The sequence below is a fragment of the Saccostrea echinata genome, unplaced genomic scaffold (assembly GCF_033153115.1).
Source record: "Saccostrea echinata isolate AGI-Se365-2 ecotype Australia unplaced genomic scaffold, CSIRO_AGI_Sech_v1 ptg000015l, whole genome shotgun sequence".
Classification (NCBI taxonomy): Eukaryota; Metazoa; Mollusca; class Bivalvia; order Ostreida; family Ostreidae; genus Saccostrea; species Saccostrea echinata.
In genome coordinates this window covers 4,637,406-4,709,494 of record NW_026889764.1, presented here as the reverse complement: position 1 = coordinate 4,709,494, position 72,089 = coordinate 4,637,406, and the positions used below count along the sequence as shown (strand labels likewise).

General features: G+C 33.6%; 4 protein-coding genes across 4 annotated transcripts; 1 reads left to right on the top strand and 3 right to left on the bottom strand.

The window, feature by feature from the left end:
• Positions 1 to 10,549: 10,549 nt before the first annotated feature.
• Positions 10,550 to 11,314, bottom strand: LOC133187764 (uncharacterized). The gene has a single exon (XM_061323165.1). The coding sequence runs from the start codon at positions 11,312 to 11,314 to the stop codon at positions 10,550 to 10,552; it is 765 nt and encodes a 254-aa protein (XP_061179149.1).
• A 36,431-nt stretch (positions 11,315 to 47,745) lies between these two features.
• On the top strand, positions 47,746 to 50,628 carry LOC133187763 (glutathione S-transferase 1-like). Its single transcript, XM_061323164.1, has 5 exons — positions 47,746 to 47,939; positions 49,473 to 49,568; positions 49,688 to 49,803; positions 49,975 to 50,079; positions 50,228 to 50,628. Exons 1-5 carry the CDS (start codon positions 47,807 to 47,809, stop codon positions 50,390 to 50,392), a joined length of 615 nt encoding a protein of 204 aa, XP_061179148.1. The 5' UTR covers positions 47,746 to 47,806; the 3' UTR covers positions 50,393 to 50,628.
• A 389-nt stretch (positions 50,629 to 51,017) lies between these two features.
• On the bottom strand, positions 51,018 to 55,542 carry LOC133187762 (S-crystallin SL11-like). Its single transcript, XM_061323163.1, has 5 exons — positions 55,273 to 55,542; positions 53,638 to 53,730; positions 53,290 to 53,405; positions 52,874 to 52,981; positions 51,018 to 51,396 (listed from the first exon to the last, which is right to left on the bottom strand). Exons 1-5 carry the CDS (start codon positions 55,406 to 55,408, stop codon positions 51,241 to 51,243), a joined length of 609 nt encoding a protein of 202 aa, XP_061179147.1. The 5' UTR covers positions 55,409 to 55,542; the 3' UTR covers positions 51,018 to 51,240.
• Positions 55,543 to 68,715: 13,173 nt separating this feature from the next.
• LOC133187761 (caveolin-1-like) lies at positions 68,716 to 69,668 on the bottom strand. Its single transcript, XM_061323161.1, has 2 exons — positions 69,603 to 69,668; positions 68,716 to 69,042 (listed from the first exon to the last, which is right to left on the bottom strand). Exons 1-2 carry the CDS (start codon positions 69,666 to 69,668, stop codon positions 68,716 to 68,718), a joined length of 393 nt encoding a protein of 130 aa, XP_061179145.1.
• Between the last annotated feature and the right edge of the window lie 2,421 nt (positions 69,669 to 72,089).

Below are 72,089 nucleotides of genomic sequence, written 5' to 3'. Positions count from 1 at the left end.
AGGATGTAATTGTTTTTTTGATTTAATTATCACAAACTCAGATGCGATAGAAATCTATCTCTGCACTCCATTCATTGCAAAATGGAACTCCATTGTGGTAAATACATTCAGTGTTTCAAAAAAAAAACCCAATATGTATAGTGTGCCTTGTAATCCCATCTGAGAGAGACCTTAATGCCATTTATGTCAATCCCTATCTCTGGACCATTACGGATTTTGCTTACTGATATATGATTGCAAAATGACAAGGATTCTTAAACATGTGCAGACATCTTTAAATCTGGATTCTGACCAAAGCTTCTCTAATCAAAAAGGAGTATTCATTTTATCGAGTCGTCAATTACATATCCATTTACAAAAAATATGCAAAATTAAATAAATTTTTGTCCTTAATTTGTTTTTATTGCTAAAAAAAGAAGAAACTAAAATAAAAATCATCTTATGATCTTATGAAACAAAGTTAATTAAATAATCGAAAATGGTTTTCTGCAACAGTCTGCAAAAAGAAATTTAAGAAACCTCGAGTCATACATATAACATTAAAAGTTTGTTTCAAATCAACAGAGTATACACTAATCAAAAGCAATTATTAAATGAATAGGTGGGTACTCAGCAAGTCCGCATACATATTTTAGGACAAATCAGTACTAGTGTTGAAGTAATTGTACTGTTACACTGTAGCAGTTGTAACAAATAAATTTTTGTATGTGATGTTGTTAGTGGCTATAAAGCTATAGAAATTGGGTATGATTCTGCAAAGTAAACTTTTAATGCGGTTAAAACATATTTTTATTCGGTTTAAAATGTACATAGCTGCATGAAATAGAGTTGTTTATAAAGGTGAGAAAAGGATCGAGGTAAATGTTTTTTGATTGGTTAGAACGTATAGTATTGCCCTCGGGACTTATTTCAAATATAAAAGAATTATTTAAATGCCTAGGTTCCTACAATTCACATGATTTTTAAAGTGAACCCACCGAACCTTTTCGTCAAAGAATCTTTTGTATATTTTCATTTCTAGTTAGTGTGACTTATGTGGAGATTCTATGTTTTGTTGGTAGATACGTTTCGGGATGATGATGATGATAATTATATCACGATGACATTATAAACATAATGTTGTTCATTATGTGTCTTTTCACGCAAAAAATCTTACGATTGTCATCTACGACCTGTTTTATAAACAGCATTTGAACTTAAATCTTGGAATTATCATAAGTTTTAGTCGTTAAGGAATCTCTAAACACTAATGAAAAATGTTATTCAAGACTGAGAAAATTATATCTTATAAAGGATGCATTTCAAGTTTATCTAGTTTATTTTTAACAAAGGGGTACCTGCCATATTTCTCCAGGAAAAAATGTTCAAAGGCAATGAGGTATTGGTTTACAGAAATGAAATGTGAAGATGACGAACAGTATTCAACCTCACAAGTCCAATGAAACAATACAAATTTGGAGGGCAAACATGGACCTCAAAATTTAGAGGTGGGATCAGGTGCCATGGAGGAGTAAGCTGACCGGTCACACCCACCCTGTGCTCCTTGTCATGATCGCAAAAAAAAAAAAAAATCCGTTGACAGTTCAGTGTATAAATAGTGGCCTAACAATTAGAATGAAAACGTTAGTCAGCACTTGACTCAATGATAGGTTGTACATGTATGTCCTGAGAAGGACCTTTGTATCGTCCATAAAACTTGCGAAATGATGGCTTCTAACGAGACTATTGATATCCTTGTTTCATCATATTGTTTGTCAGTAGCTTGCTTCGTTTAAAAAATTGTTCATACGTAGAGCATGCTCTTGCGTATCGCGAATCAACTGAGAGACATAAACCCCATATGCAGGTGATAAGGGTTTATTGCTACATAAGTAAGGGAAGTTGACGATTGAAAAGTTGAAGTCATCACGCTTATCATAAAGTTTTGTTGTTAGGTTATCATTACCGTGTTTTTCTAGTAAAATATCTAAATATGAAATAGATGTGTTAGACTCTGTGGTGTCTTTCATTTCAAGCTCACTGTGATATATCCAGTCGACATATGAATGGAATTAACTATTGTTAATTGATAATACGTCGTCGATAGATCGAAATGTCGAGTTGAAGGCCACAGCAAGTGTTTTCTTCTTCTTATGTAGAAGTTTTTGATAAAATTCTACTTTATATGAATACAAAAATAGGTCTGCTAATAACGGGGCGCAATAGGTATCCATGGCAATTCCAACATATTGTTGGAAGACCTGGCCCCGGGGCCATAAAACTTAGATGAGCTCATTTTTGATCTCAGTCTCACTTTTCCACTATTAATTCCTTTGGTAAAAGTAAGACTGAGATCAAAAGTGAGCTCGTTTAAGTTTTATGGCCCCTGAGCCTGATCTCCAAAAACTACATAGAAATTGTCAATCAGAAATCCAAGCATCTTTTTTATATCAACTTCAGAGTAGTGTGTACAACCAGAATGCTTTTTGATAAAATAATTTTGCAAATGACCAATGACAAGGTACATGTGTAAGTAAATTTTTGCGAGTTCCATTTTTATTGAAAAAGCAGCTGTGTATGATGTCAAAAAGCCTTGACGTCAATTTATAGTGGGGAATAGTTGTATAATTTGTTAAAAAGTCGTACGTTTTGATGTTACTGATTTTAGTAAAATTTTGTGATTTCAAATTTTCTAAAAGTTCCTTGGAGTTTTTAAGTATCCACATCTGATTTTCACCACTTCTCGAATATACTGTTGTACAGTACTCCTGAAGTTTCTCCTTCATTACAGTAAATATTTTAGTGAGGAGTAAAGAAAGAGGCTTGGTAGAACATTTACTGGAACCCGCTATGTATCTTTGTTTGTAAGGATTTTTATGGAGTTTAAGAATCCAGTAAATGTTTGTAATTCAAATTCATTTTGAGTGATGGGAATATTACCATTGGGAAAATCCTGTGAACGGTGATTTCAATTACAGTACTTTATGTTGGTTTAATATCATGTTTAGAATACTTTAATGTAATTCAAATTGTGTCATTTTCTGTAGATTTTCGTTTTGTCCATCATATCATAGTTCATAATACCCTTCCTAGCTGTTTAAAATTACCATGGAATTAATACTCTTCAGACTTACATTTTTAGCAGCTTTCATATATTATTGGCGATTAGATACCCTTGTGCATCTCTGGATAATACGTTCTGGTAGCAATTTCATTCGTGCATGATTTGAAGGTTTATAATAACTGAATTTTTATTTGTTTGTTCTGGTTTGGGTTTTCTTACTTAAGAAAAAGAAAAGGGAAAATAAATGCACATAATTATACGCTGTCATGGAAAGACTTTTATTCTGGGCTGAATGAAATAAATAATTTCAAGAACATGCTTCAATGAACAATTTTAATAATATGAGATTTAGATAGACAATGATGACAAAATAACTTATTCGTTTTCAACATTTAAAAATCTGACATCAAGTTAACTTGACCATTCTGCAGATTTTCATTGGTTTTAAACAATTTTCCGCTCAAATGATATCGCATCCTTTAAAATTCAGCTTTTCAATGTTGTTTTCTTTCCATACTTAGCTAATTGATGTAAGCATTTTCAAAGATATGATTCTTTGAACATTTAAGGACATTGGCAAGGTTCCTGGTTATCGTATAGAATTTTTCAAGAACTCTTGAGAAGGTTTAATTGTACTAAACAGGCTATATTCTGGATTGTTTAACCTACCAAGCCAACCTTCTTTTTTAGATTTTGTCAAATCTGTGTTTTTGCAATTCTCAGTGCATTTCCTATGTAAAATGTTGATAAAAAGGACCTACATAATATTTTACCATAATATTTCTCCAAAACCCACTTATTTCATATAGGTTTTGTATTAGATACATTATTGCATCTTCATTTCCTATGACTTCTAGATATTTTGGCTGAAAATGTATATATAGAAACAAGACAAGGTCATACCTGCACCGATCTTTATTTTCGAGTTACTTCCCTTAACAGCTATGATTACATATTATTCATAATGGTCAAGAGAGTCAGACTGGTTGATTATTCTATCATTTAATTGACTAAATTGATTGAAACACATTGTCATAAAAATATTGGCATGGATTTGTTTTAATTTTTATTCGTAGTTACTAAATGCTGCTTCCTTCATACAACCTAGGAACTGATCTCAGTTGGTCTACCTTTCAGCATATGTCACATCTTTGCCCTTCCTAGCATACCGAGTATAACTAAGGTAAATGACGACCTGTTAGCTCTTTGTCCCCTGAATACATTGCACAACAAAGCCATTACTACTTTTCTTTCTTGCTGTATAGAAGATTTCACCCGTTGAAGGAAGTTCACGTGCTTTTGTTTACCTCTGTAACGAACGCTTTATTCGTTTTCACCGCTTAGAGAATTCTACACGGGAGATCACTCTCAATCACTATTTATAAGTGAAAAAACCCATGTATTAAACCTTCTTTCTCCAGAAAACCCTGACTTGCCAATGTCCTTAAATTATTTTTGAGATTTTTGATAAACTATTGATGACGAAAATAACTTCTTTGTTATCAACTTTTTAAAAAAAGTTTAAAACTTTATCTTGTCAAATCTTTTTTTTATCTTTTGCAAACACTCATTGTTTTGTAACAATCCTTGTCATTTTTAAAGATTTTTAAAGAAATTGTTATCTCCCATATATCAAAAAGAGTTTTCAGTGTATTGTTTTCTTTTCATAGAAACATGCACATAGTTGACTCGTTTCAAGTGATTTATTGCTCTATTTTACTTGTTTCCAAGTCATTGTGTTTTATAACATTGAAGTCGGGTAGATTCCTAAAATTCCAAAATGATTATATCCTTGGCTGTAATTTTGTTATAACTTATTATCTTAATTATTGTTATTTCATTTTAAATATCGTGCTTATTGCAAAATTTGTATCAGTTTATCTGTCTGACACTCAATAATTCTTATTCTTTTGGAGTATTTTTTTTTCTTCGAGCGGGCTAATCGTCTATGGTGATTTATACCAATCCCCCACCCACCACTGGAAAGAAAAGTTAATTAATAAAAACTTTTTTTTTAATTTGGAACGCAACTCAACGATACCAATCAAAGAGGGATAATTAGGTTTTTTTTGTTATAACTAAACATTTTTCTCATGATTGTGGAATTTACTACACAAAGCGAGGTAAGCTGTCTAACTTCAAACATTAGATAAGCAAACAAACGAGATTTAATCGAAAATAAAAATCTTTGAAAATGCAGGGGTTTTAAACTTATTTTGATTACTCTACGAAGTGCTAAAATTATCCTTTTTCATTTAGAGGAAAATTGAAACCACAGCCTTAGTAATCTTTCATTAATATGTTACTTTATTCCAAACAAAGGTTACTATGAAATCACTAACTTTTATTTTAATCAATCAATATTTTATTATGTAAAGTCAAATTAGAAAATTGTATTGGACATCAGGCATAGCCTATATAAGTCCTCCCCAAGAAGGTCTAGGTTACAAATGTTAAGAATTAAGAGGTATTCTCTGTAACCATTTAAATTTCTCTACCACGCATGGTCACCAATTTTGATAAAACTTTGCCCAATATTACAACTTGACACCAGAAGCAAATAACAAATAAAATTTGGCTGCTATGTGTCTTGGTTGCCATGGTAACAGCCGGAAAAGTGTGAAAAATTGAGATTTTCAGCAACTTTGAATCTTTATTGAGCTTTAATAAAGACTAAGATAAACAAACAAACCATTCTCACAAAAACAGGACACCTTATTGCCATTTATGCTATAAAGAAACAATTTAGAATATATCTCTAAGTAGGTGGCAACCACAGGTACATTTGGAATACATTTTAAATGCAGAAAAATTCTGAAAAACGCTCAATTTTCACTATTGAAAAACATGGAAATTCAAGACTGGTAAATGTACATCATTAGGACCGTGAACACAGATAACATAAGAAAAACTAGAATTGATTGCTACTTTGCAGTGTAACCATGGAAACAACGTACTAGTGCTTTAAAGGGATATTTATTTTTTGCTGCTTTTGGAATGTAGTTACCTTTTATCAAGAGAAATATATTTGCTATGGTTAACAAGAAGGGAAAAAGTTGGATTTTGTTTAATTTATAGCATTATTAAACCTCACGTGGTAGATTCTTGCATCCAGTTAGAGATTGTGTGATAATCAAAATTGAAAGTCAGGTTAGTTGTTCATACATGTACAAGGGTATCTCTCCAATGAAACAAAATATTTCTCAGCTTTTTATACATATTTTTTTGCTTATTTCCATAGCAGCGCTCTATCTAAAGAATTTAAATTAAACTTTTTGAAATGTGAAAATAAAAACAAGACCAATGCCTTTGAAAATTGATCACCAGTTATATAGAAAAGTGCTTTTTAAAAAGATAGGATCAGATTAAAGCATACGGAGAGTAAATATTAACTCCCTTAGCGGCATTAAAACCATGGCAACCATTGTCTATCAATATGAAATATCAAATTTTGTTCTTGGTATGTGTCTTTCTGTATTATGTGGATGCATTTTAACCTATAATAATATTGCTTTTATTTTTGATTATATGCCTTTATAAAAATGAATGAATAAAATTATTATTTCTAAATACTTTATTTTTATAGTAACGTCTAATAGTTGATATCCCCTATATCAATTTTTAGTCATTATAGAGAATGGCTCTTAACAATAATGTGTAATGGTTGACAATAATAACGTAGTTCATAATGAATTATATTGATTTCTAATGTAAACTAGAAAAGAATGAAATGAAAACAAGATAAGTTATACACAGGAAAAAAGCATAGCATATATCCACATTATATAATATGAAAAAAAGAAAATGAAACAAACAACAAAATTGAATAGGTAAACAATAATAAGAAAAAGTGCAAAAGACAAATACATGTATGCATGGAAAGATACAAAAAGATTAAAGAGTGGAACAAAAAACAAAACTGGATAGATAAATAAAGACAATAAATAAAGACAGTGCAAAAGACAAACATGCAAGAAAAAAATACAACATTTACATGGAAGTACTGAGATATGAAGTACATGTAAGTATAATATCAAAATATTAAGAAATTTAATAAATCTTAAAAATGAAATAAAATTAAAATCTCTTTGAAGTCTTGATATTCAGTAGAACTGCTTCAAATAATTGAACAATTAGTTTTATTAGGTAATTGTCAAAGCAAATACCAAAGTCTCCAAAGTATGCAAAATTTGATCAAGAGAGAGGGTTCTATTCTATTATGCTCTGAAGACTTTCGAAAAGTATCATTCTCTGATAATTATAGGCAGGGCATCCTAAGAAAAAATGATAGTTATCCTCACTTTGATATCCACACCTCGTACAAGATGCTATTTCACTAAAATACTGATTAAACAGATGAACATTTATATTACTAGATTCATTTCTTCGTTAACAATGTATGTATGTATGATGTTTTCCTTGCGATTACCTAATTAAAAATGTTGACATTGTTTATTCTATCTACAGTAGGTTTCTAAAGGACATTCTTAAAACTTGAGTAGGAATCAATACATTTTGTTTGTAACGTTCCATAACTGAATAGTAAAAGGCAGAAAACTGTTGAAATATGAGACTGTTCCAGATTGAGGTATCACAAAGTTACAATTATCATTATTTCTAAGATTGTGCATGCTTTGGTGGCATAAAAGGTACGACCAATTCTTGTAAGTAGAGCGCTAGAGGAGCATACCATACACAATTTTGTAGAATAAAATCTTTTGTATTTCTCTTCTCTTATTTAATGGTTTCCAACCTAACTGATAAATTTTTCCTAAGTCCTGTTATCATTCGAGCTGCTTCTACTTTTATATTAAATAATCACTAATTTTCGGGGGAGGGGTAATTTTCTTTGTTTTCGTGTCATATAGACCCAGAAATTCATATCCCCACGAAATGCTATTTTTCTTATAATATCAAACAAAGATGTTTTTCCCTTAACCACGAAATCAAGTCCCCTTGAATCAGTGTATATTCCCCAAAATCATGAAAATTTGACCCCACAAAGAATATAAATGATTCTACAGTGGTTAAGAGTCCTAATTGATCCACTTTTGGAATGTTTGTTGTAATCAAAATTTAACTGCAATAGCATGTTTGTTATAAAAGGCATCATTTTCAGACATAACACGTACAGGATAAAAGGAAGATCGAGGTTCTTTGAATCTAGATATCCTCCATGTTTATTCAAATTTAAAAATTTTATGGTTCATGTTTCAGAATGTCGTTTTACTATATTAAATATTTTCACAATATATGAATATCACTATTAATTGTCATTCAAGGTCATCGTAAAAAGAGTAACAGGGGCGTTGGCCGCTGCCACAATAATTTTGCCAAAATAATAATAATAATAATAATAATAATACACAAAAAAAAAAAAAAAAAAAAAAAAAAAAATGAAAATACCGAAATTGAAACTGCCATATGCTTTGACATTGCAAAGCGAATAATCTACGAGTAGTAGTTAGGTTTAATACAAAAAAACTGTACCTGCCAGATGCTGCCAATTAAAATGGTATATATCTGCACTCGAAGTCCTTACATGGGTTAAAGACATTGTCATTTGAACTTATTTCAATGACGTAATTTGATTATGGTTTGGCAATAAGCGCAATGCTTCTAACCGTGTTTCTATTTGTATTAAGACAACCTCCATTTATTATTTTTCATAACTTTTTTAAAGAGTGATCAAGTGTACTACATGATACCTTTGACCAATTTGTAGCTTGTTTTCAGGGAAAGCTGAATTTGCTCTGGAATTTTTTCTATTTATTTTGGGGGTTGTGATAGGGAGTTGGGTTGGGAGGGTATGCAGGGATGGGTACGGGGTGTCATTCAAGACAAGGAATTAAGTGATCCTTGTCTTTCCTGTAGGGCAAGAAAAAAAAACTTTGTATCGCCTCTTGGGTCTTTTTTTTAACAGCTTTACGTCTAACATGCAACTTTTTGCATGGCATTAAGATGAAAGAAGTGAAGCTTACGAACAGGGATCATTTCCATATACTCTGTAAACAGTGCCAATCCTGAACAGGGCAAAACTCGGAGCTCTGGAAACGCCAGAAAGGTGATCAGGTGCCCAGAGAAATAAGCATCCCTTGTCGACTGGTCTCACCAGCGCCGTAAACCCAATGCATTGATCTGGTAAACAGTCAAAATTGGTATAAAGACTATGGCCTAACAATTGGTGTGAAACATGTCTGTCCAAATACTACCCAACGAAAGATAGGTCATAGAATTTGTGAATTGTTGATTTTAAATGAGATTTTCCAATGCCTTGTTACATCTATTTAAATACTTAAACTACATAAATTGTTAAATTTATCATTTGTTATGAAAATGTTTTGAAATTCGAAAGCCATTCCATCGTCAAAATTCTGCCCTAGTTAACGACTACCCGTAAAACTCAGTGTATGTTTAAATATGGATTTGTTATTAATATTTTTTCCTCTAATAAAAGTTTGACACCAAAAGCTGTTTGATAAAAGAACATTTTGGTAGCATTTAAAAAAACACTTATAGGGTATATATAACATAACGAATCCCATTTTTTCCCTGGGGTCAGGAATTGATTAAATTTAAAAATGTTTCTTATCATAATGCATGGTTTTATGATTGTTTATTGGAGCAATCCTATTTTAATTAAGTACTTATTGAAAAGTTCTCCTTGTTCATCCGAAAAAATAATAAATTCCTTTACCTTATTGATATTTTGTGCCAAGTTTGTCGATACTGGTACAGTCGGTTTAGAGAAAAAAAAGGAAAATATAAAAGACTGACGGAATGATGGAAAAACGTTTTTATTGTTGAAATTAAACTTTATTAGATTATCAGATAATGATTTAATATAATACAAAAATGCAAAAACATAAAACAATTCAAAGGGTCGACTTACAAATGGTGTATAAAGTACTTTAGGGAATTAAGATAACTTGTTTACAAAGTACATTGTGTACAAGTGATGTTGAAGCAGAGCTTATTGTTCTATTTCGTACAAATAACAGACCAAAATATTCATTATATATGAGAAGGTTTCACCTAAGGAACAAATGCACCTGATTAAAAAGGGGGAAATTTAACATAAAAATTCGCATCTTGAATTCAAAATAGCTCTACAATAATACTTAAGTAAATAAAAGAGCAACCAAATGAATATATTTTATATATATTTACATATATTTTTTGACAATTTTGGTTAATTGCGTTGATTGAGTTTTTTTTAAATTGTGTTCTTTCTCATTATGCAAGCACCAAAACACATGAATTAAGTAAATATTTAGTAATGTACTGATAATGGCAAGATCTCAATACATGCATGATAAATACAACTTGTGAGGTATGCATACGATCAATGCAGATAAGCAGCGCGGTGTCTGTTTGGACTCTCAGCCTGATATGGAGGAATACATTCAAGAATATCTATTTGTTGTTTATATGATTATTCTCATCGAACTCTGATAATGGATAATGAAACACTGATGCATAATATTCCGATGTGTCAAAGAAAGACTACGAAGCCACGGGAATTCGAAGATCGGGTGGCAATTCTTTCTTTAACGTCACTGGTGGTAAATCTTGTTCCTTGGTTGAACTAGAATTTTCTTCAGTGGAAATTTCCTGTCTTTGATCTTGTCTAGACTTATTCATGATAAATGCACGTGTAACTCCTTGACGACGGAAAGGCAACATAGGTCGGGCTTGCTGGAATTTCCTCGTTTCCGGTTCCGGCGGTTCTTCATCTTCCGAATCACTTTCAAAGTCCGATTCATATTCTACCTTCTTTTCCACCGGAGGAGGAAACAACTCTAAGATGGATTTACGATTTCGATTCAAAATCTCGTCATATCTCTTTTTATTTACGTCAACGAGAGTCCTAGCATTTCTCTCCCTTATTTTATCGGGTTCAATATAGCTCAGCATCTGCTTTATTTCATGCCGTAGAGCATGCGCAGTATATCTGTCTTCCAGTGCCTTCTTGTAATCAGGACTAGCAGCAATAGGGTGATTTGCAATCACCTTTCTGTAAGCATCTCTTTTTTTCATAAGATCTCGAACTTTTTCCTTTTTTCTTTCCATCTGGTACCTTTGAATTTCCGCGTGTCGATTGTAAAAATTGATTTGGAATTTTTTCAAACGATTTTCCACTGTGTTGAATGCCCGAATCTTTCGTTTCGCTCCCTGAGTCATTCTGATGGTAGACATATATCTGGAATTTTTATTGAAAGCACTGGAGTCCATATTGAGCGTCAACGATCTATTATGTACTTGTGGCATCCTGAAAGGACAAAATATCCTTAGGTATAAAATAAAAGAATTGGTTTAAGTCAGATAACATGTAGTATATCTAAAACAAAATTTCTAAATTGCCTAAATCCTTACTGAGCATCTTTTAATATGCAGATTCTTCTGTTTATAAGTCAATATGCCAATGATCTCTCTCTCTCTCTCCCCCTCCCTTACGAACTAAAAATTTATAATTCATATGTCCGTTATCTTCACTTTTTTTTCATTTGTCCCCATTGGGTCGTGAGGTTTGTCCTTTTAATTATTACATTTAAATAATCACCTGGTACAGGATTAACCTCCAAATCATTTAATACAATCAGAATTTGCCTGACTGTGTATTAAACAATAATAGATTTCCGAAAATAGAATAATTTTAATACAAATTTGGCCTCTTAGTATACCCCTTAATATTTTACCAAGAAAAATGGTACAAAATAAACTAGATTCATATGTAAGTTAGCAAATACTCATTATTCTTCGATTAATTAAATATTTGCCAAACATATTCTTTAAATTTTCTTATTTATTTCATTCATACACGAAAAATATAAATGAACTAGTCTTTCCAATACTAAAATAGAAAGTATTGTACATAAATTTTAAAAGTTTGAAAGAGCACATCGTACAAACTTTTTGTCTTAGTTGTTTTTCTATGTTTAAAAAATATCAGCCGTAAGATACTTACTTGGATTTGTATTCTGTTGTATTTATCCAATGTTTACTAAAGAAAAAATGAAATTGGATGCATCATTTCAGCTGAACAATGTGGAACAATGCTGGTGTTGAAATTCTAACTATATTTCACTTTACCTTTTAAACACCGAATTTAAATCTGTGGTAATCTGTTATAATCTATATGCTGGCAGTTAGCTTGTAGAATTGAGAATAAATCTCTTGTTTAAGTGTATTAACTTCACACGTCCAATGTATATAAATCTGTACCCATATCCCATTGAACTAGTTATTATAGTCAATAGAAAAACCGCGTGTAAATCATAATGATCGGTATTAAGGGAACTCGTCGTTTGATCTTTTGTATCAATAACCCTTAAATTCTCCAAGTAGCATATTTACAAGAACGAAAACGGAAAAGATTGACATGAGTGTACAAAAGGGGGATCTGATGGACGTCAAATCTTTTTTTCACAAAGTCCGTAAGACATGTTAAACTTTACTTTTGATATAGCTCTAAAAAGATATAACCAATATGATCTAATGATTATCTGCCAATCTCTGTAGAAATAAATCAATATAAATTTTGTGTACAAAAGAAAGTTATTGCTTTTTCCGTATTACTTTACAAAGCCAAAAATAATACTGAAAGCTGAATTTATCAATAAGGGTAGACACAATGATAATCATTGAATCATGAAAGCAAGTATAGAAACAAAACTACAACTGTCAAGTAGTACGGGCCTATGATCTGTCTTTTTTTAAAAGTCAATCTTTGAGTTAAAATAAATGTTGCAAGGTAGGGGAAGTTCTTGTCACAAGAAATATACTTGTGAAATATAAAAGCCCTTCCACCAGCCGTTCAAAAGTTATGGCCAAGGTTAAAGTTTTCAAAGGTAGATCAAACTGCAAGGTCAAGGTCAAAAAGGAAAAAAAATGGTACACTAGAGAAGCGATTTGTCACATGAAATACATATGTGAAATATAAAAGAACTAGCACCAATCGTTTCAAAATTATGGCCAAGGTTAAGTTTGCTAAAGTTTAGAAAAGTAGGTCAAACTTCAAGGTCAAGGTCAAGAGGTCAAATAAATTATGTTGGAAGCCATAGAAAAGTCTTGTCACAAAGGAATACACATGTGAAATATAAAAGCTCTAGTACCAAAAGTTATGGGCAAGTTTTGCGGAAAAACAGAAAACAGCTAGATAGAAGGACGGACAGGCCAAAAGATATATGCCGAAAACTAAATTTAAGTTATTTAGAAGAGGGAAAACAACAGCTTCATAGATCGTAAAATCTAAATTTGCGATTTTTTTTATGCCCCCGGATCGAAAGATCCCGGTGGTATATTGTTTTTGTCTTGTCTGTCTGTTTTTCTGTTTGTCTGTCTGTCTGTTGTCAACTTTAACCTTGCTCATAACTCTTGATTGGTTCGAGCTATGACTCTCATATTTCACATGTGTATTTCTTGTGACAAGACCTTTATTTGGGTACCATCATATTTGACCTTTTGATCTCGACCTTGGAGTTTGACCCACTTGTGCAAAATTTTATGAGACTTTAACCTTGGCCATAACTTCTGAACAGTTGGTGCTTGGGGTTTCAAACTTCACATGTGTATTCTTTGTGACTAGGCCTTCCTATGGATACCAACAACTTTGACCTTTTGACCTTGACCTTGGAGTTTAACCTACTTTTGAAAAACTTTAACCTTGGCCATAACTTTTGAACGGTTGGTGCTTGGGGTTTCAAACTTCACATGTGTATTTCTTGTGACAAGACCTTTCTCTGGATATCAACCTCTCTGACCCTTTGACCTTGACCTAGGAGTTTGACCTACTTTTGAAAAACTTTAACCTTGGCCATTACTTTTGAACGGTTAGAGCTAGTGCTTTCATACTTCACATATGTAATCCTTGTGACAAGACCTTCCTTTGGATACCAACCACTTTGACCTTTTGACCTTGACCTAGGTGTTGGACCTACTTTTGAAAAACTTTAACCTTGGCAATAACTTTTGAATGGTTGATGTTAGGGCTTTCATACGTCACATATGTAATCCTTGTGACATCACCTTCCTTTAAATACCAACCACTTTGACCCTTTGACCTTGACATTGGAGTTTGACCTACTTTTGAAAAACTTTACCTTTGGCCATAATTTTTGAATGGTTGAAGCTAGGGCTTCAATACCTCACATATGTAATCCTTGTGACATCACATTCCTTTGAATACCAACCACTTTGACCCTTTGACCTTGACTAGGAGTTTGACCTACTTTCGAAAAACTTTAACCTTGGCCATAACTTTTGAATGGTTGGTGCTAGGGCTTTCGTACGTCACATATGTAATCCTTGTGACAAGACCTTCCTTTGGATACCAACAACTTTGAGCTTGACCTTGATGTTTTACTTACTTTTAAAAAACTTTAACCTTCGCCATACTTTTGAACAGTTGCAGCTAGAGCTTTCAAATTTAACATTTTTTATCTTTTTGCCTGAATTTTGACTTGCATTTGAGAAACTTTAACCTTCGCCATAAGCTGCCATACGGGGGCATCAGTGTTTCACAAACATATCTTGTTTTGCTATAATAAATATCAAAATATCAATGCACATGTACATTATATTTCTCCCCCTCCCTAGAAACAAATAACTTGCATTAATGCATTAATACCAGCTCAGTGTTCCTTTGTTGAAATGACATTTTATTCCCCGTTTTCGTCAAATTCTCTTTTTACCAACTTTTGAAACTTTGTTACTGTACTACCAGATTCCAGTACTATTTAGAAACTAAATCGTGTTGAAAGGACGTCAAAACATCATGTGATTTTCGGAATATTTTTATTTTCAATTAAGCTTAATGGAGTTGATTTATGTTTCTGATACTTTATGTAAATGTCCAGCAGTTGTAAATATTCTGACTAGTATTTGTTAAATAATTATCTCCATAAGAATCGCCAATGCCGTTGAGCTATTTTCTAACCAAACATTATGATTATGAGAAAGTTTGAAAAGGACCAAATATAACAAAACAGTTTTAAACATTCGAAAATCACTAGTATTTTATATATTGTAAATATAAACGCTACCTTAGTCTTATTATTGATTAAAATACCAAATGATTATAAAGATTTATCTATTTCTTATCTGAGAAATAGAATTACAAATTTCATAAAGTTTCAAAATATCTCAAATATATTTTCGTACATAAGGTATAAAAGTTTAATATTTTAAGAGTAAATTTTGTATAAATTCACTCAATTCCCCCCCCCCCCTTAAATATATATATATATATATATATATATATATATATATATATATATATATATATATATATATATATATATATATATATATATATATATATATATATATATATATATATAAAGTATTTTTATTATGCATAGCTTAAAATGACAAATATTAAAGATTAGAAAATCCCAGGATATTGTACAATGTATGTAAAAGGAGAAAATCACATAATTGATAAACAGTAATTGCTATTTAAAAGGTTTGACACCCTACTAAAATCATTTAATATTATTAATTATGAAATAAAACAAACCTGAAAATTTAAGACAGAATGTATAACTTTGGTGATACATTTTACCTCTTTTTCCCCTGTGGTCCTGGAACTGATTCATAAAAGCTCTAAAAATGATTCCATCTAAAAAAAAAAATTCTTGCCCAAGCTCAAAATATCGCTAAATAATTACAGGTGCCATTTGTTTGACGATTCGTTAGTAATAACACTGTCTGAAAAATGATCTGAACAACTTTAATCAATTAGATATCAACAAGAGAATGTTAAGGTCATTGTAGTCTATTAGAAATAGAAACTTGAAAACACAGTCGTTTACAAGTGAAGAAAGGAGAAATATTGACATTTGATCAATCGTTCTGTTTAAATTTAGTCAATTTGAATTTAACTGAATGTCAATAATGTTGTGATAGTCATTTAACTCCATTGAACTATGACTCCTGGTCTTAGGGACACCAACGTAGACGTAATCCATTTTATAAAAATAATCATTAGGTTAGGAGCCCCCATTTACGGAATTGTCACAACAGGGAGTCTCTTCAGCACAAAGCAATAGAACACTTGAAAGCACACCATAGCATTCAAACGTCTATAAATGATCGATGTATCTGTATTATATTGTAAATAAAACCATCAGATTCCCGGATTCCAAAATGCAGAAGATTTCAGAGAAACTATAAAATTTATTTCAAAGTTATATTCAAATTTTAAGCCTTCATCAATGTTCATTGAAATCATTTGTATATCTGATAGGAATGTGTTATATAGAGCATTCGAGATGAGGTGACAAGCATATTAAATATTCATCAAAGAATAGTTGAATTAAAGATAATTTTAGAATTGTTTAAATCGATGATAGTTATGGTACGTTTTTGTGATCAATCTACATATGAATAATTTTAATACAAAACAGGCAACTGACAACTAAGTTGAGAATACAGGGAATAAACAATCTCCTTGAACATCAGCATTTTACAAATTCTATGGTCGATAAAATGACCCTGTTGAAAATACAATCTGTCCTTTGGTCGAATGCTGACCGATGTCTTTCATACAAATCGTAAAGCCAATATTTCTTTTCTGAATTGTTTACAGATTGCTCCGTTTACCCTATCATGTAAAGGGGCACAAAGTCGGTGTCGGTGTGACCGGTCGACAGGGAATATTTACTCCTACGTGGCACCTGATCTATCCCACCTAAGATGATTTCAGGCGTGCGTGTTTGCTCTGCTCATAATTTGTATAATTGTTTATTTTGATGTTTGAGGAAGATTACTAAGTACTGTTGGTTATCTCATTTCATATAAAGAATTAATTAGATTTTTTTTTTTTTTGATACGTTATTAGTCACATGACAGTTATTCGATATAATTTTACGTATATTAAAACAACACTATACTTGTAACTCATTACAAAATCTAGAATCGCCTGATTTTATTTAATTTCATTGAAGCACATAACCATAGTTTAACATCACACGGTAGTTTTACAATACTATGAACTTATATATTAAATACATGTCTACAACACAGTATTAAAATACATGAACCTGTAAAATTGTAACTTGGCCCATCCTTTTCAATACAATAAAGCCAGTTAAATAATGAATGTTGACTAAAATATTATAATTTAATTTTGTTTGTATTCTAGCCTCTGATTGGTTAATATCCAAAAAGGAACACAAATTATTTCTGTATAACCTGGTTTGGTATGGGGACACACACCCCTGACAACCAGCTGAATCATCTGTATGCATACAATCCTCTCATTTCCAGTCCTCGGGATTCATGGAAAATTCCAGATTTAATAAATATACCTTTAACTTCAAACAATAATTCGATCTTACCACATGTAAACAAGCTGCTAGGCCTATGTATCAGTTTTTACCTCCCCTCGCTTCCCATCACTTCCGTTACTTCCGTTACTATGGTTGTATTATTGAGCGGCAAATTTGAACTAATAAAAAGCAACGAAATTTTACACCCATAGTTATTTAATGATTTTAAAATTAAATTACAAGGAATTTCGCGGATTATAAAGCGTAAACTGACCCAAACCAGGTTATACTCGAATAATTTGGCCAAGAATTAGAGTCATTCCTAAAATAATTACATTTTTCAATCAAAAAGAAATATGAAGATAACAAGGTCAAAAGTCCATTGAAATAATGCAAATTTGGAGCAGAGCAAGCACGGACCTCTGAAAACATCAGAGGTGGGATCAGGTGCCCTGAAGGAGAAGCATCCTCCGTCGATCGGTCACACCCGACGTGTGCTCCTTGTCGTCATCAGGCGAACGGAAAAATCCATAGAAAAATCAGTGTGAAAATAATGGCCTAATAATTTGTATGAAAACCTCAGTCATAATTCGATTTAAGAATAAATTGTATTTGATTACAAAGTCATTGCATAGGATTTGCGAAATGTTGACTTTAAACGGGACTTTTGATATCTTTGTATCATCAACTTATTTGTCAATATATGCCATCTTTTAGAAATTGCTCATACTGAGAGCATGCTCTTGCGTATAGAATCAACTGGCAGACATAAACTCCATATTCAGGCGTTAATGGTATATTGCTTCACATTAATAAATAAGGGTAGTTGACGAGAGAAAAGTTGAATTCATCATGCGTATCATAAATTTCTGTTGTAAGTTTGCTTTTAACGTCTTTTACTAGTGAAATATATAAATACAAAACAAACGAGGCAGATCATGTAGTGTCTTTTATTTCTAGTTCAAAGGGATATCGGATCAACGTAGGAATGAAATAGAATATTGTTTATTGATAAAACATCGTCGACATATCTAAATGAGACAACAGCAAGAGACTTTCTTTTCATGTAAAATATTTTGAATAAATTCTGCTTCATAGAAATACAAAAAGAGGTCTGCTAATAACGGGATGCAATTACCCTAACAAATACTATAGCTAATTATAGTTTACTATAGTATCATATAGTATAAGTTTTTTTGATGAATTTCCTTGACTATGGATTTCAGACTGTTATATTTTTTTGTTCTTCAATTCATAAATGCACATATTTCATTTTCAGTGGAACTACTATTGATAAATTCACATATTATTTTCAAATTTTACATCACTGTTATAGAATTAAAGAGATTTCAAGCTGTGAAATCTTTAAAAACTAGATGTGTTTGTGAAACACTGATGCCCTCATATGGCAACTTATAGCAAAGGTTAAACTTTCTCAAATGCAAATCAAATATGTTGGTACCCAAAGTAAGTTCTTGTCTCGAGGAATATACCTGTGAAATATGAAAGCCCTAGCAGCAACCATTGAATAGATATAGAAAAGGTTAAAGTTTTTCAAAAGTAAGTCAAACATCAAGGTCAAGGTCAAATGGTCAAAATTAATGGTGCCTAAGGAAAGGCCTTCTCACAAGAAATATACAGGTGAAATATGAAAACTAAAGCACCAATCATTCAAAAGTTATGGTCAAGGTTAAAGTTTTCAAAAAGTAGGTCAAACTCCAAGGTCAAGGTCAATGGATTACAATTGTTGGTATCCAAAGGAAAGTCTTGTCACAAGGATTACATTTGTGAAGTATGAAAGCTGAAGCACCAATCGTTTAAAAGTTATGGTCAAGGTTAATGTTTTTCAAAAGTAGGTCAAACTCCAAGGTCAAGGTCAAAGGGTCAAAGTTGTTGGTATCCAAAGGAAGGACTTGTCACAAGGATTACACATGTGAAGTCTGAAAGCCCTAGCACCAATTGCTCAAATGTTATGGCCAAGGTTAAAGTTGGATAAAATTTTGCAAAACTGGGTCAAACTCCAAGGTCAAGGTCAAAAGGTCAAATACGGTGGTACCAAAAGAAAGGTCTTGTCACAAGGAATACACATCTGAAATATGAAAGTCATAGCTCCAACCAATCAAAAGTTATGGGCAATGTTAAAGTTTTTGCGGACAAACAAACAAACAGACAAACAGACAGACAGACAGACAGATGGACGGACAGGGCAAAAGCTATATACCCCCGAGTCTTCGATGCGGGGGCATAAAAAGTTTACGAGTAAAGTTTCAAATCAGAGTATCAAAGTTTTTACTATAGTTAACTATAGTAAACTATAGTTAAACAATAGATCATTTTTTAGGGTAATACCCATGGGAATTCCAGCAGATTGTTGGAAGATTTGATCTCAAAAATCTTATACTTACCTTAAAGTTGATACTTAACAATATGATATGGGACAGATTCTCGACTTCAAGCGAAAGGATTGATCGAGGTTATATTCCCTCCTTACAAGAAACACGCACACACAAACACACACATTTATTATATATAAAACTAAGACTTGTTTAGTCTTTTTACAATCAGATGATACACTGTGTAGTTAGTACTTTAAATGAACATATTTCGCTGTTTGTAAATATGATAATCATGTTTGTGTATACAGATCGATTATACAAGCTAGTTTTTTTTTTTATATATATTAAAAACTAGCGTGTAAAAAAATGTTTGTTAATTTTTATGTTGAATAACGGAAATATTGTTCATATTTTCCTAAGAAAATATAACTTGATTTTATTTAATATCTCAAGTTTTTCAGAATGAATCCAAAACTTCTTAATTACAAATAAAACGATTTATATAAACACTCATAGATCAGTGTCAAAACATATGTTGGACTCCGAGTTTCAAATATGAAACACAATTTAAAGACATTGTCATTTAATCTAAAAAAGGAAACTTTATTTAGATTGGTGTTTGCCAATAGAAACATCGACCTTTAAATGGCCTCTCCCTTCTTGAAAGATAAATCTTTTTTTATTTGCGAGTTGTTAATTTTTTTAGTCATCGTAGTCTTCCGGTATATCGATGGTCCCTCAATTTTAAGGAGTTTTTCGCAATTGATAGTTTAAATAAATATACAGTCACCCAGTGCAATGCCCTGAGAAACATAGTACTAACAAATTAACTGAAACAGAGGAACTGTCAACCGTTTGGAATTTTTTGTAGAAATATAAAACGAATATGTAAGGAGCACGCGCAGTAGGTGGTTGAGGCTATCTGGTACCGCTTGCAGGGTGGCTGGCAGGAGTTATCTCTCCGTAAGCGCGTACGAGTTATCTCGCCTTACAACGGTGATAACCATGGATTTGTACCCTTATCAAAAAGTTCCACATCAATCGTTTTCTAGAAAGATTAATGTTTATTTATATGTAAAAAGTAATAATTAAGAGAGAGAAAGGGAAAGAGAAATTTATGTTTTCAAATTGTTGATCTTAAGATCTTATGGACTGGGGGTGGCAAGGGGGAAGGGATGGGTCGTCACAATAATTAAGGTCTTCCGTTTCCAACGGAAGACCTTCTACTGATTGTGATGATTAAGATTATTCTTATTATTCTTTTTTTTTTTTTCCTAGACGCCAACTTTGACGCTTCATATCTTCCTCATTCCTAAACAGATTTTGTTCAAATTTTCAGAGCTTTTAGACTTTAGAAAACACTGTCAGAATACCGTAATACAATTCGGAAATCACCTTCTGTTCACGAGTTATTCCCCTTTGATTGAATTTTGCATGCCTCCGATTTCCAGACAAAGGCTCAGAAATGGTTATAATTGGAGCACAAAACCCTTTGAAATTGAAAAGAGGAAGCATTGAAGTTGTGCACATCGGTTTTTGTTTTTTGATTTTTGCATTAAAAATGGCGCTAGAGAGGGGTCAAAAGTTAGAACGCGGAAAACGGCAAAAAAATTGACATATTTTCCTTTATATCTTGAAAACTAGAAATATTTTGTTAATACATGTAGAACAAAAGTTGTGCATAATTGCAAGGGCTTTCATATTATACTATTTAAAAGGGGCTGGCCCCTATGATTAGGGATCTTGGGCCCTTAAAAGTTTTTGCTGTATAACTCAAAAACGGTAAATATTTCGATCTGGATCTTGGGAACAAAATTGTTCTTTTACACCTTTTTGATCTAATGAAAATGTTGTTTTGTTCGAGTATACCATGGGTATTGCGTAATACGTATTAGAAAGCAGGCCAGGTAAACAGGTAACGTTTTTCATTCGGCAAGGAAATCAGACCTCTTCATGTGTATAACTTAAACAGACTTGCTATCAATAATATACCCTGCGGTATTTAATGTTAATTTTCTTCTAAATAAGGTTTTAAACGTGTTCTGTGGTTCTCTCATAAATTATTTTTTACAACTTTCTTTTCTTTTTTAATTTAGTTTTAAAGGGAACAACGTCTTCAAATAAAAGAAGGAATTAAATGTATCTATATAACTATGTAAGTAATATTAAACTTTAAGCATCGAATAATTAATGATCATTAACTGTACGCATTTTACGTTCTCCATGTTCACCTAGATGTTTTTAATTATGTAACACAACCCGCGATCCCACGTTGCCGAGGTCACCATCGACCAGCCACCTGCGGTCATAAACCATGTAAACAAAACAAATATCTGTGAAGACTGTGATCACGTTTTAAATCCATCGTGTAGAAACAACGACTAATGAAACATTGTGTTTTTTTTAAAATTTATATTGAATCTTTAAGATAACTTAATCTCATCTTTGATTTAATCTTAATTTCAAACACTAGTGCATAAAATCATTTCGAATTTTAATCGTTTTTTACCGGCCTGTTCACTGTCGACACAGCAATGCGATTTTTTAAAAAAAAAAACAAAACAAACAATTTATTTCTCTGTCCCGTGTAATTGTATTCTATTTCAATTGTAATTGAAAAGGTGCTAAGGCAAATAATTGCAATTAGTGATGGAAGTATTAAGTATTAATACTTGTGTAAAGTATAATTTTTACTATCAGTCTCTTAATTGTTTCTTCATTTAATTTTTCATTAAATATTAAACTATATACATCAAATAATACTTTTAAACATACAATAATTCACGCCTTCTTACAGCACAGTTTACATTCTGCTCTGTCGCTTTGTAACCCAGTCTTCGTGCACACGTGGCCGCAGAGAGCCGGGGTCATATCGGTGTTAAAATGCATTGTGTACTCATAGCGATTAATGGAAAATTGGTTTTGAAATCATTTCGAATCTTACATATAATTTTATTTTACTCTATCTCACGCTTATTTTTATCAATCCTTACCACCCGTGCATTTATTCATTTCAAGTTTTACGCATTTTAATTGCCGACTTAACCATTAAGTTTGCAACAATTTATTTTTCTGTCTCGTGTTTTAAACTGCATGTACACATGCATGATAATTGTAAGTGGAGGTGACTTTTTCAATTCTCGGCATCCTCACAATGTCAAGGTATTGTGATTTCGGAACCTTAATTGACATTGTGAGGACGAATTCTCGGGAAAATCGAGAAGTTTTACGGATACATACATGCATGCAAGTACAGAACATGCTCTTTTTATATGCACGATCATGAATTCGAATGTACAAGTGTACATGTATATGCAAGAGCGCCCCAAATGTACGCATATCGAGTGTTTAAAATACAGAGAAATACAAAATCCCCGGTCTCTGTTTTACATTATCTTTGCAACAAAATATTGGTTAATCCGAAATCAATTTTATTGATCTATAGCTTATTTTGAAGTAAATGATCGGTCCACTGAGTTGATAATGAGTTGTTTTTATAACGGGTACATTTAGAGTATTCCGAATCACTTTTTACATTTTGACTGTAAACGATTTTATTAACAAGTTTATAAATGGTTGGTTGGTATTAAAGGAAAGCCAATGCAATGAAAAATCAAATTACACGGCGAGTCTATCTACGATACAGCGGCCCTGACAGGGGTTATATTTACATCACCTTTTTAGTGTATTGCAGGTCACTTCGGGTATTTCGAATCACCAGGTAAATGGCTAAAAACAGTCAGATAACAAGATTATAATTAATGAATTAGTTGGTATTGTTTACCAAAAATATCAAAAAATAAAAAGAATTATTTTCTTGTTGAATGTTGTTGTTTTTTTTTTTATTAAGTTATTAAAGCCCCCCCCCCCCTTTCTGTAGACACACCATAAAACAGCGTTCTCAGAGGCGGATCATGCAGAAAAGCAAATACCAACAGAATATTACTTTCTGAAATTACCTGATTGTAAATTGTTGTCCTGTAAATATAATCATGATAATTATGTAATTTTTTTTACCTATGTGATTTTTTTAATGCAAATAATTAACATTGAACTGTCATAATTCTACGAGTAGGCTACCAAATAATGATATAATGATGATAAAAAAGATTGTGAAAAGGAATTAAACCAACTCATGTTTAGATTTCATGATTATCAAGAATGACGTATATCACTGCATACGTGTACTCGTACATATCAACATTGATTTTATTTATACATAATTTTATTCACATGAAGTGAATGGGATTAGGCAGCAGGCATAGCCTATTTTAGCCTTCTCCCTAGGTCAAGGTCAAGGTAAATACACTGATCAACACTGATCAAGTGTATACCGGGACCCGGGATATAGTCTTATTATAGCTCTTGCTTTGTCAAATCATTACTTTCATACCCCTTGCATTTAAGAAAAACAATGTTAAAAAAAATAATAATCTGACATATAACAAGCATACATGTAGCGTGTGCAATTTTTTGGCTAGGGGCATGTACACACGTGGTTTTAAACTGTAGGGGGCTACAAATGCGGCCATAACTAGTATATTTTTGAGGTGTTATAAAAAACAAATAATACTCACAAAAGCTTATAAAATTGCCGTTCTATCGATACCTAATATGCCATGTTTCATCCACCAACAACGCCACGACATCGATGAGAAATACCATGCAACGTTTCTACACGGGCATTTTCTTCGAAAAGGATAGGAAGTTAATGAATTAAAATAATTAATTCTTTTAGTTAACGCATTATGTTTACCTCTTTATTTGTTGTATGCAATAAGTATAGACCTTACTAATAATGACTGTTTGGTTGTCACACCTGTGCATGTGTCGTGCGAGGTACAGCGGTAAGGTAAATTACCGAGAGTCGCGATATGCTGGGTGATTCGGAATACCCTAAATAACTGTGGTCCATTGAATTTCTACTACATGTAGTAAATCAACCTGTCAAATCTAACATGGACCCACATAATACGACTAAATTCGTTTCATGAATGAACTGGTTCTTAACAAATATATGTACAGTATACAATATCTTTTCTTTAGATCTGTTTGTTTATTATTTTCAACCACAATCTGCAGTACATGTATAGTTACACGAAATCCATGCACAACGGCGCTACACCTGTCAATCAAAATCACTCGATATTGTGAACTCAGTCTGGTGTTACGGCAGCATTTCCGAAGTGATTCAAAATATTCTATCGGCTAATTCTAATTTTTCGCGTTGAATAATAATATTTTGGAACAAAGTTGGAATTAAGGCTGGAGCTGCATGCTGTGAATTTATCACACCTGCAGCCTGCAGTCTTCCCTTCTTACATGTATATGTATATGAAGCATCTGTTGAGTAATGAATCAGAGAGCATAATACGCGGAACAAGTTTGATTGAGATTTTTACTTTCCCTTTAAGATAAAATGATTAATAACATAATTTATGCATTTAATAGATACATATAAATGTACATGTATCGCTTTTTAAAAACAAGAATCTGTAATTGAAAATGTGAAAGTGAAGAGTTTAGGTAATAGTTCTTAACCAAAATTTAATGACAGTTCATTCCTTCCTAGTCTCTATATAACTTTTAATTACGAACGTGCCCTCTCCCCTTCAATTGATGTCTTACACATGCTTTTAAATTCTGTTTAATGTATCACGAAATTTCCACAGGTACTTGTGAAAAGGATCCCCCCCCCCAAAAAAAAAATCAACCCCGATGTTTGTTGGACATTTTTTCCCACAAATTATATTTATTACACTTATTCATCATGTGTACCATAGGAAAAAATCGAGTACAAGTACCTGTGGAAATTTCTATTTGCCCCCCCCCCCCTCCCAAAAAACTGAAATTGCTTTCTACGGGCTTGACAACAGGTACTTGTGGACAGACCCCCCCCCCCCCCCCCCCGATATTCAACCCCGGGGCTTGTTGGACATTTTTTCCACAAATTATATTTATTGCACTTACTCATCATGTGTACCATATGAAAAAATCGTGAAAACCCCAAAATAATCGTTCCACACAAAAAATGCCTCACTATGTATAGTTAAAACATTAATTTTTCATATTTCTTGATGAAATTAACATTTAAAAAATCAACACAAAATTAATACCGAATTACATATCACTTGAATTTATCATAAAGCAGAAAATCTGTTCTGCGGGCTTCAAGGCCAGCTCAGGAACCTAAAGATGTCCTCATTTTCCAAGTCCAGTACAGAATGTAAAATAAATGAAATAAATCACACGATCACTGGGATAAACTCAAAGAAAGAAGACTCTTTAGGAAAAGATATTTTGATTCGACTTATAGACTGAAATAAACCGATATTCTCTTTTTGCCACTCTTTCCTGGTGCCCTGGGACTCTGAATGTAGGATCAGTATTTTTTTTTCACAGGTCCGTTGTACGGATTGTACGGGGGGGGGGGGGGGGCAGACCTTCTGAAAATAGTCTTTTGCTGTAGTTTTAATATGTAAATTTTGATTTAGTTGTTGCTTGCCCCCTCCCCACTCTTTCTTTCTCTACGGTCATACATAGGCGAATCCCAGCAAAAATGTAATGACCCCCCCCCCTCCAACACACACTTTTTTTTTAAATGTGTGTTGGAAAACATTTTCTGCATATCTCTACATCGAAAAATATAAAACAAATATTTTTTTTTATATTTCCTTTTTAAAACAACATAGATAATTATGCATAGCTAACTAAATACTGAATTAAATATTTATCTTTGCAGACAATATGCTCTGGGTTATAGAACATGATGTGACAGCGTATCGTAATGCACCTTGTAATCCTTTGGATTTTCAGATTTAAGGCCAATGCGAAAACCCAAAGACGCCGACATTTTTTTATGCTACTGTAATCGAAGATCCGGGGGCATACAGTTTTTGTCCTGTCCACCTGTCTATTTGTCTGTTAGACTGTGTTAGCCTCTTTGTCCGCAAAAACTTTAACTATGCCCATAAAATTTGATTGGTTGGAACGACTGCTTTTATATTTCTTATGTGTATTCCTAGTAACAAGGACTTCCTTCAGGTACCAACATATTTGACCTCTTGACCTTGAACTTGGAGTTTGATCCTCTTTCGCAAAATTTTACCAAACTATAACCTTGGCCAAAACTTTTGAACAGTTGGTGCTAGGGCTTTTATACTTCACATCTGTATCCCTTGTGATAAGTCACCTTCTTGGGTATAAATATGTTTGACCATTTGACCTTGACCTTGGAGTTTGACCAACTTTTAAACAACTTTAGCCTTGACAATAACTTTTGAATGACTAGTACTAGGGCTTTTATATTACATAGGTAATTTTCTTGTGACAAGGCCTGTCATTGTATACCTTTAATTTTGACCATTTTACCTTGACCTTTGAGTATGTCCTACTTTTGAAAAACTTTAATCTTGGTTTTAACTTTTGAACAGTTGGTGCTAAGGCTTTTTTAATACCACATGTGTATTCCTGGTAACAATTAAGACCTTCCCTCAAGTACAAACAATTATGATCCCTTGACCTTGGAGTTTGACCTTTTAAAGAAATTAACCTTGGCCATAACTTTTAAACTGTTGCTGCTGTGGCTTTCATACTAGTATATATTTCACAGTATATTCTTTGTTCAAGACCTTTATTTGGGTAATAACATTTTTTTTATCTTTTGATCTTGACCATGGAGTTTGACTTGCATTTGAGAAACTTTAACTTTTGCCATAAGATGCCATATGGGGACATCAGTGTTTCAAAAGCACACATTGTTCATTATCCAAATCGGGCATAAAACATTTACTATGATCCTTTAAAGCAGTGAGTTGAACCTAATAAATTACGACTATAGAAATTATGATAATTTATTTCGATGTATGGTCTAAAAAAACGTTTATGATACCTCTGTGAAAACTAGCTTACAAGTGAAAAATCACTAGTAAAATAGAATTTGATTGGCCGAGAAAGTCACGTGTCCATCATGTTTGCCCTGCAACAAAACGTCGTGTTTCACGATTGTGACGTCACAATTAAACGAGTAAGGAGTTAGATTGTTTATAGCAACGCTGCTAACTTCGTTCGCGCGGTAACAACAACTAAAAATTCACCCCAAAAAATCACCTTAATTAATGGAATTGCATACAGATAGTAGATTAAACGTTCTTTGTTAAAATGTTTGCACTTTTCAAAATTCGTTTATGGAAATACAGCTAACATACGTCATGAGACGTCACAGTCTAGACGTTCCAAATGTCTCGTGCTGTTTGAAGAGGCGGATCTTAAAATTAAGTGAACAATGCACTCGCCCAACGGTCGCACCGTCAACATATTATCGTTGATTGATTGTGTCGATTTAAATGTGTAAAAATGTAATGGTGTTTGAATGTTACTGGTGTGATCACAGGAATTTTTTTTTAATGAAACGAGGCTATTGGTGTACCTGTAACTTACATCTCTTTCATATCGTTCTCATCAAGTGCATGGTTGCTTTATTCATTGGATCTCCTTTGTAATTCCTGCATTTTGGTTAATTCGGTATTATAAACAATTTATTGCATAATAGTGAGGAAGACATAAAGATTTCTTCACAAATGAAAAATCATATTTCCCTCGGGCGTTGCCTTCGGGGAGTATGATTTTTCATGGGCGAAGAAATCTTCATGTCTCCCTCACTATCATGCAATAAATGCAAACTGTGAACTTGTCAAGTCCGAAACACACAAAAGGGTATCGCTGATATCATACAGAGTGTATCATTGCCTTGATCAGGCCCATAGGAACCAAATTCAGTTTGTTTTTTTTTTTGGGGGGGGGGCACAACCATACATTTTCAGTTGACAGTTGAGGGGGCACTACTACCATAAATTTCCTGACAAGCAAAAAAAAAGGTCACCAACTACCAAAAATTCCTTGACAAGCAAAAAAAAAAAGAAGGTTATCAGACGTTTTTATTGAGGTGGCACAAGCTGTAGTATCTATGTCTACTATAGTAATCTATATATCGGCAAAATTATTGGGGGGCACGCCCCCCCCGTGCCCCCCCCCCCCTTCCCTCGGTTCCTACGGCCATGTTGATTAAATTTAGGGTCACTAAGGAAAGAATGTTTTGACTGGATGAATGGTCTGAAAGAACATGTGTTAACTTGTCGAGTCGGTAACACATAGATGGGGTTTGCTTATAACCAGGCAGAGTGTGTCATGGTTTGATGCAAGGTCATTTGAACGAGTTCAAGGTCATCAACGGAGAAACAACATTCCTTAACTGTCTTTCTACTGGTGAGACATTGCAAGTTGATACCCCTTACAAGATTGCTTATAACCTTAGAATGTGGCATGACCTTGACTCAAGGTCACTTCTTCCTGTTCGCAGCTCCAACGGAAGACCTACTCGTTGCTTTGCAACGAGCTCTGCTCTAGTTTTAACATTTATGATTATAAAATGGAAACAAAGGTGTTTAACAGAGCTGTGCCCCCCCCCCCCCCCACACACACACACACAAACATATATACACGACGAAGTTTATTTACTTAAATATTTAATTATTTAATTTATTTATTTATTTACAATGTATTTAATTCATATATTTTGGCTTCTAACAGGAATTTCTCTTTGGTTGTGTCCACAAACTTTTTAATTAATATTGCTTAGAGAGCACAGTCCTGGATCAATGGAGAGCCGCGATTCCCAGACCAATAAATATCTAACCTCCCCCCCCCCCCCACCCACACACACAGAAACACCCGCCTGATGCATGATGTGAAATTTTATGAACAGGATGCGTCTTGATATAAAATAAAGCATTACCAAAAAAATGTACATAGTTTAACGGGATAATTCTATGTATGATATTCCTATTTTAGAATTTATAGATTTTTGCTGATACAAACAAAAACTTTTCATTCTAACTGATCGATATTTTTCAGTGAATAATTCTTCATTTCTTTTTTTATGCTTTGGCACCATTAGTCATTATCAAATGCATATAAAAAAAACCTAAGAGACATATAGACAAAAACATCGATTTATTTCATATCATTCGATATATTGGTGGTAAAGAGTGCTTGTGAAAGCAGAGAATGATTTAATGATCAGAGAGCGACAACTATCGATTACATTCCCGCATCAATATATTCAAACTTTTGCACGCAGTAACTGGGTTAATGATATACTATATCCAAATAATTTAAATGCTTCAACTATTTATATTAAAGTTTATATGAATTTGGCACTCTGAGAAATGTGGCCAAACATGAGATGATTGTTTTGAAAAATTCAGACATAACTGAGCAATCAACCCCTCATGCATTCTACTGATATTAAAACAAAACATTAAGTAGGAAAAAAGTATCGAGAACTGAATTATTTTGAGGGTAATTTGGAAACAAATATTCGAACGGTATAATAAATATGCAAAAAACAAAAATAGGATAAGACATTTACGCAATATGATACAAAGATAAAGCACTCTACCACTAAGTGATAGCAGAATATGATGCTACCTATCTCTAACAGGTACCAGTTTTTAAAGCTACCTACCTCTAACCGGTACCAGATTTCAAAGCTACCTACCGCTAACAGGTACCAGATTTTAAAGCTACCTACCTCTAACAGGTACCAGATTTCAAAGCTACCTACCGCTAACAGGTACCAGATTTTAGAGCTACCTACCTCTAACAAGTACCAGATTTCAAAGATACCTACCGCTAACATGTACCAGATTTTAAAGCTACCTACCTCTAACAGGTACCAGTTTTAAAGCTACCTACCGCTAACAGGTACCAGATTTCAAAGCTACCTACCTCTAAGAGGTACCAGATTTCAAAGCTACCTACCTCTAACAGGTACCAGATTCCAAAGCTACCTACCGCTTACAGGTACCAGATTTTAAAGCTACCTACCTCTAACAGGTACCAGATTTCAAAGTTACCTACCTCTAACCGGAACCAGATTTCAAAGATACCTACCTCAAAAAGGGTACCAGATTTTAAAGTTACCTACCGCTAACAGGTACCAGATTTCAAAGCTACCTACCTCTAACAGGTACCAGATTTTAGAGCTACCTACCTCTAACAAGTACCAGATTTCAAAGCTACCTACCCCTAACAGGTACCAGATTTCAAACCTACCTACCTCTAACAGGTACCATATTTCAAAGCTACCTACCTCTAACAGGTACCAGATTTTCAATCTACCTATCTCTTACCGGAACCAGATTTCAAAGATACCTACCTCTAACAGGTACCAGATTTTAAAGTTACCTACCGCTAACCGGTACCAGATTTCAAAGCTACCTACCGCTAACAGGTACCAGATTTTAAAGTTACCTACCTCTAATAGGTACCAGATTTCAAAGCTACCAACCTATAACAGGTACCCGATTTTAAAGTTACCTACCTCTAACAGATACCAGTTTTCAAAGCTACCTACCTCTAACAGGTACCAGATTTCAAAGCTACCTATCTCTAACAGGTACCAGATTTCAAAGCTACCTGTCTCTAACAGGTACCAGATTTCAAAGCTTGTCAACAAATAGACTTGTCATAAACCAATCTCTGATGATTAGAAGTATTATTTTTTGTTCAAATGAAAGGCTACGCTATCTTTCAAGGGGAAATAATTCAGAAATAGTGGAAACATGGTTGGATTTCTCAAAAGTTATTGTGCCAAAAAAGTTAAAACTTATATGTAAGGTTAGACAGTGTTGATTCAAGGTTTTTTAAAGTTTGATAATCAGGGATAGGTTTGAAAACCAATACAGAATCAAATTTATACTACGAATTTGTACTTTTTTTCTTTATTTTTTTGTGTGCAAAATCTTGCTTAAAAGACCAGCAGAACTATGAATAGACATATAATATGCAAACATCTTCAAGTAGTGCATATTCCACTTGTTCATAGCATGGCACTGCAACGCACACTAAGATACATGTACTAATGACTTTGCTAATTTTGCAATTTGTTGAGTTGTGGTTAAATCATTTAAATATTTAAAGTGATTGGTACATATCCATAACATGGTCCAATTAATCAAACAGATTAATTGTACCCCCGCTACGAATGCGAGGGGGGGGTAAACTGTTTCACCCTTATGTATCTGTCTGTTTGTCAGTCTACCTAGCTGCGTGTCTGTCCGTAACAAATTTTCGTCGCAGTTTTCTCGGCAACTACTCATAATAGATGTTTGATACTTTTAGCACACTCTTCGTTTAGGCATGTCATACGGTGGGATTCATTTTTATATGAATCCAATGTCAACTTCCTGTGCGTCTGTCTGTACCAAATTTCCGTTGCAGTTTTCTCAGCAAATAGTCATTGCAGATGCTTGAAATTTAAGCACAATCTTTGTTTAGGCATGTCATGTAGTGGGATTCATGAAAGCCCGTCAGAGCGGGGTATTACTAGTAAGCATTGGCTTACAGACGTCTTGTTATGCGTTATGATGTCAAACGTGGAAGAGAAATTTATCCTATTTATCATAACATGCCTGTGTCTGTCTGTGAGAAAAACCACAACTTTGACATTAGAGACGGTAGGTGCCATATGTAAAGATGAAGCTCAGACTTATAGTTTCACAGTAAACAAAATAATTGTTTAATGAAAATCCAGCTCAGTTTCATGATTTGGGTACGTGCATCACAGATTTAACGTACGTCTTTTTTCTGTAACGAAAACCAAATGCAATCAGTAGCCGGCTCTTTTCAACTTAATGTGAATTTGAATTTTGTAAACAAGATGTTGTTTATGATGTAGTTTTTACCTCGATCAGTCTAAAAGCTATTGCTCATATGACCAGTGGTCTTATCTATGCTTGAGTCAGTTGTATTTTTGAAAAAAGAATTGCTGAAAGCCCCTACTATAAGCTGTTTATCTCTCCCTGGTGGTGAATTCGCAAGAAAGAAATATTTTCTGTACATTTTACACCTGGTGTGCAATCCAACGCGTATCTTGAGTGTTGCAAAGAGTTTTGTGATCTGCGACTGGAGGAGCACCTCAGATGTCAGGGGAGATTTTCTGAATGGTCATCCCTGGGACGTTGGTTTTGCAAATAAATTATGAAATATAACAGAGGAAACATTACTAGACATTACTAATCAAATTAATTTAGAATTCATTATAGGCCAAAAAATAGCCTTATGGAAACCTGTCCTTTTACACGAGAATAAAACTGAAAAATCTTCAATATTCTCAGAATCAACAGGAGTAACATAATCGGCATTATTGCGCATTTATCATCACCCCTTTGTGTAGGATGGGGGGAAGAGAGGGGAATAACATTTTCATGGGAATATACAGAAAATTTGTACAAAAAAGTGTAATTGGAAGAATAGCAAGAAGGACTTATATCTTATTTATATGCCAACAATCCATTACTTTGTAAATTAAAGATTTTATTAGATCATTGGGTCCTCTGAGTCATCATTTGTTTTATGTCCGTTACCTTCTGTCTTGCATCGGTCAAAAATTTAAACATTCTCATGCTGCTTCTTCTCATGAATGGCTGAATGAATTGCAATTTTAGTATAGAACATCTAGGGCAAAGAAAAACAAAACTTTAATAATTCATGGTTTGTTCTCCCTGGGGCCTAAGAGGTGGGGTCAAGACAATAAAAAGGAATACAATCTTTAAAATCTTACTCTTGAACATCAAACAGTCAAACTGTTGGTATGATTATATCAAGCAATAAGATCAAGGCCGTAACTAGGCTCAAATTTTAGTGAGGTAATGGTTCGGGTAGGGGGGACACCCTATTCCTAAGCGGGTCCAGGGTAGTGTCCTGACCGGGAGGGGGGTCCAAACCAGGATTTTAGCAAATTAAAGACTTTAATCTTCGAAAGTTTTCAGATGCATTGAATTCTTTTTGTTACATTCCTCTTAAACTATAATGAAGCACCTGATGTACAGGAATTGAAACAAAAATTGAAAGTATTAATTTAGTACAAAGACAAACATTATTACAGTTCAAAGTAAGCTTATTCACTTCTCAGAAAACTCTAAAGTCTTAGTGAGGCATTTGGCTCACTGGCCTAAATGGTACATGTAGTTACGGCCTTGAGATCTCTAGTAAAACTGTGGAAATCACGTCCCTAGGATCAGGGGTTCTGTCTACTCTTGGGTCTATATAATACATACTAAGTGCTTAGTTATGATAAGCAAGGGTACCTCTTCCTAAATTGTGAAATATATGGCCTCTGGATCAGGGTTTCCGGTATTAGGGTTAGGCTCTATTGACTATTTGCTGGTTCAGTTGATTATTTAAAGTGACTCTATTGATTATACATGTATAGTGAACCAATAGTAAATCTCCTCCTCTACTCCTGTGCATCTAGGGTCAAACAAAGTACAAAGTTGTGATGAGTAACGGTGTTTTGTGAGAGATTTGTGAAATTCTTGGCCACTGGGTCAAGCTTTATATTGCTAGACAGGACTGTGATGGTCAGGGACGTAGCATCGTTTTTAAAAGTGGGGGGGGGGGGCAGCCAAAGAAAAAAAACTTATCTGAAAAAGCTTGACAAGCAAAAAAAAAAAAGGAATTTAAATTGACAAAACTCGAAAATCCTAGGGGGGGGGTAAGGTTCTTTCAGTACCAATTTTTATTCATACCAATACTACATTACCCTTAATTGACTTTACTACAACAAAAAGGGCGGGGGGCAACCAGCCTTTTCATAAAAATTTCAATAGTTATGCTGGGAAAAAAGTGAGGGACTAGGCCCCCTCTGTCCCTCCCTGTTGCTACGTGCCTGGTGACGGCACATATTGTCATTCTGTACATATTGTCGTCAGCGACAATATGTACCTACCCTCACTTGACGTATTATCGACCATCAGTACATATTGATGCGACAATATTTACCGAGCCTTTTTCCATCCTGCATAATAGACGACAAAATGTACAGTCGAGCATCGGCACATTTTGTCGTCGGCGACAATATGTACTAGTTGTGAACATTTGCACATTTTGTGGCCGATATATTGTGTTGAGGAATATTTACTTAGGTTTTAGAGAGAGAGAGATTAACAAACACACACAGACAGAAGGATAGACTTAATGTACGCAAGTTAAAAAAGTTAACAATTTTCATAACTCGCAATACAGTAGGGAGAAAATGTTTTGTTCAGAAAAATTGTGTCCAGGATTGATGTACATTATGTACATCACTATATGTCAAGATACCGTAATTCTTGAGATATTTGATATCTGATAAACAGCCTATTCTTTTTTCCTTGCTATATATACTTGGAAATTGAAAAAAAGTTTAAGTTCATTAGTAATGTTTATCCGGAAATTATTTTTTGCGTTATTCTTATGCAGATGTTCTGAAGTTATTGGTGTTTGGAGTCGACACTTTTTATACATCAGTGAGGCGAAAGTGATGAAAATTCTTTTTTGACAGAAAGCGGTATTTGATTGAAGTTTCGGAGAGAGAGATATTCCTGGTCTTTTTTGATGAATTTATATAATATCATGTTATTTGCACTCGTCACAATAATACAAGTAGTTTGTGTCGCCGGCGACAATATGAACTGGACGACAATATGTACCTTGACAATCGCACTGCATAAAATAGGCTTTGACAGATATTCTTGTGTGATTTACACAACAATTACATTAAAAAAAACTACAAAACACTCTTACAGGTAGGTAGCTTCATAATCTGCTGCCTGTTAAAGGTAATGAGCTTCATAATATGGTACCTCTTACAGGTAGGTAGCTTCATAATCTGCTACCTGTTAAAGGTTATGAGCTTCATAATATGGTACCTCTTACAGGTAGGTAGCTTCATAATCTGCTACCTGTTAAAGGTAATGAGCTTCATAATATGGTACCTCTTACAGGTAGGCAGCTTCATAATCTGCTACCTGTTAAAAGTAATGATCTTCATAATATGGTACCTTTTACAGGTAGGCAGCTTCATAATCTGCTACCTGTTAAAGAGCTTCATTATATGATACCTCTTACAAGTAGGTAGCTTCATAATCTAATATTAGAGGTAGATTCATTATCTGGTACATAATAGAGATTAGTGGCAGTAGTAATAAAAGATAGTTTTGCAATCTGGTACTTGTAAGAGATAGGTTGTCCTGTAATCTAGTTCCTGTAAGAGGTAGGTTGTCCTGTAATCTGGTACCTGTTAGAGATAGGTTGTCCTGTAATCTGGTACCTGTTAGAGATAGGTTGTCCTGTAATCTGGTACCTGTTAGAGATAGGTTGTCCTGTAATCTGGTACCTGTTAGAGATAGATTGTCCTGTAATCTGGTACCTGTTAGAGATATGTTGTCCTGTAATCTGGTACCTGTTAGAGGTAGGTAGCTTTGTAATCTGGTACCTGTTAGAGGTAGGTAGCTTTGAAATCTGGTACCTGTTATAGGTAGGTATCTTTGAAATCTGGTTCCGGTTAGAGGTAGGTAGCTTGAAAATCTGGTACCTGTTAGAGGTAGGTAGCTTTGAAATCTGGTACCTGTTAGAGGTAGGTAGCTTTGAAATCTGGTACCTGTTATAGGTAGGTATCTTTGAAATCTGGTACCTGTTAGAGGTAGGTAGCTTGAAATTCTGGTACCTGTTAGAGGTAGGTAGCTTTGAAATCTGGTACCTGTTAGAGGTAGGTAGCTTTTAAATCTGGTACCTGTTAGAGGTCGGTAGCTTTAAAATCTTTGAAATCCGGTACATGTAAGGGGTAGGTAGCTTTAAAATCTTTGAAATCTGGTACCTGTTAGAGGTAGGTAGCTTTGAAATCTGGTACTTGTTCGAGGTAGGTAACTTTGAACACTGATACTGTTAGAGGTAGGAAGTATCATCACTTGATATCTGTACATGCTACAGGTACAAGCTACGTTATGTAGTACCTGTTAGAGGTGGCCAGTTTCATTTTCTGGGGGGCGTAACATAAAGGGTACTCAAGTCTAACACTATGCTTAATGTACAGTGTTTAACTTAATACCGTAATTAAAAGCGTGCTAAGACTTGACAATCTTAACAAAACTTAGGCGATTAGAATATGATGACTAGAAAGCTAACAAAGAGTGTCTGAAAATTAGATTAAATGTAGAACACAGCAAGCACAGATTGAGGCAGGGGTTCACTACCGTCAGAGAGAGAGAGAGAGAGAGATGGAGAGATATAGACAGAGAGAGAGAGAGAGACAGAGAGAACTGTTAATAACTTGGAGACATTCAAAAACAAAAACACTTCCTTTCGACCCTTGATTAAATTGTAAATAAGTATATAATAAAAGGTCTATGTAGAGTCTTTGCATACCGGAATTTGCTGATACATGGAGGGGGATTCAAAATTCCCTAATTTTTTGTTCTTTAATTTATGAGTTTCAATTTCAAGAAGAAAGACGTTCAATTATCGTGCGATGTCTGCGAAAATTAAAAAGTGAGTGAACATTTGTCAAAAGAAAAGAATAATAACAAAAGGTAACTGAAAACATCGCAGTCTCGAGTGATAAACAAAAGGTGTGTATTTACAAAAATAAATAAATAAATAAAAATAAATATGTACATAAAATAATATAAATATATATAAATAATTAAATAATTTAAAAAATAAACATAATCATACATTGGGGGAGGGGGGAGGGAGAGAGAGAGCTCCGTAAGACATCTTTCTTTTCAAGTGAATATGATATAATATTTGATAGAATGATGTTGCCAATGTTTATAAAATTGTGACGATACCCCACCCCCCACCCCCCCACCCCCCGCCCTCCACCCCCAAGTTCGAATGCACTATATGCTCCCAAATCAACAATTAGAGGACTTTAATTGTCTATCTACCTTTCTTTTTCTTAATTATCACGTTTTACATATTATAAACATTAACTTTCTAGAGAACGATTGATGTGGAACTTTTTAATAAGGGTATAAATTCATGGTTATCACCGTTGTAATGCGAGATAACTCGTACGCACTTATGGAGAGATAACTCCTGCTAGCCACCCTGCAAGCGGTACCAGATAGCCTCGACCGCAGTAGGTACCAATCTGAGTCACATTCATATTACGTGTACTTATACTCTTGCGAAAGATAGTAAATTGAATTGCTTTGAAACCCCTAATAGAAGAATGGTTTCAATTTCTGGCTCCGTAAAGGTTGTGTTATCATTAAAAGAATATATTAGAATCACAAGATTGGGAGAATTTTGAATTACAATGTAATAGATTTAAAAAAAAACGAGATATAACTCCTGCATCACTTTTATTTCGTTTTGTGAATGTTGTGTAAAAATATTTTCAAACTTTTTATTATGCATAGGCTGACGCTTGTTGTCAAGACCATGTACATGTAACTAATATTATTTTGCATAGCTATAATTTTAATATACATAGCTATCCAAATCTAAGACTGCGAATTTATTATAATTATAAAGTAGTTTTTCACCGGCAGGTATGTTATTGCTTTGAATCATTGTTATTTGAAAAATGTCGGGGTGAGAGGAATCAATTTTTTTTTCTGTGGATCGTAACTTGATAATAAAAACTCGTTTGGAAAAAAACTTGGTTTGCATTGATAAGTTTGTTGGACCCTAGCTTATGGTATAATAATAATGTAAAATTCGTGTCTGGTCATAACTTTCTGAAAAGGAAATAGTAGAAATTAATATTTAGTCTGATAAAGTTCCTTGAAATTGGGAACATTGATGACCCCAAGTCAATTCCATTTGGACAAAGTTAAAAGATTTAGACGAGACAAACTTTTTTTTCAAAACTAAGCAGTGGTATGTAGATGTTACAGAAGCTTGACACAGAGGTTGCTTATGTTCAGATGTCTTAATTGTCCACTAAGTATGCTTTGAGAACTTCAATGCTGCCTAATAAAATGACAGTGGACTTTTTCCATTAGTTTTTCTTTAAATATTTCAATTCTTATATGTAAACTTTTAAATGTAATCTACATTAAAGGGGTATTATAACCTTTGCTACATATCTAGTTTCTTCTATTTATACTCAATGCCCCTCCCCCCCCCCCTAAAAAAAATCTTGAAATTCATTCGGCTGATGCCACGCCTGGCTGAGTGTATATAGAAATATATAGATACAATAAATGATGCATGTAAAGTTACAAACTCGCGTTAGAATTATAAATTTCAGTGGATTTGTTCAAAGCCTTGAAATATTGTACAAAGGCAAGATAATTAGATAAATGCTTGATGGTAATGTAGTAAAAATTGTGTATGTTATAATGTGTGTCAATATCTTGAATCAATGTGTGACCGGTCGGCAGGGGATGCTTACTCCTCCATGGCACCTGATCCCACCTCTGATGTTCTTAGAGGTCCGTGTTTGCTCTGCTCCTTAACTGTATTTTTTCAATGGAATTATTCGAACTAAAGAATGTAGTGACTGATGGAAAAAGTATCAGAACATTGACTCGAAATACAACTCAAAAATTAAAATTATGGCTCTCTTCAAAATCATGTAGTTTTGTCCATGGATATATAAATTGAGAAGGATGTTGTTCTCTTAATACGCCAAAGAATAGCATTCTTTGGCTATTCTTTCGAACTCCTAAGATGGCTATAATGGATACACATTTTCTTCCTAAATATAGTTCTAAACTAGTATAAGCACTGCCTCCCCCCCCCCCCATTTCATATAATTATAATTGCAAATATTTGTCCGATCAGAACATAACATAGAAGGTGCACAATGGCACTATATAATAAAGATTCTTTTAATTAAATTCTATTCAATGGTATAGGAGGATCCGGAGTTGCCGATAATAGATGGGTACCCCCATTTCATAGAAAGAATGGCAGTGTCCCCATTTCATAGCGAGAATGGCAGTGTCCAAGTTTTACTGCGGAAAACCTAAATAACTGCCCGACCAAAAAATAAAATAGGAGGTTCACAAATGGCACTTTGTAGTAAAGATTCAATGAATGTATAATTAAATCTTATTCAGTGGTACAGAAGGAGATTGATACAAGATGGATACCCCCAAGTGTTACTGACGTACGAAAGGTATATAGCCCTAGCTTTTCAGGAGGGGGGGGCAGTAAACAATTTATCTGATTCCTATTTGAAATTTGAATGGAACCAGACCTTAACTTTGTTATTTATGAAATGTTTACGTGTTATTCAGTACACTAATCAATTTAAGTTAAAGTGAAAGTGCCATAACTCCATCGTCAGCCCACGTTTTTCTAACTCACCTAAGCAATAGGTTCGTCCGTCGTGTGTCTATTGTTTGGCATTTGTCATCTGTTAATTTTTCACATTTTAGACCATTTATCCAGAGACATTCGACAATTTATCTAAACGTTCAGCACACTATCTGTGGATAATATAGGGATTTAGAAGGTGTAAATGAAGATACATACTTTCCTTTAAGAGGAGATCATTGAGCAAAAGAAAAAAAAAGGAGCTTTAGTCATTTAACAATCAAGATGAGAAATTGTGAGCAGGGTGTAGGAAATCACGATAGGGGATCAACGTTTTATATAAAAAAATATATTAAAAAAACTTCAGCGGCCTGAATTCATCATGAGACAAAAAGGCTAGATTCATCATGTTAACATGCCAGCATCCTTTGGTATAAGTGTCTAGTGTAAGTTCAAGCTTGTTCAATTCATGATTCTGGAATCGATCGGTGAAATAATGCGGGAGGAAAATTTTGCCCGGAATTTTATAGAAAAAACATCTTTAAAAATGTTTGTCAAGAACACTAACGTTATAATGAGTCATTTTGATATGCAAGTATACTCAGGATATTTCCTTTGGGTGATGGAACTATAGACCTCTGAAAACAAAGGCTGGATCAGGTGCCATGGAGGGGTGAACATCCCCTGTCGACCGGTCACACCTGCCATGTGCTCCTTGTCATAATCTGCTAAACTGAAAAATCCGTAGACAATTTGATGTGCAAATAATGGCCTAACCATTGACGTCCGTCATCATTCGACCAAAAAAATGAATTTGAACTTAAGATCATTGTATCGACCCCGAAAATGTGCAAAATGTTGATTTAAAACGAGATTGATGATATCCTTGTATCATTAACTAATCCGTCAGTGGCCTGTCTTGTTTTAGAAACTGTTTGTACGTAGAACATGCTCTTGTGTATCGAATCAACTGGGGGACGTAAGATCCATATGCGGGTGATAATGGTAAACTGCTAAATAAATAAGGGAAGTTGACTAAGAAAAGTTGAAAGTACAGTAATCAATTTTTAAGACATGTTAAGTCTAGTTATTCGTTTTTCATGAATATCGTCTTACATTAAAACAATTTAATATGAAAAAGTTGTGTCAAACTCTGTGAAGTCTTTTATATCAAGTTTAAAAGGATATAAAGATTCAACGAAAGGAATGAGTATGAACAATGTTAAATAATAAATCCACAGTACTAGCCTTTTTAAGAAAAGTCAATGTCAAAGGTATAACATTACATAAATTTGAATAAAGTTAAAAATATCTCATTTTTCTTCTACAGTTGCTCTAATGTGCCACACTTTGGAGATACGTATCGTATTAAAGACGTTTATATATAAAAGTTATTAAATTGGTGTTGATAATTTTATTAAATACAATGCAATGATATTTAAAACAACTGTTAAATCGAGGAAAAAAACAGTATTTATGTTTTCTAGTTTTAGAAAAAAAATGTACAAGAAACAAAACTATGTAAAAATTATTTTAACATCTTTTCATAATATATGAAGTATCCATGTGAGGAAATTACATTCATGTAACATTAATGTACACAAATGTTATATGTATGTTAAATTAGTGCAATTACATTAAAAGTGATTACTGTTTATTTTCTTAAAAGTATTTAAAGCAATGTTTAGATCATATGTATGTGTTGCAATCAAAAACAAAACAAAAAAAAAAAAAAAAAAAAAAAAAAAAAAAAAAAAAAAAAGGAATTAGAGAGTAAGTCCGTCCAAGTGAAATATTCTTTTTTGGAGTCATAATTATGAAATGGAGAAACATATCGAGTTCAGATATACCTGGCAACAAAGATTTTAATGACCCCCAGGTATACGTGGTTCTAAATCAATGTCATTTGAAAAAAAAAAAAGGTCTCGTCTTAATATGTAGAAAGATTCCAAACCGTTTTTCTTTAGATCTTAATAATATTTGACCTTTTTCAGGCCACATCCTGTATCAGCCTGAGACACCAATATCAGTCAAAGGACCGACAATTGTATTGCTTATGTAACTAAGATACTAAGTATGTAATAAAAGGGGAAATGTTTGACACTCAAACTTGGACATTGCTAGGGTAAAAATTTTAAGCAAACCTTTGATTAAAGTGGGTCCTATCTTTTGTAGCATATACTAACAATACCATAAGATATATAAATTAGATTGATTGTATGTTGTTTAACGTCCCCTCTCGAGAATTTTTCACTCATATGGAGACGCCACCACTTGCCGGTGGAGAGCTGCAAATTTTGTCCTATACTCGGCACTTACGGCCATTGAGCAGTTAGGGATCTTTTTCGTGCCAGCACCTACTACGACACGGGACCTCGGTTTATACGGTCTCATCCGAAGGACCGGTCTCCACGTCCCACAGTGGGATTCGAACCCGCGACGTAAGGAACTCCTTACTTCGCGACTCTAGAGCAGACGCTCTAACCACTGCGCCACGCGGGCGACTATATAAATTAGAAGGAAACTTTTAAATAAGCGGGTCCTATCTTTTGTAGCATATACTAACAAAACCATAAGATATAAATTTTAAGCAAACCCAAGTGTGTTAAGAATTAGAAAGACTAAACGATCAGCATGTACTCGTCCCAGCTGACAAAGCAGGTAACAACATTGTCTTTGTTTGTAAGGCTCATTATTTTAATGGTGTTTTAGAGGAACTGGGATTTAATTCCTCAAGTAGTATTCCAACGTATACCCATAGCTCCCCTTCTAAGAAGGAACTTTTTCATAATCATATATCAGTTTTTAATATTTTTCATTTCCTCTTCAATTAAAATGAATTTGATTTACCATGCCTATACTGGATTTCTAAACTTCACAAAAACCCTTATCACAAAGATACATAGCTTGTTCCAGTAAATGTATTACCAAGCCTCTTTCTTTACTCCTCACGAAAATATTAACAGCAGTGAATGAGATACTTCAGGAGTACTGTAAAACAATATATTCAAGAAATGGTGTAAATTAGATGTGGATACTTCAAAAAATCCTAGGAACTTTAAGAAAACTTGAAATTTATCACAAAATTTTACCAAAATCAATAACATCAAAACGCACGAATTTTCAAAACCTTATACAACCATTCCCCACAATAAATTAAAGTCCAACCTTCTTGACATCATAGACAGCTGCTTTTTCAATAAAAATGGAACTCGGAAATTGACTTACCTTGTCATTGGTCATTTTCAAAATCATTTTGTTAAAATACATTCTGATTGTACACACAAGTACTCTGAAGTAGATATCAAAACAAATGCTTGAGTTTCTGATCGCCAATATCTATGCAGGCTTTTGGAGATCTGGTCTTCCAACAATATGACGAAATTCCAATGGGTAACAATTGTGCCCCGTTATTAGCAGATAGCAGTTATGAGGCAGAATTTATTCAAACACTTATACATGAGAAGAAGACACTTGCTGTGGCCTTTAACTCGACATTTAGATATTTTGACGACGTATAATCAATTAAAAATAGTTACTTCCATTCACAAGTCGACTCGATATTTCCCAGTGAACTTGAAATAAAAGATACCACAGAGTCTGGTATATCTGTTCTATATTTGGATATTATATTTGGATATTTTAATAGAAAAAGATGTTAATGGTTAACTAAGAAACAAAAAATTATGATACACGTGATGAATTCAACATTTTTATCGTCAACTTTCCTTACTTATGTAGCAATATACCCTTATCACCTGCATATGGAGTTGATATCTCGCAGTTGATTCGATACGCAAGAGCATGCTCTACGTATGAACAATTTCTAAAACGAGGCAAGCTACTGAAAAGCAAGTTAATGAAAGAAGGATGTCAACAATCTCGTTCAAAGTCATCATTTTGCAAGTTCTATGGCCAATACAATGACCTTGTCAGCAAATACAATCTTTCATTACGTCGATTGTTGACTGACGTTTTTCATACTAATTAATTGTTAGGCCATTATTTAAACACTAATTGTCTATGGATTTTTTCCGTATGCCCGTTCATGCCAGTGAGCACGCGGCGGATGTGACGGGTCAACAGGGGATACTTACTCCTTCATGGCACCTGATCCCACCTCTGATGTTTTTAGAGGTCCGTGTATGCTCTGCTTCCGGTTTTATATTGTTTTAATGGACTTTTGAGCTTGATTACTGTACATTATCTCCATATTTCATTTAAATCTTTTGTAGCATATTCTTACGATACCATAAGAAACAAATCTTAAGCAAAGCTTTGATAAAAGTGTGTCCTATCTTTTGTAGCATATACTTACAATATTATGATACAAATTTTAAGCAAACCTTTCATTAAAGTGTGTGCTATCTTCTGTAGCATACACTTACAATATCAAAAGATACAAACATTAAGCACACATTTGATTAACGTGGGGTCAATCTTTTGTATTCTTTTGCAAATATCCAAGTACAAAATCATGATCTTAGCTCAAGGTCACCGAAATTAAATTCTAGCATCTTGGAATGTTCAAAACAATCAGGCATGATAACACACTTGCACTCGTGGCTTGCATTTATACAGAAATTACGAAAAATATTGAATATCAGAGATGAACGAGTGTGTTATGGGAAGCAAAATTTAAGTCAGTCTGTCATAAAACCCTATTTTACTTATTTGGAAGAAAAAGAATTGGTATACAAGTCAACAAAGCTATACTGATGGCAAATTAAGCACGTATGTGAAACTCAAACAAAATTGGGATTAGGAGAATTATTTAGATGAAGTTAAAAATTTTATAACAGAGGAGCTCTAAGTAAATTAAGAATTTTCCTGTCATAAGTTGCAAATTGGCGTGGATAGGTTTACCATCATCCTTAGAAAAGATCGCTGATGTATCAGATGTAATTATAACAGTTTAGATGATGAAACTCAGTTTTTTGATAACATATGAAAAATAAGATTACCAAAGAAAAGAAATATTTCAAGTAAATAAAAACAAATTTCCAAATATTTCAGCTTTAGATAGCCAACAAAACCTTTTTTGGTTACTAAATACTGAATACAAGGAAATCTTTAACTTTGTGGGCAAATTTATAAAAGGTAACAAGTTATAGTAGTCATACTTTTATACATTGTATTCTTTTTTACCTTATATGGTATTATCATAAGATCATTTTTAAAATGAGCAATGTCATGTACTTATTGGTATCCTATCCATTGGCTTGTCTTTTACTAATCACCGCAGTCATTTCATGTTTGTCTATTTAGGACTCTAAATTAGAAATAAATATTCTGTTCTGTTCTATAAAAGTTACGAGTAAAATATTTTTGAAACTGGATGCGTCATATTGTCTTGAAGCACATTTTTTTTCGTAAAGGTTCTGGCCAATGCAAAGTCACATCCGGGGCAAAATCCTGGAACCTTTGATTGAAATGATGTTAATTGCTGATGACTTTGTCAAAAGCACGTAATATCCCAAAGATTTCAGATCTCTCCTACGATCCTCCTTAAAAAATGAAATAAAGAAATTGTGTATTCGTTCCGTCATGGATTCGTATAGAACGAGAAATTTACGACCCTGAATTTATCATTAAATACCAAATACGTACATGTGATTGACAAACGTATTACAAAGCGACGAACCAATGTAATTAAAGTGAAAAAGTACAAAACTCTATCGTCTGAGCGCTTTTTTATTATTATTAAATCGTGGATCATTGATGCTGACAGGAGACGAAAAAGATAAAAATCAAAACAAATTTACCTGTATTTAAAAACGTGTCTTTGATAGTGTAGATATGACAAGATAATTTATATTGATATATATTTCCAAAGCGGAAATGTTTCTGGTATTCATGTGACTTTAAAAGGAAGTTTTTTGATAAAACTTCGATTAGATTTTATTCATGAGAGTTATATCAATTCGTTGGCATTATTATGTAGTGCAATTGTCCTTAAAATCCTTTGAAAATGATAAAAATTTTATTAAGCGAATACCACAATGATGAGCCACGAATCAATTTGTTTTTTTATCGAAACATTGCTTGAGTTTTTTTTTTTTTTTTTTTTTTTTTTTTTTTTACCTAATTCGCGACAGATGAATGTGCGTCATCTGACGTAGTGAAATCATTTCATATAATTAAGGATGTTCATGTATTTTATGAATACCGATCAAAAATAAATCATCACTTCTGATAGTGAACAATAATTTCAATGCACTTGAACAAATAAAACAACCATTCACAACATTTGTCTTTAATTTTCGTTGAAAAACTGTTTAACCATGTTATTTTCTCTTATTTATTCAGGTACAGGGATTCCAGCCAATCTGAAGGCAGAGATAATCTGATAAATATTAATTCAGTTTATTATGATAACTTATTTCATCACGACAAAATCGTGTTTCTATCAGAGTAAAGTACCAGTATTAATAGGTAAGAAACTGGAATTTTTCGTAACATTGAACAAAAAAAAAAAAAAATAAAAATAAAAATAAATAAATAAAATAAAATAAAATAAAAAATCTGGACTCAAACAGTTACTGTCATATGTTTTAATAATAGTTGATAAACATGTTTTACTCACTGATTTCACAGAAGATACGTACATTATTTTTGCATTCAGTAGATAAATATATATATATATATAATCACACGAGTTGATACAACATTCTGACCTTTCACAATGAAAGTCTGCCTTCTAAATCATTTGAGTCACCTAATGTAAATTGTGATACCCAGCCCACATCTGAGCTGCACGATTAAAGGATTTTACTATTTCCGTATCTGACATGGAGCTTTACCCTGCAATTGGTTATTCTAGGCAAAAAAATAATCTAACCATTGTTGAAATTTTGATGTATTATAGCCGCAAAATACAATGAACTATGAACAACAGAACTAAATCAAATAAGTTTGTTTATCAATCTTCTTTGAATGAAAACTGTGAAAAAATGAAAATAAAAAAATGTTCAAGCAAAGAATAATCAGGAAAATTTTTACGAGCTACCGAGTTCACACCCTCAACTTCCCAAGTTGTTCCTGATTTAGAAAAAAAAAAAAATCAGTTGAAACCACGATAATTTTCACCTCCATAGAGTGTAGCTGTTACATTGAAACTTCTGCATTGTTACATTGTTACTTTTGAGCTCGAATGCTGTTCGTTATCTCCACGTATTTCATGTATAAAAATATTTTTACATGTACTAGTTTTAGTCACGCAAAAATGTGAAATGTGCACCACATACCTTAATTAGCTCATTGAGCATTTGATGTAAATCTAAATATCAAGCATATTACTTTAAAGATAAAAATCTTCTTTTTAGAAGTATTAAAGCTCGACATAAAAGGGGTCAATTTTCAAAAACCTGTATCATATTCTTAAATAACTTTTACTGAATAATAAAATTGCATGTCCAATTCAAAGTCGTGAACATTCTCGAAACTAAGCCTCGTCATTTTATCGTAAGTGACCGACATCAATCAAAGCTATTCGCAACTAATTAAACCATAAACACTTGAAATGCATCACAACTTACGACACAAGCCTTCGTAAAGGAGAACCCTCTCAGAAATAACTTTAGGAGTACCTAATTGTGTCACTTTGTTTGCCGTGGTATCTGACAAGATTTTCTAATAGCTGTGATAAGCTCTCTATGTCAACAACACAATCTCCTAGTAAATGCTGTAGATTTTAAGGTTTGGAACAGGAAGTTTAATGCATGCAGGGAAATAAAAAGAATACACTTAACACTCATCTATACCGGATATGGTGAAATCATTCTAAAATTTGTTTCCGGAAGTGCAATTCATGCTTCCCAATATATTATGAATTTAATTTTACAGTTGTTAACGATGAGCTTAATATTAAATTAGATAGCCCTCTGGAGCCCCTATAGTTTGTAAATAAAACCGGTGTAACGATATCAGGAAACCATGCTTCCATTTAACCTACACTAAATTATTGAGTGTCGTGAAACGTAAATGTAGGTGTAAAAAATAGATATATTGACAAAACTACTAAACCTATTTATTACTTCTTTCGTTGTTGATGTAATATGGTGGAATATAAATTAACTTATTTTGACATTCGTGGACGAGCAGAAATTGCACGCTTGGTGTTTGCCGCTGCTGATGTATCTTACATTGATGACAGAATAAAACGAGAAGAGTGGCCAGCACTTAAACCAAGTAAGAAACAATTATCCTTAGAATTTTAGAAATAAGCACATTATTATTATTTTTAGTTATTAGAAATAAGTGAAGTAGTTTTACTCTATTTATTTATTATTTATTTTAATTATAAAAAAATACTGTAAATGTACAATGTAGCTCATTTCTTATGACTGTTATTAAATGTTGTAGGTATTTTTTCCTTCAAGGACTTTTATTATATTATAACTACTATATAAAATGATTATAACATTACACACATCTGATATATAATACTATAATGCTATATATGTGTATCATATTAAACTGCACTTCCATATACTTCGCGGTTTTATTATATCGGATTCCCTTGGGATTTTTGTAGATGTAAAAAAAAAAGGTCTCTTGATAATATATTTCTATTTTTTATGTTATTTGTGATAAATTGTTAAAATATTCTGAATGTTTGTTCTGGTCGCTGACTCTTTCTGATACACCTGTAGCCTGATCGATGTCCAATGAATGAATGACGATCTCTATAGAATTGTTGTACAGGATGAAAAGAAGAAAATACTTAAATGTAACCGATGTACATAATCGTTTATCATTTGTCTCAGTCTATAACGTGATGCTTGTGTTAAGATAACGAATGGACTAGCTTACAAAAAATCTTCATTTTTTCTCTTTGGGGAAAAATGCCACCTTCCCACTTAGTGACAGATAATGTTTACGTTTTTGCGTTCTTTTATCGAGTTAGATTAACCCTCTTGCAAACAATAATGGAGGCACTTAACATGCTTAACCCCAATAGAAATTCCACAAGCTTGGCAACACTATCTTACTTATCTATATCTTACGCTAATACTCATTTTTAATAAGAAAATAACTCACGTTGCACATGCATTGAATAAATGTAAATCAAACTCTATCAATAATTCAGTTTGATGGATCGCCTAATGATTTTTGTGGACATATTTCTGTAATGTGTCAATCAAATTAAAAAGTTACCTTAATATAATCAATCCAGTGGCGCGGATCCAGGGAATTTTTAACGGGGAAGATATCGCATGCCAGTCCTAAAAGCAATACCATATGATTGGGTTGGGGGATGGGTGCTATTCTACTCTTTTCTTTATTTTTTTTAAGTTTGTTTATACTAAATGTAAATGCTTTCTCTCCACTTTCTTGCGAAGATGATAGGGGACGAGGTGGGGTGAGGGTGGGTGGGGTTACCTTTCTAAGGTTCATCGATCCTATGATAAGAGAGATAACTTTAACTGGGATAAATGACTATAATTATTCCTTTATGAAATTGTCAAAAGCTTAAGGTCATTTCTTTCAAATTTTGCCTCGCAATGCATGCTGAAACTATGTGCAATTTAAACATAGGTTAGTTTTCTTTAAATTCGGATAATCATGCATGTATGAAAAATTTTATATGAGTACAGATAACTTGCTTTACTGTGTAAATAATACTCATCCGATTAATATTAATCTTGCTTTAAAATAGGTTCGAAAATGATGAATGTATTTGACTCTTTATTTTGAGGTACGTTATTTTCTTTCATAAAGAAACACCCCAGGGACAGCTACCGCTTCTAACAATAGATGGCAAAGTCACATTACCTCAGAGTTTAGCAATTGCAAGATTTTTGGCGAAAGAATTTGGTAAGTTCTTCTTCTATGGTTATTGACGGTTTCTGTCAATGATGCTGTGAAGAAATTAACGTCTATTAATTTATTTCACGTATGATTACAAAAATTCATCAATCTTTTATCATTCAAAGGCATTTGTGGAAAAAATAATCTTGAAAATGCGAAGTGCGATGTAATCCTGCAGACAACAGAAGATTTGAGGGCGGAGTGGGTCAAGGTCTTTAGAGAACAGGATGAATCAAAGAAGGTATGAAAGATACTTACAAAAGCAAAATGAAATAGTTTTAAAGGTAATGTGAAATATCCCGTGCAGAGATTTTTGAAGCCTTTTCTTTCTTATACCGTATTTTTCTATAGAGAAAAGAAGTGTCGACATACATGTAACATAAAAAACGCATTTTGCTTTCTTGAAATATAGGCAGACTTGCAGAAAAAGCTCATAGAAGAGACCGTACCTAAATACTGGACAATTTTCGAAAATACACTTTCTAGCAACTCCACGGGCTACATGGTTGGAGACGGTGTACGTTTACAATAATTTTTGTTATTGTATACTGAATATAGTTGAACTCTTAAAACTTTTTTTCCTAAATCACTATACCATTTTATTATTCTTTTTAAAAAAATTTGTTTAAATTGAAAATTCTATATCGTTTTTAATTGTGTTACAGTTGACACTCGGTGACCTTGCCGTGTATGACGTCATGGAGATTCATACGCGTGATTATCCAGATCTTATCAAGGGATTTCCTAAACTTCAGGCACATAGACAGAGAATCGCAGAAAGCCCAAACATAAGAAAATACCTAGAAAAGAGACCAATTACTCTTTACTAGTGTTAATCTTTCAGATTCTTTCATAATAAAAACGTTTAAAAATGCACATGGGCATTTCAATATATAGATCTGTACACCACATCTGCAGCACGATCGACGTTTAAAAATTTTCAACAACACGTTATAACACGTGTTAAAACCTTGCTCTTAATGTATTGTAAATAGTCCGTTATACGTGAAACATGTATCAAAAAATGTGAAGTACAAGGATACATTGATATTATTGCAGCTGTAATTGACACAATATATTGCAATTTCTTTTAAAAAGAATGGATTGGTTTTCTATTTATAAATAAAATTTGACTACCAAAGTTTTCATCATGAAAGATGTGTTTATTTTCTAGACCTTTTGTGAGTTTGCTGTCTTTCTTAAAAGTATTGAAAATAAAATGATCATTTGACAAATGATTATCTAAACACTTAAAACATGTACGTACAGTCAGAATGGCTTCTAAACATCAATTCCTAATTTCAGAAAATTCATCAAAACGGAGACAATCCTTTTCACGGAGTACTGGAACAATTTTCAAGTTATGCGATTTAGTTCTGGATACTTCGTATGTGAATAATTGCATAACAATAATACAATGTAATTCCCCCCAATAAAATAAGTATCTCAAATTGGTTTTATTCAAATTTTTCAGTGTTGTCAGGTGTAAATAATAAATAGTAAACGAAAAGATTAAAAAAAAAATGTAAACACAAAGTCTTCCTAGCCTGGATTCAATGCAACTGAAGGTTAAAAATGAAAATATTTGTGGATGTCAATACTTTCTTTTTAATAAAAAGTTTTTATGGCTATAAATATTTTTTTTTCTAATCATGATGCACGTAACTTCTTGCAGAGTCTAAAATTCTGTTACTGGTCTTGATTTTAAATATTCCTGAATTCTTGGTAGACTTTCAATCCTTTTTCGCAAGGCTTCCAGTTTGTCTGTTAATTTCAGCCCAAATTTATCAAAAGCATCCAAGGACCTCAGAAATGTCAGATCAGCCAAAGTCAGCTATAAAATAAAGTGTAAAAATATCAGAGAGTTTAATAAGGACCTCAGAAATATTTGATCAACTATAAAATAAATTGTAAATTTTCTGAGATTTTAAGAAGAAATTTATCAATTTATCAAATCAGCAAAAGTCAGCTATAATAAAGCGTAAAATAGCAGAGAATTAACACGTTATTAGATTGTGACATTTAGATTTTAAAAAAAAAATTGTGATGGCGATAAATGAGAATCTTGTGTCCTGATCGAATAATTAACATTAAAATATACATGTAAATACGTGTACAGGAAGAATGATACAAGTATATATATTGTTTAGTTTAAATCATACTATTTATTTATAAATACATAAGTAAATATTTTATTATAGTGACTTGTGCATACAATAATTTTACATTCATTAGACAAATAAACATATAATTTTATGTAAAACACCCGGCCCATCGGACCTATAAGTCACTTTTTGCAATATTATACAGTGTATATTTATTACATACGTGTGATTTTTCTTTTTCTTATAGGCATTAGGCCCGTAGGAAGCAATTTAACTTTGAAGGGGCACAACCACACATTTTCAGTTGGGGGGCACTATCAACTACCAAAATTCCTTGACAAGCAAAAAAAAAAAAAAAAAAAAAAAAAAGACAAAAAAAAAAAAAAAAAGGTCATCAGACGTTATTATTGAGGGGACACAGGCATATAGTAGTTATGTTCTCTATAGTATTCTATATATCGCCCCCCCCCCCCGTGCCCCCGGTTCCTACGGTCATTGGCATTATATATGAGGGTTGAAGTTTGACATGGTAAATGAGATAATAGGTAATTGAACAGAACATTTAAATCATTATTACGTAAATTTGAAATTCCAACATTTCTTAGAAAATCATGTCTACAGTTTTCATACAGATTAAATTTTAATAGAAAATGAAGTTCATCCTCTACTTCGTTCAAATCACAAAGACTACATATTTTGTCTGGAATTGGTTCTCCACGATAGCGACCAGTTTCGATACACAATGAGAGCACCCCACTCAGGAATTGCGCCATTGTAGATCTAGCTGATTTTGGCAAGTCCACCGCAACGTATTGTTCAAGGCCGTATTCTTCCTTAATAGTGCAGTACGTCCGTAATTTTGCAGATTTTTGAAAATCAGATTGCTATTTGGATTGTTGATTTAAAAGTATTTTTAGTGTTACAATAGTGAGCTTTCCAAAATTTTAATTGAAAACATATTTATTAAGATTCTAATACATAGAAAGACATTAGATTATATTTTCCCAGAGAAATCTCCGTTATAAAACAAACAAACAAAACAAAACGGAAAAAAAAACAAGAAAAAAAAAGTCTTTGATATTAACTGGCCAAGTATTGTATGCACTTGTGTCTTACTTAAAATTTTAGGTGCTTTTTGTTTTACTTTACTTTTTCTTTATTAATTGATTAGTTAATGCACTCGATCATTGAAAAAAAATTACTCACCGATGGCCCGACTAAAAACCCGTTCCCCCCTCCGTTCTGCGACAAGCGGTCTTCTATTCTTTTCATGTAGACGGGGACATGTTCATGGAATTTCTTCATTAACTCTGCCTGTAAATACAGTAAGGGTCATAATTTATAGCATTGCCAGTATCATGTTCTAAATTTCGAAATGATCGTCTACCTAGCTCATAATTAACATATTTCTACATTAAAGTATTTATGAAACATTTTTCAAACACATCAATTTTAAGACTTTTTCAAAACATGAATGAATATCTTATGTTTGTGTAATGCATCATAAAAAAATGGAATGTAAGAATTTTGCCTTCTAACGTTGTATTCTCTACGGGAGACAACTCCAATTGCTGCCGCCTGAATTGTTACCTTACCTAGAGCTGCATGCATATACGATTTACCTTTTTAGCTTCATCTTTTTCAAACATTACAGGTCGGAGACTTTCAAAGAAATCATTGACTGTTTCATATATCACGTCCACACAGCAACTTTCCATATTCGTTTTACCATAAAGTCCTAAAACAGATAAAACAAATTTTAAGGATATTCTGTGTGAAATACATAAATTTAAGTCTGAAGGATATACATATTCTTGTGTCAGGACAGTAAGGGGTACTTTCTGTCCTTAAATATATGATATGTTACTGTACCTCTTGACTAAAAGGAGTTCTATACGGCCGAATTCGGACGGGGGGTGGGGTCCAACTGTCAGCGTATACATGTATATACATGCATCACAGTGACTTACCAAACTCCCGGGCCAGGAAGCGTTCTATGGCTCTACTCTGAGGAATCTTTTTAACGTCGACCTCTAGCACGGGCATCGCCTCTTGAGGCATTGCTACAAAATAAATTCACATCAAATATGTCTGAAATTATTTTAATTTTGAATCATGAAGCATTTAATATCTTAATGTATCTGCTTTGCGACAGGTATTATTTATTTATTGTAATTGATATAGTATCACTTTTTGAGTGTTCTGTATTAATTGTGTGTGGGGGTGGGTGGGTGGGGGGGAGCTTTTTCTATAGGAGAAAGCATGGGTAAAATTTTCAATCAGCAAAGAGCATCAAATACTGTTTGATGTCTCAAATGTTTTTTAGGTCAGTCTTCCAGTTTCCAGAAGACGGAAAGTTCTGCAATTTTGAAAGGTTTTATCATATTGTACACACTGACACTGCTATACTGATTTGTCAAAAGTAAAAGTACAGCTACAGATAGTTTACTGTAATCAATAAAATAAATATATTTAATGAATAATCATACAAATTAAAAAAAAATGTTTTATAGAAATCAGAATAAACATTTTAAGGAACTCGCCAAAGACTTTTAGTTCTATGAAACTTTTTGCATTTAGAGTGATCTGCCCTTAGATTTAAAATAAGTTTAGAATAGACTTGATTTTACTGTGAGGACACAATTTATAATCAATCTGAATATTCTTAATATTATACAAGGACAAGATTAGTTAATTTTTTTTTTACGTTACATGTATTTGTATGACCATGCGTTATCTTCATTTATGCAAGCAACATTGATTTCTGTTCCTATATATGTACGTCCCTCTGTCTTTGAACATGTTTTTCCTGAGGAAAAAAGGTAATCTCGTATTCATTAATAAAAATCAGTGTGTTAGTCTTTTTGTAATGTAATTCATCTAGCGAAGTATTTTCCATTAGTGTTTAGAGTTCGTTTAACTGAATGTTTACATTAATATACTCTTTGGAGAAAAATAACACGAGCACAATTTTTTTTTTAATTTAAAGCTATCGCTATACATCCATTTGTATAATTTCAATACAAACTGACCCACGCTATCATTTAAAACCCACCGACACAAATATGTGCGAAACACCCTTTTACAAATATTTGTAGCCATATGTAGATTCAATAAAGCGAATCGTATCGACATCCTTAACTTGAAATTAAATATTAGCTTGTTAAACATTTGCATATGGTAGGTTAGTTTCATAGTTTTCATATAAGAAAGGAAAGTATCTTATGATTTGCACCAGCATTCAGTTGTTAATTTCTAAACATCATATTTTTACATGTCGTAAGAGGCTGTGACTTTGATAATATCAAAAAATGTTGATCAAATGAATGTCAAAACGGAACTGGCGCGGATCTAATCCTTTGAAGCTTGTGTTCCGTAAATGAAGATAAATATCTTGAAAATATGAATGAAGAGGTAAAATGTCTTTGAGTTAAAGTTCCTTTTTTTAATGATGTGAAAATGCAAAAAGACAACAATTCAGATCTCCCGTTTAGCTGCAAGTTATCTAAACTTAGACATGCAGTTTCGGTGCCAACTTTCATTCATGTACACTGAACTATACGTGTAGCTTTACCATCTGAAAAAAATATCTATCAATGACTCACTTGGTTTTGTTTTTGGCCAATCAGGACCTTCTATGCGAACATCCTCATATTTTATCCCTGAGGCGGCAAAAATCAAACGGCTGACCTCAGCTCTCCCCTTTGCATTAAAATAATAGATCTTGTATGTACTAGGCATCCTAGCTCTTTAGTGTCGTCTGCCGAGGTCTATATAAATCTGATCCAAAATGGCGAGTGGTGATGTTTGTGGTAGCATTTAAACGTTAGAAGATTTTATTGGTAGTGTGGCAATACCCTGGGTCGGGATATGGGACATCCGATCACGATTTTTTCCTACGTCTAAGTTACTAAAATATTCAGTAATCACGGTAGTTTTCTCCCAAGATATTGCTTGTTCTATGATTTAAAAGCCATTCTTTGTAAACGAGCAATCCAGGAATTCGTTATTCTGCAAAATTCTGGAACAGTTCTTCATGATTGTGCAAATAAATTGAAACTTCTAAAAGATCGATACAGAAATAGCGTTGGTGTATAAAAGACTAACATTATTTGTAAATATCGATTAATTTGCTCAGTAACATATAAAAGCAACATCCTATTTCGCGTTTTCATCTAACACCTCGGGTGATAGTACATCTGTTCATGCAAGAAAGGCTCTTTCCTTCTGCGCTCTGTGTATGAATTTGCTTCCCTCTCGTGTAAAGACATTTCTCTAATCTCTCCTAATCTCTCTCTCTCTCTCCTTTTTCTCTTTAAACTGATAATTTGCCAGGTACTCTCAAAATGTATATTTGGTGCCTTTGGGGATCACAAGGGGTGGGGGTGGCGGGGATGGTTGCACAACTGAACAAAAATATTGACACCCCCTATATATATATATATATATATATATATATGTATGTATATATATATATATATATATATATATATATATATATATATATATATATATATATATATATATATATATATATATATATATATATATATATATATATATATACTAATAAAGTCTTCAAACGTTATTATTTAGAAAGTACAATTGTAAATTCACATTGTATATATTGGCAAAAGTACCACCCCCTCCCCCCCCCCCTTTTCCCCTTGTTTTACGGGCCTGAGTAGATCATGAATCTTTACTGCTCTTGCTAGCAAGAGTTATCTTTCATTGCCTTGTGAAAGGCAATTATCACTCGGGTTAAAGTAAAAAGTTCATATCCGAGGTCAACATACGGAGATCACTTTGTATCTCCTCCATGTCAGTCTTTCTTGGATTATCTATATACACACTTTCAAAAAAAAAAAAATGTGAAAACTTCCTAACTCAAGGATACATACATGTAACACAAAGAAAAAATTGATTCATGGATTGATATATATTTTTTGACTGACTTTGAATAGAAATGACATAAATAATAAATCCCTTAAATATAAAGAAATTGTAAGTTTTCTTTGGTGCTTAGATATGCGACTTTGTCGATGTTATGATGCCTGGTAATGCTGTGCACCTCATCTAAATCAATGTTGAGGAAATACCAGCTAAAACTAGTGTACATATATCTTGAGCAGATGATCGAATCGGGTAAATCAGTTTTTAGATAAATTACGTATAAATACAATAATTCAAAATATAGAAATATGTATACTGCTTGAAATACTAGTGAACACACCAAATAGTCTTTGTCACTCTTTTATGATATTGTGCTTAATATTGAATGCGCACATTGCTGATAATTTCCCTACTGGTTCAAAGTCACTATTACATGTAGCCTGTTTACAACACAAAATCTTGCTTGATTTACATCCCTTCGGGATTTTTTTTTTTTTACTCAATCTGGGACGCCGCCGATTTCTGTTGGAAGGTATGTATTCGGCATGTACATGTATGGCCATTGAGAAACGCGGATTTAATTTTTTGTACCATCACCTACTGCGACACAGCTAGGACCTCGATCGGGATGAAAGACAGGATTCCACGTCCTGAAGTGGGACCCGCGGCGTAAGCATCAATTCTTCACTCTAAATCCAATTAAGATAAAATGTCATTACATGTATATTTAAACCACAAAGCAACATATTTGGATTTCTTCCCAAATTGTGTATAAATTACACGGTTTTGTGTTAGAAGGAAATGGGCAATCTCCCCCCTTCCCAATAATTATACTTACTGCATCCCCTATTTGCAAAAACCTTGATACACTCCGAATCCTGCTCTTACAATAATCGACTAATTATTGAGACTATTACATGTGCAGCATTGGCTGCAAAATATAGCAAAAACCGCACATAGGTGTTTGCCTCTAAATATCCTCTCCTTCATATTTTGGTAACCAGGAAGAAGCCACAATGATTCTTTAAGTTACGCAAAATGAATATCAATTTGAGCATAAAATGCACAAGTGAGTCTGTAGCCCATGGGCCTCTTATGTAATATTTTATATAACAACTTCATTATCGGTCTGAAATTACAGAATTTAATGTAATAATTTCTGTATAAAAGAAAGTTTTAGAAAGAAGATTTTTGTGTTAAAAAAAAAGGGGGGGGGGTCAATTTTTCGGTCCATAATTTGGACTCGTGGTTGTCAACATAGTGAATATAATTATTTTAGTGTATAGCGATTTTGATGAACTTTAAAATTTTAGATACCCAAAAGACAGCTTTCAGAAATGATATCGGTATTTGGGTGCGGAAATCCTTTATCCAAATCCCCTCAACTTACCCCCCCCCCTCCCCGCGTAATTCATCTGTTTTCCTGTCATATACATGTACATGTGAAAGAGATAACACAAAATTATTTAACAAAAATTCGTATGTCATTGTAATATATCTCTTTAGAAAATTTCTAGATCCGCGCCTGGCGTGAAGTTACGTGTAAATTTGTCTAGTACTTTTTCCGTACTTATTGGGCTGCATGTGGTGTACCGGTGTATAGTAAACATACAGGATTATTCTTTTTGTAATGTTCGATCTGATAGGAATTTATAACATGATTTAAATGGGATTATCACTATGATGTTAAGTACCGTAACTGGCGGTAAGTATATTATGTCATTGTAAAAGGTTATATGGGTACATTAATCTGATTCTGAATTTTAAATGGTTAGATATCTATCGCTTGGAAGGGATCAGAGATTATTAGGTACCATATGCAAGTTACATAGTAAGTCTATATTGAACCAAGTCCCTGGGGTCATGTTCCATCGTCCTCTCCTTGGAGCCTGAAATAATAAGATTTGATTAAAATTGAAAGCCCTTAAACCATTTTGGAGTCATGACTCCCCCAGGCGGTTATCCCCAGCCCGTGAAACTGAAAATGATCATATATTTCAAAAAAGTAACTTAGGAAAACTTTTTCTCCCTTTACCATACATTATCTTGTTCTTTGTGCCATTATGCATTAAATGGTATATATAGTCATGACCTATGGAGGTCATTCCCACCCTCACCCCCTGAAACTAGAAATGATCACAATATAACCTGCAATATAAAGATATCAATCTGCTTGACGTTACATTGAAGACACCCCGGGGTCAGTTCCATCTCCTAACATTAGAAATAAAAATCATTTTATCCCGAGTTCTGGGAACCGGATTTATGTAGAAAAACGTTGTTTTTGACCCCTAATCGCCCTTAGGGCCTATGAAAATAGAAATTCCGAATCTTTATCGCACTTCTACACGGCACTCCCAATTATATATTCAAAAAAATGTTTAGGTTACTGTGAAAAATGTAAGAGGAGTTCAGGAAACTAGGTTTTTGTAGAAAAACGTTTTTTTTTTACCCCATTTAGGGTGAAAATAATAATTTCAAAATATTTTGACACATGTACAGGGCACCACCATTCATATTCCAAAAGATGAGTTGGCTGCTGCTCAAAATTTAGGGGTAAATTGGGAAGAAGAAAGTGTGACAGACGGACGGAACAGGATAACAATATACCCGAACTTTCTGTAGAAAGTGTTGGTATAATTAACAAGCTTCATAAATTTAACATCTAAGAAATATCAATTCTGTGTATATATACTATCCTAACATTTTTTGTAAAATCTTGAAAAATATCAGTTTCATTAATTGACGTTTTCTCTTTACACGTTAGCAACTTTATTTTGATACCTGTTATACTATGTTATAAATCATAAAGTATTTTGAGTGCTCTTTTTCCATTATAATTACCATCAAGGATAAAAGAAGCCGAAAATGCACATTTCACTGATAAATTTGTGAGCACATTCTGTTGTAAAAATTAGCTTTTCTTATCTTGTGTATAGGCCTAGTATTTAATACAAGAGACTGTATTCAGAAAAAAACCCCACTGAAATGCATTGGTTACAGCAAGATTTTTAACAGCTTTACTAAAATGTGAAAACTTAGAAATCGCCACTTTACCTCATACATTTGAACAATACCACATTCATTAACTGACATATGTTCTTTACATGTCAGCGAGTTTATAACTATATACATATTGCACTTAGGGTTCGTTGCCTTGACGCTCTCAGTAGTGAATAAGCACATTTCACTGATAAATTAATCAGCACAACTTACTAAATAAATAGATTTTAGATATAAAAATATACTAGTATTCACATATTGTGAATTTCATGGTCCCACGGGGACCTTAGGGGTGGGGCTAAAATCATCAAAACTAGTGCTATCTTTATAAATCTCCTTCTTTACTAATGGACATCAAGCATTCAAATTGTTGGCATGGTTGTAATAAGCACTGCATGAGCCTTCTACCAAAATTGTTAAATTCATGGCCCCAGAGTCAGGGGTTCTGGAGTAAGGGTGGGGCTTTGATGATCACATAGTGAAAGGCATACTTTCGTCAACGGGTTCACAGGTGTATGAAAGTCAGTCAATATATCGGGTCTCAGTAGCTCAGTGGTAAGAGCGCTTACACGGTACACCAGAGGCTTTTGGTTCGAGTCCCGCTTGAGACCTGGGTTTTCACTACCCATGACACTTTTTTAAAAATATCATTTTCTCTCCCATGTATATAAAGCAGATGAACTCGATGTGTCTCTTCCAAAATTATGAAATTTGTTGCCTCGGGATGAGGGTTTCAGAGGTAAAGGGTCGGGGGTAGTATTGATTATTTAGTGAAAGTGCAATATTTCTTTGAACATCTTCTTCTCTGCTCCTGTGTATTAAGCAAACAAACCAAGTACATCGTTATGATGAGCAAGGGTGTCTCTTCCAAAATTGTGAATTTCATGGCCTACAGATCAGTGGACCTTTTCACAAAAAAATTTACGACATATTTTTATCTTATGTGAAAACTTATGATAAAAATCGTTTTCACAAAAATTCTTAAGAAAGTCGTAAGTGCAAACTCTGTCGTACCTTTACGAGAACCCCAACCCTCTCCTAAGTATTTTAAAACCGATTTTATTGAAAAAATTTTACCGCAAAAACCAAAATACACTTTTCATTGAACTTTTTAAAGCAACTTCCAATTATATTTTATATTTTTTTCACAATCATTGTCGAAAAATTAAATGAAATACACTACAAAATATTTATGATGTAAGTTTCACTTAAAGCTATAAATGGCGTATCTAAGCTAAAAAATAAAAATACGAGATTAAGTGTAGATAAACATGATATATATTATTTACGTTCAAATTAAAATTTTCACCGATTTTTAACTCGAATAACCTCATGTTTCCTTAGTTAAATTGACTTTAAACTGTGTCTGTTATTTAAATGCGGAGTCGGTAAATAAATCGGTTATTGTTTTAAATTTCTAATATCTTTGAAACGCGATTGATTTATATTGTGTAATTTACAGGAAAGTCCTATCTTCATGTAAAGAAATAAAACAAATAGAAAGATCTTTTTAAATTTAGTTAGTCTGAACTTATAAAAAATACGCCATATATGACTTTAAGATTTTCGTATGACCTACTTTTACGTCAGACTTGTGATTGTGACGTCAGATTTTAAACTTCCTTGCTTCACAAACGATTGCATTCGATATTTGTAGTCAATATTGTTTGTTATGCTGACAAATGTTGAAAACTAAGTTTTATTTTTATTTTCACCCACTTATTTAAGGATTATAAAGCATATTGAAGTCGTTGCTAGGGATGAAGTCTGTCGTAAGTAAAATCTTAAGTTCAATTTGCTACGAATGCGTTCGTGAAAAGCACTTAAGATTTGTCGTAAGAGATTCTTAAGTTAAAATCTTGCGCAAAAACTTAAGATTTTTGTGAAAAGGGCTACAGGGGTTGTGGGATAAGTTCTGATGAAATAGTTCTGAGGAGCAAAGGTGTCTCTTCAAAAGTTGTTAATTTCATGGCCTCCAGATCAGGGGTTCTGGAAAAAAAAGGGCGGGGCTCTATTGATTATATTATATAGTGAAAATGCCTTAATTCTTTGGAATCTTCTCTTCTACAGAGTAATTAGCAGATAAACTAGATGCATGTTTATAATGAGGAAGGATGCTTTTTCCAAAATTGGGAAATTTGTGGCCCCTGACCTCAGCGCTTCTGGGGGTGGAGGGTCTGTTGAAAATATAGATAAAATGCATTATTTCTGTGAAAATCTTCTACTCTGACCCTGGATATTTACCAGACACTGATTGCATGATTATGATGAGCAAGGATGCCTTTTCAAAAAGTTTGAAATTCATAACCCCTAAGTCAGGGGTTTTGGTGTTAGGGCGGGGCTCTTATTAATATAATATAATAGTATAATAATATAAAGTAACAACGTATCATAACAAAAATAGCATAAAAATAGGCCGGAATGTAATACATTTTCGTGTATTTGGCTTAGAGAGATAACAGATGCGAGTTCTGTAAATAAAAATAAACATAGATGCCGACCACAAGGGGTTGACCTTTTCACCTGTACGGTTCCAAATAAATGATTCATTGGAATGCGGTTGCTTACTTGTTCATCAAACGATATATTTGGTTAGGATGAAGGAGCAACCAATAGTACTGATGTGACCGGAGGTCAGTTGTACTTATAAATTAGGTACAACAGATACAATTTAAAGATTATGCAAAAGATTAGAAATGATTTTTAAAGTGTTGGAGGACGTACAGAGTTATGGTAACTAAAATTAAAATTAAAATTTGAAGTTATTAATGCAAATTTTGAAGGAATAACAAATATGGGGATGTACAGGTACAGGAATTAAAAGGACAGACACAGTTTTCAGTGTTAAGCTGGATTGTGCCTGTCACTGGTTGCATTTTACACAGGTGAGATCATTTTGTAGACTTGCCAAATAACAAAATTGTTTGGTGCATTCTCCTTTCACTTAGAAGGGCATGCAAAAGTGTGGTACGACCCTCTACCTGTTCAGCAAAAGGCAAATTCTGATAACTAACACGGATCTTTTAGTGTATCAAACTAACAAAATTACAATGCAATGCAATAACTCTTTAACACACATACAATATGTGATTTTTGTATTATTTAACGGAAACTAACAAATTCTTACCGCAAGCTGCGAGTTGCAGAGAATATAACGAAGTTGCATCCTGTAAATTTGGCACTACGCTAACATTTCTTTCATGAAGACACTATCTTCAACAATTGAAAATACTACATTTCAAGAAGCTGTCTCAAACAAAGTGCCCTCATTCAAAATTTATAAGTATAATATGAACCATATTTTGGCAAATGGTAAAGATTTAGACTTGCGTCTTGAACAACGGACGAAACAGGATAACAAAATTTATCCTGATTTGGCTGAACCATTATTAGACGGTGAAATACAATCGGAAACTGGATTTAGTCTGTCTCTGCTTACATTTTATACAGGTTGGGGAACATAGCCACTCCCCAACACCTGTGAGCCGCTCTGGTGAGAAAGGTCCTCATTTATTGAAGGTGGAACTGTAATATCCCAGTCATTTCGTATAAATAAAAAGTTGACTTGGGTCACTCCGACCAAGCTCAAGGATTGTAAGAGTAATTTCGTCTGGTGTGTCCTCTCACTGGCATATCCAAAGATCCAAGGTTATATGAACAAAACGCATGATCGGCCAAATGTCATTTGGGATTCTGCCATCCTCAAACTTCAGTGTTTGAGGTTTGGAAGGGTTTATTTTAGGCTGGAGTCCAGGATGAGGTTTACCCGGTTATGATAAATGCATTATTTCTTTGAAAATCTTCATTTCAGCCCCCTGGGTATTTAACACACATATCAAGTGCATGGTTACATGTATGGTGAACAATGGTGCCTCTTCCAAAATAGTGAATTTCTTGGCCCCTGGATCTGGGGATCTGGTGTTAGGGTGAGGCTGTGTTGAATCTATAGTAAAATGTATTATTTCTTTGAAAAATTCTTCTCTTCCCTAAGGTATTTAGCATGCACTAATTGCATGATTATGATGAGCAAGGATGCCTTTCCAAAACGTTTGACATTCATAACCCTTTGGTAAGGGTTGTGGTGTTAGGGCGGGGTTCTTTTTAATATATAGTAACAATGCATTATTTCTTTGAAAATATTCTTCTCTGCCCCTGGGTATTTAGCAAACATATCAATGCATGGTTATGATTTGCAGGGTGCCTCTTCCAAAATTATGAATAAAATTTCTTTGCCTCTAGGTCAGATGATCTGATGTTAGGGTGGGACTATGTTGAATATACGGTAAAAATGCATTATGTTTTTGAAAATCATATTTTCTCTACTCCTGGGCATCTTTTAGGCAAACAGAGTATGTAAAATTGTAATAAGCAAGGATTTTTTTAGCATATTTTTTATAATTCTGCACCACTTGGTGAATTTATTAATTTTTATTCTACTGAAAGAAGTTATTCCCCTTTGCTATTCACCTATGATTATTAATCACTGTAAATTACGTAATTGAAAGAAGAGGGGAAACAGAATTATACCAAAAAAATAAAATTTTTAATACAAAAATACATAGTTTTTAATGGTCAGTTAGGTCTGTACATTATAGAAAAATAAAACGTGCAAAAATACCTTATTGCGTGGACCCTGAGGTCCACGCAGAAAATATATAAGTGAGGTTAAACCGGATGCCATGGGCTTACGTCAGGCTACGCATGCGCGAGAATGCTAGAGAGTTCGCCTCTAAGACAACTTGCCCTTAGAACAATTCGCCCTCTTCGAATTAGAATATGCCAATCATTGGCAAACCTCGCTCTAATATCTGCACATCGTATTTATTTATTCTTTGGCGTAACGAAGATCTGAATTTCTCTTTAATACATATATCCTTATACATGTTATATACAAACTAAATTCTATGGTACAAGCATTTTAATTAAGTAGGAAAAACTTGTATAGATATGGCTTAACAGCTTGAACACGTTGAATTAAAATCTTAATTCAACTACTAGGTTTTAAAAGATTTACCGGCATTAGTTTGGTGCATCAAGGTTCGCAAAATAATTTGATTGACAGCAATCCAAATATAGCTTGATAGAGGCCTGTAGCAACGTTTTTCCATGTGGGTGAGAGGGAGAAACATGAAAAAAAAATCTGCGTACTACAGATCTGTGCTACATGTGTACCATCTATCTTTCCAATGATAGGATATCTTCCGTATAAATCTAGTGCAGATGTCAAGTCCCTTACATGTATCGAAATAGCCCGATTTTTTTACATGACAAAACTATAGACCAATCGGGAATAAAATTTAACAACTTTGCTATGAAAGTACAATCACTCACAGTAGGCAGTTTATTGTAGAAAATGTTAACGAAATATTGACCTCTGCCACCTTTCAGAGTAACCAATGAACTCGTCCATGGATGCATTGACGGTCGTTGTAACAAGAACAGATATGGGTTACCCCATATCCAAGATATTCGTCTTTTAATTTACTCCAATTTTCACTAGTAAAAAACTGCACATGTTATGAAACTTGTGTATAGTCCTTCATGTCAAATACCGTCACCACTGGGCAGTCTAAGCGTCACCAGCAAACAGTGCACACACCTGTGCTTGCAAGACCAAATAGCCTAGGTCTACACACGTGCGACGCATCTTCTCAGACCTTCTGGCACGTTGTTTTGCCGAGAAGTTACGATTGTATATTAACCATTCCGTTAATCAAAAAGAGACAGAGAAACACACACACACACACACACACACACACACACACACACACACACAATATTATTTGTTTTGTGTGTGTGTGTGTTTAAATTGATCGAGTTAATCGATAACCTAGCATCGTTATAGATAACTCGAGACCCTCTAGTACAGAGACCCTCTAGTTCTCCAGTACAGGGTCGGATTCAGCAGTTTTTTTTAAAAAAAAAAGGGGGGGGGGGTTTAGGTCACACTGCAGGCACTTATATTCAAGTCCGTAGCAACGGTTTTCAAAGGGGGCAACTTCCAAAAAAGAGTTGACAAGCAACAATTAAGAAATAAATTAAAATAACAACCTGTGCACCACACTGTAAAATCCTATTTCGGGGTGAGGGGGCTTCGTCTAAATTTTTCGGTACATTTTGATTTCTTTTAAATGTGTTTGATTGTCCGTATTTTGAACCTTCCCGCAACAAAAAGTGCGGGGGAGCTTCCTATGCAAATCAAAACTTATATATTCAAATTATAACAAAAGATTTATTTTTAAAGAAAAAGTGAGCCCCCCTCCCCAACATACTACGAGGACATTTTGAACCTTTCTCTTTATTGATTAAAATGTCCCAATAATATCAGGAGAAAAATATTCTCTTATGCATACTCCCTTTCATGACCTTTTCCTAAAGTTAGTTACTTCAGAATATGGTCCAAAAATAGATATGTACGTTCGCCGGAATCTTCCGATGATATCGAAGTGAAATCCTTCATGTTACGTGTGGGTGGTCGAGGCCCGTGGCCGGGGTTGTGAAAGTACAAGGAGAAAAACAATAAGCAAAACTCTTTCAAGAGAGCAGAAAGGGGAGAGATTGAAATACTTATTTTATTGAAAATACTAGACGTAAAAATATCTATACTACAGAAAAACACATACACACTCTCTCTTTCTCTTTCTGCAATCTAAATACATGGGGTTACAACATCCCAACCCCCCTTCCTTTCCTGGATCCGCCAACGGAGTTACAATTCAACCATTATGACAACTGCACGCTTAGGCCTCTTTTAATTCTGTTGTTAATTAATTTTAAAGGCTACTTTACCAGTGTTTACAATTGTGATAGATGCCTAGATCAACATTTCACAATCTAGTTAAAATTAGATGTTCCGAATCCGCTAGTACCGCTTCATTTGAGAAGCGGTAGCGGATTCGGAACATCTAATTTTAATTAGATTGAACATTTCATATTCACATAATTTCAAGGTCATGGTTTTTCATCATTACAGCCTAATTAAGCAAACTTAAATAGCGTTGAAAATTACAAGATACATGTAAAAAAAAAAATTACAACTTTGTAAAATCGCTAAATCTAGAAATTTTCTTTGAATTTCGTGTAGAAACACATGCATATGGTCCACGTGTTGCAGTCCTTTTTTAAAAGACAGCAACTTGTTTTTGTACATTAAATGATTATTTTTGTACATTAAATGATCTTCAATGACCAAGAGAGGCCAATATGTGAAAGGTATTGAGACGGGTTTACAAGTAGTGCTCAAGAACTACTGTTCTATTAAGTCCGCAGGGGATAGTGACCATTGGGGGCAAGTACTGGCAAGTAAATAGGCCAACTTTAAAATTTGTTATTGAAAACTAAATTATTTTGCTAATCCCTCATCATCCTATTTCTATTGTTTTTGGGTAACATAGCTTCATTTATCAGCTTATTTTGTTCTATTTTATAGTAAATATATGGATCATTTATAACATTATAATCAGGTGACCGTTAAGGCCTTTGGGTCTCTTATTTTCATAACTTCTTTCTTCTGTATCACATAAATCAAGTTTTAATCGAATAATTCATGAATGGCGTTTCATCAAATAATTAAACGACTGCATCAATTGCTTGTTAACTGTTTCATTTAAAATTGCCAGTAAGTTAAATTCGCCATCCGTAACCATCACCTTGTACGCTCTCTCTCATGGGAATATATAGAAAAAAATGTCAGAGAATTCTTCTGGAGTACAACGGGGTCAAGATAATTGACATTGATATGGAAGTATCCTCAGGTAATACAGATTCAAAGTTATACAAATCATGGCCTTCGGGATGAGGGTGGGGCCCTAACTGGAGATCAAAGGACGACATGATATAAAAATGATACAATAATCTTCAAAAGAACAGCCGGGCCTTGCTATGGCTTCCAATTAAGACTCACTTCAGATGACTGTTGTGTTAAATATTTTCATTCGCAAAAATCTTGCAATTTAGAATATACGCAAGAGCATGCTCTACGTAAGTACAATTTCTAAAACGAGGTAAATTATTGACAAATAAGTTGATGAAACAAGAATATCAGCTGTCTCGTTTAAAGTCATCATTTCGTAAGTTCTATGGTCGATACAATGCCCTTGTCAGCAAATACAATTTATCATTAAGTCAAATGCTGACTGACGTTTTTCATACTAATTATTAGGCCATTATTTACACACTGAATTGTCGACGGATTTTTCCGTTATTTCCCGATCATGACAAGGAGCACACGGCGGGTGTGACCGGTCGGCAGGGGATGCTCACTCCTCCATGGCACCTGATCCCACCTCTGATGTTTGGAGGTCCGTGTTTGCTCTGCTCCTATTTTGTATTGTATAATGGACTTTTGAGCTTGAATACTGTTCGTTATCTCCATATATTTCATCCATAAAAAAGGATAAGTCGTTTGCACTCTGGGGTTAGACTTTGGGCGCCGCTTCTATATACATATATTTACCTTTATATAACACTGTTGAAAGCAATGCGTATCTATATCCGTATAAACACGTTTTCCTCGCGTCGTAAACGTTCGACGTTATTTCTCAGTGACGTCATAAAGGGTCGACGTGCAATCAATTGATCAAATACGTGCCGTTGAGTTTGAAGAATAAAACATTTCACGCGTTAAAGATTATAATCAGGAAAATATAAAATATGAATAAGTCATAAATGTAAATATAAGTAATAATGTATCATTTTTAAACATATATCGGGATAAAAATACGGGTTGATACGAGATCAAATTTACCATAAAGCCCTTCGGGCTTTATGGAATTTGATCTCGTGACCAACCCGTATTTATATCCCGATAGATGTTTAAAAATGATACATTTTTTCTTAAGTATATGATTAAAGGATGTTTTATTATTCAAGCTTTGATTTGTCGAACTTACAAAAATGGGAGAGAAAAAAAATAGGTGAAAATCCTTTTATTTGTTTTTTCAATAAAATAAATGTATACGTATTGTTTTGATTAAGATAATAGAGAAATACAAACTAAAATCTAGCATTTGATCATACATGGATTCATTTATTGGACATAAAAGGTAAGCTGTTTACGAATTCAATTGAAAGATATCAGAGTAATGAAAGTAAATAAATACCAAAATATGTCTCTGATATGAAGACGAAATTGTTTATCATTCAAAGTCAAATTATCTTTTGAAGTGATGGAACACAGAGCCCATTGCCTCACAGCAAGGCACGAAGCAGCAATTCATACAGTTGGCATACAGCCTCTGGCAAAGTCCACAGTTGATTTCGCAAATCTTCAAGCATGGACTGATGAACCACACATGGGAGAAGGAGATAATGGCAAACTCACAGCCCCACTCCGCGGCTATGAAGCATCCAAGGTAAAATGTCAGGAGCTTGTAGAGGCAGCCTTTCCACAAGTTAAAGCAGGTGTGGGAAAGCTTGTAGGCACAGTCAATACTGTGTGTCCCATCTGGCTCTCCAATCACATCGTTGAAATGGAGGGTCTAAAATCAATGTCAAAAGGTAGAGGTCATGTTTTGAAATTTTTAGTTTTCAATACCTTCAAATTGGGTTTGAAGTGTAATTTCCTTTAAGGCCACACGAGCAGAACATGGACATAGTTTTAGTGCGTTATTTAAAAGACTTTTGACCTTTTTCCTTCGGGCAGAAATATGATCTGCATCAGTTTCTCTTTTATGTTTTTTTGTTCAATTACGTTGATTTAGCCATCTTTCACAGAGCTCTCATAGAATTTCATTGTGATTGTTTTTAACAAAGAAATTATTGCATCAAATTATGGTAAGTTCAAAGCATTTTAAGATTCTTTTCTGAAGGGTAGCAAACCATATTCTGTTCAAAAAAGTTAAAATTTTACCCCAAACTACTCCACAGAGTTAATTCAAAGAAAGCCTAACTCTTATACAGAATTTTACCTATTTACAAAAGAGTCAAACGTTTCCAAGGGGGAGGGGTCCGAAGACATTTGAAGGGTAGTGTAATATAAAATAAAAAAAAACACTGAGAATTTCTTGCAGATCAAAACACTTCTCTTTCTAAAACTCACCCCTAGATGGGCATTTAATCCATTAGGATCTCTGTTCACCAAATCAACTTCCTCTGCTCCGGACATTTTTGGATGTTAGCTATCTGGGTTATAAAGATGAAGTGCTGTTGTTTTCGCTGGCTACCTAGCGTTGACAACGTTTTGTGTATTTGTTGATGGTAGATACAAAGATTAATCTGACTTAATGATGGATTAACCAATTGCAGAAAAAAGCTTCAGCTAGAGAACCCTTTTGTATACATGTATCAAAAGAAATCCGATCAGGGCTGGTTAATCTTAAGAACGAAGAAAGTGGCCAAACAATGAAGGTGTTATTTAGAAAGAAATGAATGCTTACAACAAATCGTGTTAAATTTTGACTTTTTTATAAAACAGATCCTGAACATTTTGAAATAGGCCAAGACAAGAGTAAAAAGGAACATCAAATAGGATAAGACTTTAAAAACAATATCAGAGGAAAGATATTGTCTGAGAAATTAATGGAAGGATTATTAAAGATTCTATATCCCATACGAGTTATTAACATTTTCCCCTCCCAATTGTCTTCTCTTTTTTTTTGGTCACTAAGATCCGAGATTTGCAGAGTATTTTTTTTTTAGAAAAGGAACAAGAAATTGATTTTTTGCATTCACACATTGCAGAACTTGATTTATTAAGCTGGTTTTTTTTTTTTTTTTTTTTTTTTTTTTGGACATTTTGCTTGTATACAATGTAATTTACGTTTTAAACGCGATAGGTATATATGTTGATTGTAGATATGACCCTTAGTGTAAATGTTAAATGAACGGTAATTTAAGTACACTAAGAATAAAATGCATCCCTTTCTGTAGACAATAATAAGACTTATCGTAAAAAATAAAACATGAATGGTCAACAGGGAAAAATTATATTGTGAATATTATTGTCTACTTTAAATTTGAATATTTTATAAATGGTATGATTATGCATTTGGTATATATTATAACACACAAAAAAATCTTCTAATGTCTTAGCAACAATCCATTCCTATCAAGTTATATGGGAGTAAATATGACCAGGAGTATATAACGTTGACGTGCAAGGTATTTCTAATTATTATAACCCACGCAACAAGTTGCGTGAGGTATAATGTTTTTGACCCGTCCGTCAGTCAGTCAGTGTGTCAGTCAGTCCGTCAGTCCGTCAGTCCTGTATTTTTGTCAGCGCAACTCCTCATAAACCGCTGCACAGAATTTCGTCAAACTTTGCAGATATTTAGGACACAATGTGTAGATGTGCATATTACCAGGAAATTCCGATTCTTTTATTTTTTCTGGGAATTTCGACACTTGTCAACTTAGATTTTTGGCCTTATCTTGAATATAGAGAAGAACAGTTTGTCAGCGCAACTCCTCTTAAACCGCTGAACAGAATTTGGTCAATCTTTCCAATTATTTAGTACACAGTGTGTAGATGTGCATATTACCAGGAAATTCCGATTCCATTAGTTTTCTGGGAATTTCGGCACTTTTCAACTTAGATTTTAGGCCATATCTTGAATATAGAGATGAACAGTTTGTCAGCGCAACTCCTCTTAAACCGCTGCACAGAATTTAGTCAAACTTTGCAGATATGTAAGCACAATGTGTAGATGTGCATATTACCAGCAAATTCCGATTCCATTATTTTTCTGGGAATTTCGGCACTTTTCAACTTAGATTTTTGGCCATATCTTGGATATAGAGATGAACAATTTGTTAGTGCAACTCCTCTTAAACCGCTGCACAGAATTTGGTTAAACGTTGCAGTTATTTAGTACACAGTGTGTAGATGTGCATATTACCAGGAAATTCCGATTCCATTATTTTTGCCTTAAGAGTTTTGCCTACTATTGAAGAAACTTTCTAGCTAGGTAATAAGAAAATCCACTGGAATCATCCTTTGTAATGAAATTTTATGTGAAATATTTTATGACCCCTATTGATTTTGAGATCAAAATATTAATGATCTAACACACACACCCACACACCCCCACACCCCCACACAATCTTGGATAGATCTCCCCCCCCCCCTCAAATTGGTGCTTTGCCATAAATAATTTCACAAGTACAGTATTTAAACAAATTCATATGACTACATCATAATTTTGTTTCCATCAATTATCTAAATGTGTAAATTGTCATGTGTTCGACATGGACTTACACTCCATAACAAATCGAAATCACTGAGGATTTTAAATAACAGTTTGTCAGCATAACTCCTGCACTGAATTTCCTGAAACTTTGCAGGTATTTCAGACATAATGTATAGATTTGTATATTACCAAGAAATTTTTATTTTGTTATTTATCTAGAAACTTCAGCCAAATTAAATGTGTAACATACAAAGATTTGAATGTCCTTATATGCAAGAAGTTTTGATGTGATGATTTTTTGCAAGTAATGCCCCTTTTTGAATTATACTGTGTTTTTAAAATTCACTGTGATATTCATTACGTGTTGCATTGTCGAGTTTTGAGGGAGCGTGGGG

What these genes read in the sequence shown, in the direction of transcription:
- LOC133187763 (XM_061323164.1), top strand. Translation starts at nt 47,807, where the DNA reads ATGGTGGAATATAAATTAACTTATTTTGACATTCGTGGACGAGCAGAA. An exon ending in GTGGCCAGCACTTAAACCAA is followed by an intron (nt 47,940 to 49,472) that starts GTAAGAAACAAT and finishes TCTTTCATAAAG; the next exon opens with AAACACCCCAGGGACAGCTA. An exon ending in AACAGGATGAATCAAAGAAG is followed by an intron (nt 49,804 to 49,974) that starts GTATGAAAGATA and finishes CTTGAAATATAG; the next exon opens with GCAGACTTGCAGAAAAAGCT.
- LOC133187764 (XM_061323165.1), bottom strand. Translation starts at nt 11,314, where the DNA reads ATGCCACAAGTACATAATAGATCGTTGACGCTCAATATGGACTCCAGT.
- LOC133187762 (XM_061323163.1), bottom strand. Translation starts at nt 55,408, where the DNA reads ATGCCTAGTACATACAAGATCTATTATTTTAATGCAAAGGGGAGAGCT. An exon ending in TTGGCCAAAAACAAAACCAA is followed by an intron (nt 53,731 to 55,272) that starts GTGAGTCATTGA and finishes TTTATTTTGTAG; the next exon opens with CAATGCCTCAAGAGGCGATG. An exon ending in AAAAAGATGAAGCTAAAAAG is followed by an intron (nt 52,982 to 53,289) that starts GTAAATCGTATA and finishes CTGTATTTACAG; the next exon opens with GCAGAGTTAATGAAGAAATT.
- LOC133187761 (XM_061323161.1), bottom strand. Translation starts at nt 69,668, where the DNA reads ATGTCCGGAGCAGAGGAAGTTGATTTGGTGAACAGAGATCCTAATGGA. An exon ending in GATTAAATGCCCATCTAGGG is followed by an intron (nt 69,043 to 69,602) that starts GTGAGTTTTAGA and finishes CATTGATTTTAG; the next exon opens with ACCCTCCATTTCAACGATGT.